A 63020-nucleotide genomic window follows, 5' to 3' on the forward strand; every position below is an offset into this window, starting at 1 on the left:
TGTGTGTGTGTGTGTGTGTGCTCAGGGAGGTCTGATGTGTGAGGTGGCTACAACTGACGTGTGGAGGCAAGATGTTTATTTTCTATAATTAAAATCAGTCACGTTGTTGTTATTCGCCGAGAGATCACTGAAGATTTACGGTGCTGAGACTCTGATGTGGCAGACATAAGGTCTCCTCATGTCCACTCAGCACGTGAAGAGGAGAACACTCAGCTCAGGAACGATGAATTTGCCTCAACGAACACAGGTTTGGATGAAAAAAATGAGGCTGGAATATCGTGTCATTCTGAAAAGACAAGAAAAAGAAAACGTTAGCAGAAATCACAGCGTTCATGTTGTCCATGAACTTAACTTTCTCCAGTTGTTTGTTTGTCTTTTGTCTCTTCTTCTTCTTCTTCTTGTGAACACAATAGAGCCACTGTGACCTCACAGAACTTCAATTTGGAACAAATGTTCATTTAGATTCAGACAGAATTATAGTAATTTAACAGTTAAAGGTCCAGGGTCACTATGATCTTACAAAACGTGTTTGAACACGTGAACAAACACAACGTCTCAGGGGGAAAATCAGGCCTCTGTTCTGGTTTTTGACGACTGTCAGAAACGTTAGCCGCTGTGTATAAAGAACGGTACGTTCAAATAGGATATAGTTTACTGGGTTTACCTAGACGAGCACATTTGAACACTGCACAATCAAATTCACGTGTGATTACAAATTCCACTTGAACACAACAGTATCCACAGGTACTAATGAGCCACACATGGCACCCAGTGGAGCGGGGTTAGAAAGATGTGGAAAGAAGGCAAAATGTAGTTCAGAGTTTCCACTTGAAGGTGACTGATGCACGTTTACCTCCAACAAAAGATTGATTTTTGGTTGAAAAGACTCCGGACAGAAGGACCAGGGTTCATTTCCACGGTTCAGAACTCTACAAGGGCAGTGGTTAGCATTGCTGCCTCACAGCAAGAAGGTCACTGGTTTCGGATCCCAGGTCAACTGAGGGCCTTTCTGTGTGGAGAGGACATGTTCTCCCCACGTGTGCTTGGGTTCTCGATGGGTTCTCCGGCTTCCTCCCTCGGTCCAAACAAACATGCAGTTTGATGATTAGGTTAATTGGACACGTTTAATTAACTGTAGGTTAATGTGAATGTTTGACCTGTCCATGGTGTACCCTGGCTCTACACTCTCAGAAATAAAAGTGCTAAGTAGAACCATATAAGGTTCTTCGGCTTGTCCTCATAGGGGAACCCTTTTTGGCTTCAGGTAGAACCTTTTTTATAAAGGTTCAACCTAGAACCCTTTTGGAGGGTTCCACCAAGAACCCCTTTAAAACCCTTTATTCAGAAAAGGGGTTTTAAAGGGTTCTCTGGATCAAAATAGCTCTTACTGGAACCATTAGTGTTACCAAGAACCCTTGAAAAACCCTTTCTTTGGGAAAGAGTTTTTCAGAAGCAAATTGTTCCAGGTAGAACCTCAGCCCTTGTAGAAGTACTCTTTTGGAAACCTTATTTCTAAGAGTGTATAACCCCCATGACCCTTATGTGGAAGATAAAGCTGTAGATATGACTTTTAGTCGCACAACTTGAGAGATTGAACATATCTGACCCTTATATGAGTATGAAAACAGGCAGAGCAGTCAATATTCCAGACCTACGACTCTCTGATAAACTTTCCGTCATCCTATTCTCGAGAGAATACTTACATATCCCAATAAAAGCCTGTAGAACAAATAAGAAAATTAACCTTGTAAGTGAACAATTCTGTGTTAATTAAGTGTTAGTAAAATACATCTGCATTATGATCACCAAAAGCTGCAAAAGTTGCCAATTGTCACTTCCAAGCAACAGAATGCATTTCAAATATGCATTATGACAGAAATGATATTTCATTTTTATGAAGACTGTCAGCACTCAGCACAGATCATGAGAATGTTCTTCTTCTTGGTTGAATTTACTGTGTGCTGCCGTGATGTCACGCTCTTGCCATTTGGCCTCCACGCCCCACAGTGGAAACGCACGCCAGATCAACGTTGACAGTTCCAAACCGCACCATGATGAGCTGAACTGCACTGCACCAGTCGTGTGGACACACAGCTTCACTGGCATCCACGCTGTCACACTCCCTTTTGTTTTGGTCTGATCTGCATGTTCAACTAGGGACACTCAAATATTACATATTGGACCCTGAAAATGCAATAAATCCAACCTTAAATCTCGACAGCTTCCACTCTGTATCAAGCCAAGCCAAAGATAACCTCACTTGTTTGTCGTCTTGGTCTCGGCAAATATTTTGAACGGCTGTGTAATCTCTGAACTTTCCAGAACGTAGATTATGGACTGGAGCTGCCTCTCATTTTATTCATTGTGCAGACTGAGGGTAATTACCCAGAGATAAGTGTTTCTCTATCAGGTCCAGTCACAGTGATCCAAAAGCAATCTCCTCAGACACACTCGCGTACCGTCACTGCCAGGCTATGTGGGCGACGCGCGGCGGAAAGTGGGTGGTGAGGTAATTTTGCGGCGATACCTGCTTTTGGATGAGGACTCCTGACAGTCACGGCAAGGTGGGCCAATCTTTCCGTCAGACACCTTATTTACCACTGCAAAGCTCTACTGCCCTGCCTCATTTACAGTCGCTTAGGTCGCTTGTGATCAAAAGCAGATAAGATACGTCTGCCCTCCCAGCGCTCCATACAGAGAGGAAAATATTCCTCTTGGGTAAGAAAGTGGCAGGGGCTCGGATGATTATTTTTCATGTCACATCCAAAATGAGCGTTGTTGGGAAATCGGGTGACGTGTCAGAAAGTGCAATTAGCCGTTGAGAGGGTATCTTGTTTTTCCTGTGTGATTTCTGAGCTGGGTAAAGTGAGGCAGGAGCGGGAAAATCAATGACTGTGAGGAATAACATACAGCACTCTGTTGTGTTATGAACGAGGCATTCGAGTCAGGTGCTAACAGGGAAACGGATGTAATTGACCAAAAGTTCTGTGCAGCTGAAGATGGCGGCATCCAAAAAGCAAGACCCTAATCAAAGGTACATGGAAGTCTTGTTCTAAGGCTACATAAAACAAATCTTTAACATTTGATAGCGCTGTCCCGATTGATTTCAAACTTGACGGGTGTCTTGCTACGTGGATGGGTAAGTGCAGTGTTGTGTTGTGTCAGTCATGAGTGATTCGTTCGAAAGTAGAAATCATTTGAGTGAACGAACTTACTGGGATCACTTCATGAACTGATTCGTTCCTTTCTTAGTTCAGTTGAGCTCAGCAGCGATCGTGGAGGCCGGGAGTGGAACTGCCGCGTTCATTGAATCACTCGTGAAGTCGTTCGCCGACGCCGTCACTCACTCGTGAATCTTCGGCAAATGACGCCAGCCAACGTGCGCCAAGGGAGTGACTAGTAAGAAGAACTGTGTCTGCCGTGCTGCTGTGATTCGTTCACGCTGTCAGTCACTGACTCAGTCATGATTCGCGAACGAACTGAGAGCTGGTGAACTGTAGCTGTGGACGTGAATCTCGCGAACGAACTGACACACAGAGAGCTGAAGAACTGTGGCTGAGGATGTGAATCTCGTTCACTGTCACTCACTCTATGACCCGCGGCGCGAATGTACTGCACTCAGGGAGGAGGTGAGTCACGTAGCAGGGCACTGGGCTCCTGCTTAGCACTGAACGATTCGGTGAATGAATCTTTTAAACATTTTAATGAACTGATTCAAGTGATTCAGTATACTCAAATGAACTGCCGATCCCATCACTAGTGCAGTGCCAAGTTTGACGTCGTTTGGATAAGTAATGCAAAAGATATCGGTAAATATATCGGTGAAAGAAGCGTACATTGGCTTTGGCCGCTCTACTGTAGCCACTCCCCCTCTCACTCACACAGCACAGAATTTAATTTGTGGGCAAAAAGTTAAGCGAGTGGAAGGTGTGGGTGATTATTTCTTTAATGTTACACACTGGACTTCAATCAGACAATATTGATGGCAGTTTAAGCTGGAATAGACACTTAAACCTTTTGATATTATAACGTGAAAACCAATTAGACCATGTAATGTAGATAGGCCAATGGCACGTACCACATTTAGATTATTCTCTTTAAGCTTTGAGTTCACTCATTTGACATTGGGGTGGGTTTTTTCCAGTTCCTCCATGCCCAAAAACAATGAAGACAACAGCATTTACTAATTTGTGATTATAGCTGAAAAAAAAGAGCCTGTATCAAGTTCTTAAAAACACAGGGTCAGCCTGACATTTAGCATTCAGACACTGACCATCAAACAAAAACAAATCTTTCAAGTCCAAGGGGGGGTGACGTCACATCACATCACATCTATATTCTTCTTTAAATCTCCAAAAGCTGATTTGAGACATGCACTGGACTCCTGGTATTCTCTGGAGATTATGCAGAGGGTGCTGTTATGTGTGAATGTTCCTGTCTTCTCTGAGTTTCATCTCTGGTTAGTGTCATAGTGAGCTCATGTGAGAAAATAGCATGAGACATTTAAAAGGATCCACAGTATACAAGTGAAAAGGTGATTGTCCTACTTCCTACCCGACCTGGAACCTCTGGAGATTCACCCAGACATCGTCCTGCTGCATTTGTCATGAAAGTCTGAACCCAATTCCACAGAAATGCTCATGTCTGAGAGTGGTTATACTATTGTGAGGCAGACTGTTGCATAATGGACCTTCAAATATCAGGACATTCATATTTGGAAACTAAAACGTTACTGGATCTGCAGTGCTCACAGAAAACAACTCTGCTGTTGTGGAACCTGCAGCTCTCATGTCCACTAAAGAAAACTATACACATTTTATTTCACTCTCCAGGAAGGTGAGAGCGTTTTTTCGCAAAGTCACTCCCTGCTTATGGATATTTCCAGCTCCCCATAGTCTCCCCGTCTTTGTGGAGGGTTGGAGACTTTACTCACTCCATTGTTGAGCTTTGTAATTGGCTGTGTGTTCATGACAAAAGAGGCTCATGGAGGGACCCTGATGAGAAACTGCCCCAATCCAGCTCCTCTGTTTCTGGATGGGCTTAATTAGAATTGCTGCACAGGACCCAGGGGCCAGAGAAAGTGCCTATTTAATTTTACTGTTGTCTTTTGTCATGCTCACATCGTCTTTCCCTAATTATTTCTGAGACAAGGAAATCTGCTGGAAGGACTGGGTTAGAGACTGAGGAGGTCAGTCTCTTAGATTACACAGAAATCACAAGAACTGGGACAAAGTTTCAGAGAGGACACTCTCATTTCAATAAAAGTGCTGCATTTGTTCAAATGTGAGACAACGTAGTGACCGTACAACATGATTGTCTATGAAAAACATCCCAACGCAACCCAAAATACACCATACTTACCCTGAATTGACAAATTTGATGGATTAGTGTTCCTCATTATAGGTCCACAGGGTAAGACTCAGTGACTCATGTCAGGGAACTATGGTGGCTTTCACGTACCAAAAAGGATGCACTGTTTGTCACTGGTTTGTCCTTTAGGGCTGCAGTAAAAAATCCTGGTGGCCTCCATAAAGCAAGACCCACGTCTATAAGGATTGGGACACACCACAGGCAGCGTCTAGCGCTCTTGGCTGTTGTCAATATCAATGGGAGCCCTGCTGATGACTTAACAGTCCATTCTGTGTGTTTTTAACTGGTGTCGACGTCTGTCAGCGAGAGATATCGATGTCTCCCATGCTGAAGGTAGAAATATTTTAAAGCAATTATACAGTGTGTCCTAATTCTGAGAGCGGATTATACACTTATACAAACATACTCATTGGTAGTATGTCCAATTTTTGGATGGTTTTTTGAAGACTTTTCCCAATTTATCTGGTGTGAATCAATCTTATCAATGACTTTATGCATTCACAAGACATCCTTGTTTACTTTGGATTGGAGCTGCTAGAGTTAACCATAACTTCCACTGACCTAGGGTTGGGTACCTAAAGCCGGTACTTTTTGTACTACTGAGAATTGCCATATTTCAGTATTTGAAATGTCTGGGACAGCACGTGAAAGCAAGAGAATTTGATAGCTACGCATTGCGATACTACGAGAGCACGACAGCATTAATGGCAAGCCAAAAGTGGTTGAAAGTTAGACGCAGAGAGAGCTCAATGTAATAATTTAATTTGGAATATTTGCAACGCGAAATGCAAGGCGGACTGGGGAAACACCTCAGACCTGATGAAACACCTGGTCAAACATGGAATTTAATTAAAAGCTGAAGAATGTACCGTTATTGACTCAAGCGACGACTGCTGCATCAGCTACCAACGCTAGCAATGCTACTACTAGCACAGTGCTACCACTAGCAATGCTAGCGTTGCTACCAACATTTGCGTGTCTTTTTTTTATTGCCCCGGGTAGTCGCGGAGAAGGCAGTGACATGTCCCGTTCTAGGTCAAACTCCGACTCGCCAGTCCTAAAAAAATGTTGCGTTTGCTCGTCGTTAGCCTGTCGTCTGTGGCTAGCGTTAGCCATGTGGCTAACTTTTGGCCGGTTAGCTCACAGTCCACAGCTGATTGTGTAAACACTTGTTTGTGACAAGAGACAAAGGGCAGACAAAAAACCTAACCCTAACCCTAACCTTAGCCATAACCTCATTCTAACCATGTCGTTACCTTAAAATGTAGTAATTTACATTATGGGGACTCGATTTTTGTCCCCATAAGTAAGACAAGTCCACGTAATGTGACTGTGCAAACACATTTGGGTCCTCACAACATGAGTAATACCTGCAACACGTGCACACACACACACACAATTGCAAAACACGTGGAAAGTGAAAATGCGTCCCTGACATTAAAAGTCCCTGACTGTGCAATCTGGATTGCAGAACTCCACCGCTAATGAAGGCGCGAGCGTCATTACCGCACACAATGCTACTCGTTGTGAGCGACTGTGACGTAGAGCAGCTTTTACGTGTCACAAATAGCCTCGAGGGTAACAATTTACCTGTCGAATTCTACATGTTAAAGTCAATCAGGTTGGCTCCATGCTGCACACACTTGCCTGTGCTGTAGTAGAAAGCTATTTAGCAGGGATGTCGCGCTGTATGAGGGTGATAGGAGTAATCAAGGAGGGGAGGGGGCTTCTCCATAGGAAGTTCCTGCAAACAGAGTGCACCCACTTTTTAAACCCCATTTGTCTTGTTAATGCTCCCCTCTGATTACCTGATTGCACTGGATGACTGTGGAGAAATCTGATTGCGTAAAATTATATAGAGCAAACTTTTGATTGGGGAGGGATCTGGTGAGCCTGCCGCTGCCATTGACAGGCTTTGTGAAATTTGGCCTTGCTGATTTGAAATCAGCTGAGTGTCACGTCCCGTAATTGTAATCAGAACTTAATTTTTTTCCCGTTTTTTTTTTTTTGTTCACCCTTGTTCTCGTTCACAAGCTCAACTTTTCCTCACGTAAACTTTTACAGCTTGAGCAATACAGCAGCGTACAATATAGTCAATGATCCCTCAGTGGGTCAGTGACAGTGCAGGCTCTTTTACTCTTTGTTTAATGTGCGCAGAGCTCCAATTCCTTCAATATATGAAAGGGATGTTCAAGCTGTGTCAGTGCTGTCTGCAATAACCTCTCAGAGACACAAGGAAAAACACATCTGACAAAAAGCTCTCCTCATAAAATGTACACCTGCTTAAGGGTGAATTCCAATTCCTTGCTTAACCCTCAATCTTACAACCTCTCTTAATCTTAATCTTAATCTCAAAAATGCGCGCGCCCTCTAGTGCAAGTGCTGTCCCGATTCTCAGAAAAATTAAGTTGAGGGGCAAGTTTAAGGGCTGTATCGCCCTCAATATTGAGATTTTCCAAGACCACCCTTGGGAGCAAGGGCTACCCAGAATGCATTGCGTGTTTTGACATAACAAAGATGGCGCCGAAAGCAGCGGAATGAGTACGCTACAAATTAAGTATTTTCTTTGTTAATAGAGATATAAAAATGATGAAAACCATTGTATTATCTTAGTTTAGGCCCATTATCTTAGTTTTACGATCTTTTGTCAATAGCCGGCCGGTGCCGAAAAAAAGCGATCGTTTGCTATGGTTTACTTTTCAATAAGCCGTGGTGTGTGGTAACTGTCAGCTGAATATGTCCGTGGTTGTGGTATTTGTATGAGTATCATCTTATAACTAACTGACAACCTAATAACTTGACTGACAAACGGATCGTGATAAATAACTGTGGTGTAAATGTGTTCTTCTTCTTCTTCTTTTTTGGAGTCGACAGACTGAACGCAGCTTTCGCGTTATTCTGCCCCCTACAGTCTGAAGACGTATCTGCATTTAAGGTGTGTCCCATTTCTAAGTGACAAAATAACCCTCAACACTTGGTTTTGAGGGCCAGTTAAGATTAAGGGTTGAGCTTAAGGGTTAAGATAGGAATTGGAATTGGCCCTAAGTCTATGATATCTTAAGAATATGCTTACCGCTTCATGTTGCTGTTAAACTCCTCATACTAAAGTCCATAATGAAAAACTGTAAGTTCAAATGTGTTATTTTGAGACTTCCGTGTTTAAAATCCTTCCTTCAGACTTGCGTCAGTGACACAAATTTACCTCAAAAGGCAGCAGTAGATCAGCAGCTCATCTATGACCCTATGACCCAAAAAGGCCGTTTTTTTTTATAAGGAATTTGGTGCAGGATCATGAGTGGTTTCCAGTCAGATAAAGCTGTCCAACACTGAGATAAAACTGCAATCATGTTGTTAAGATTATTGTAGCTGTAGGGAGTAGCTGTTTGTAATAGTTGAGCCGTTAAGTGGCTGAAATCTATTCTTAATTGCCTCGTACACCACTGGCAAACATGTTGTGTCCATGTCCAGGACTGCGTGTCTCAGATACCCGAACTATCCCTTTAAAGACATTGCTTTAACCATATGTTCCTGCTTGTTCCACTTTCCATTCTGCACTTTGAACTGCACCTCCTCTCGGTTTTTCACAGCCATCTGGACTAAATCATTTTAAATGTCAGTAATAAAAACTAATGATAAATCAAGCAGATAGCATCTTTCTCATAGCCAGCAGCTGAGTCATGCTTCTGAATAAAATAAACATAAAATAATGACACAAAAAATAAGAAAATCATAGGACTCCATACAAAATTCTCCACTGCTGTATGAGTTGGCAAAGTTAGTTCTTTTCCTTTATTTAGCTCAGAAATAAGAACTTTTAAAAGTACTTTTTTAAAATTGTTGGCATTGAAGCATAATCATAATCTTCTCATAATGACATCCTATTGATCTCTCACCTCCCCATTTACACGAGACACTGTGCAAACTCTGCAGAGAGCCACACTTACTCTGCTTTATTCAAATCAAATACATTTGCCACAGCGATAGAAAATCTGTCAAACATAGTTCTGCAGGGGCGAAAAGGAAAATACATTTTTAATCATCAGCAAAAAAAAGGGAGTCATTCAGATTGTCCTTCAGATTTTTGGATCAGGCCCCATTGTAAATGTAAGTTATTTGAATTTTGATATATAAATATGTATTAAATCAATATATAATAGGATCCAGCAAGAGCACATAGATAAGGCAACATAAAGACAACTGAATGAAAATATTATTGTCACTTTTCTTGCCTAAAATGTGGTAAACCCACTCGCTGTGTGTCCCTGTGTGTGTGGATAATGTGGCAGCGTGTGCAATTTCCTGTATTTAAGATGGAGTTAGTTCAGGCTTACATTCGGTCGCAGCCTCAGAGCCTTTAATCTGCTTGTTCACGCCTTAAAGTCAAACATCTTTGTCGAGCTGCAAAGTTGAAGGTCGACGGTGGAGAGACGGAGCTTGTTTTGTTCATATCAAAGGTGACTGAGGAGTGCTGGTGTTTTCAATAAGACGTTAAAAATGAACATTTGCTCTTTAAAGATGAGTGATGACATAAGCAGGAAACTTGCTGAACAACATAACACACTGATAAAAACAAATCTGACTTTGATTCACCTCTGGAAGTGACCCTTGTGGTCACTGCTAACTATGTAATTACACGCACAATCATATTATTTTTACCCTTCCTATGATGCATTGTTTTTCTATACAAGTTGTATTTGTAAGATGAGTCAATTCCGATGTAAGGTTTTATCTTGGTTTTTTACACACTTAGAAATAAGGGTTCCAAAAGGGTCCTTCTACCAGGGCTGAGGTTCTACCTGGAACCATTTGCTTCTGAAAAACCCTTTCCTGAATAAAGGGTTTTTCAAGGTTTCTTGGTAACACTAATGGTTCCAGTAAGAACTATTTTGATCAGAGAACCCTTTAAAACCCCTTTCCAGGTGGAACCTTTATAAAAAGGTTCTATTTCTAAGAATATAGAAAGGTGGATAAATCGAGGCCTTAAATCTCTAGAGTGGAAAATTTACTTAAATTAAGGGTATAATCAACTGATTATTAAGTATATATCGTATGGTATTAATTGTTTTTCTTGCTCATAATTACAGTTAATGTTTTGGGCTGGGCCAACGCGCACAGGCTCAGGTCGGGCTAAATTTTTTTGGGCCTGATCTAAGCTCTACTTTGGACCACCATTTTTCAAAATGGCCTACAATTAACATACTAAACACATTTTAAGTTTTTATGCTAACTGAAGAGGGAAGGGTGAGATGAGTGATATTCAGCTACAAAATGAAAGTTACACCAATTAACACGCTGTAGCTTTCAAACCGGGGTAGGAACATCACACTTGAAGTTTAAAATCCCCTTCGAGTTCGATATATACAGCCTAGACGTGCCATAGACCATCTCAAGTTATTACAGTGAGGTCCAGCAGACAGTAAGTCTAATGCTGTCTATACTTAATACTAAACTGTCCACCTGAGTGGACAAACACATCTGCTAACTTCACTCTTAGAAATAAAAGTGCTAAGTAGAACCATATAAGGTTCTTCGGCTTGTCCTCATAGGAGAACCCTTTATTCAGGAAAGGGGGTTTAAAGGGTTCTATGGATCAAAATGGTTCTTACTGGAACCATTGGTGTTACCAAGAACCCTTGAAAAACCTTTTCTTTGAGAAAGGCTTTTTTAAAAGCAAATGGTTCCAGATAGAACCTCAGCCCTTGTAGAAGGACCCTTTTGGAACCCTTATTTCTAAGAGTGTTACCTGTTAGCTTAGCTGTTTGCTCCATAGTGAAACGAAGGAGGCAAAACAGACAGGAAATGCAACAAGTGATCAAGCGAGCAGGACTAAAGGCCCATAAACACTACATTTTAATGTTTTGGTTTATTTTGTTGTGCTCGATCCACAATAGACAGAAACACAAGCTTTTTAAGGTGGTGGAATACAACGCTGCAACCACCAGCGTCATGGAGCCCAAGCCATCAGTAAATATGAGGATATTTTCTGATATTGATAACTGTTGCCTTTATGCTAAATCCTTCAACAGTCGCTTTCAGGTGTGCCAATCTCTTTTGTTCTTCATCAAAAGTCTGTTTCAGGTGCTGGTTCAGTCGGATAGTGCAGAGGAAACGCTGTTATGAAGCCGCCGTCATCGTGTTGGACCATCTCCATGCAGCATTCTTTCTGAGCCTGTGAGCCTCCAGCCACCTGCGCAACTCGTAATAAAACTGTCACAAATGAATGAAAGTCGGATTGGATGAGAGGGAGGGAGGAGGAGGGAGGAGGAGGGAGGAGGAGGGAGGGGTGAAGGGGTTAACACAGATGTCCAAATAAAGTGTCAGTGATTCATTTTGCCAAGATTAGTGGCATTCTCCAGCAGAAACTTTCCCATGGCTGCTTTCATTAACCGCCCTGCGGATTGTCATCATAAATTGATTTTTTTCCCTCTGAAAAGACAAATTAAATTGCATGTGAAGTACAACAGACAAGAACAAGAAAGTGTCTGTTTCTCCGGTTTTCTTCCACGTTTTTTCCCCCTCGCTGCTCTTTGTTGTCCCCTTTTTGTCAATTTCCTATGTCTCTCACATCTAAGCGATCCAAAGTGTTCAAACTTAAATTAAGATCTCTGGCAAGATAAACAGTTAAAACCAGTTCCCATAGTTACGGCTCACACAGCGTGGTGATTGCATTATAATCCGACAGCAATCAACTCTAAATGAAACAGGGATGATAAGGGTGCTATTTTCTGTGTGTGTGTGTGTGTGTGTGTGTGTGTGTGTGTGTGTGTGTGTGTGTGTGTGTGTGTGTGTGTGTGTGTGTGTGTGTGTGTGTGTGTGTGTGAGTGAGTCTGTGTGTGTGTGTCTTGAATTTAGTTTATTTCTTTCCTTTGTTCGACTTAGATTTTTATTACCTTCCAATCAAGTCAGCTCCACAGCAGAGGCTTTTTGGACAAACATGGCTCTGATGTGGGCAGAATGAGATTATCAGCGAGGATTCGGTGAAGGGCCTTCCTCCTATTGTTAAAAACAAAATTCAATGTCCCCTGATTACTCGCAAAATAATTCAATTTGGTTGAGAAGAAAATGACTTTTTCCTTCAACCTTCAGCTTCAGGCAGCGTTACACCCAACACACGAGCTACTCTCATTTCTGAGAGGGAAAATGTATTGCCGTCCACTTCCTGTGACAGAATGTGTATGTATGTATGTATGAGGGAAGCGCTAGCTAGCTAACTGTGGCTGGTAACGTTACACCTGTACTCTAATCTCTAACTCTAGTAGCATATTTCCATTTCCTGTGACACTTAATGGGATGAAATTTGGGATGAAAGCGCATAGCTAGCCTGTTAGCATAGCCGTCACAAGTAACCCTAGCTCTAGCCTCTAGTAGAGATGAGAATTCAGTTATTTTCGGTGAACTGAATCATTAGAATCCATTCATCAAACGTAGTTGTTCACCGAAATTGTTCTCCTACAGGACCATGAGTGCTTTGAGTGATTCAGCGGCTTAAACTGTCAGAATCAGCCTCAGCGAAAAAACCAAGAGTTAACTGTTAATCAGTGAAAAGACTTCGAAATCCTGAAATGATGCATTAATCTCCACCATTTAAGCAAGGACGTTTCTAAAAATCTCAATATTTAACAGAGGAGTCGCGACAGCACTGCTGAAAGCCGGCGATCATGAGCCGAATCACAACCCTTTCAGCCGTATTTCAGTGTCAGACGGAGTCTAGTTTGTGTGTTTGTGTCATGTACATAAAACACTTCACCCCACCCACGTTGAAGAGGTACTGTGAAGTGATGCAAAACAACATTCCTGTTACCAAACCTAGTAGAGTTCAAGTAGAGCCAAGTTGTGCTAGAACTGTATAATGGATAAGCACCTATCACTCGGACTCGATCCATTTTGTAGTCTGAATTTCAAAGGTCATGGGAACTTGGATTACCAACTCAAAGACTCGGAGCAACCCAACATGGGATTTCAAAATGGCTGCCACCACTTTTACTGTGACTTGTATTTGTTTCACAGTAAATGAGTCGTAGGTGTTATATTGTTTCACTTCTAATCGTATGTTACTTCGCTTGTGTGCGCAAAATACCAATATAGAGTGACGTTATAGATGTTGTATCGTATCGTATCGTATCGTATCGTATCGTATCGTATCGTATCATGTATCGTGTATGTATATCGCATATATCGTATATGGTATCGCTAACATTGGCAAGCCCAAGATTTTGGTTTGCGTTTCCAACTTATCAACTGGTAGAAGATGAGCTCTAGCCATTACCAGCAAAACAATCAGTTGTACACACAGTAGTATATTTCCACTTCCTATGACAGTCACAGATAGTTTTTTTTTTAATGACTGTGATGTCTCTTCCCCTGAAACCTCCCAGGGCTCTCACTAACTCACAGTGTGCGCATATAACAGATGTCATCCATGTCGTACACATCATTGAGACATTGAAAGAATCTTGGCTTCCGATTAGCTTCTGTGACATTGTGTCAACCTAATTCAAATATTTCAACTCTAGCAAATAGCTATTAGCATTGTTATTTGCATGATAAGCTATTCAAATGATTTGTGTCACTGAGTGAGACCTATGCATCTTCTCTGGTCATTGCATTGACTTTGAATGTAATCTCACCACATAAAAATTCTGTGTCACGGTCCATGAAAATGAGCCATAAGATAAAACATGTTCATAAGTGTTTGTCGATAAAAAAATGTTTAATCTTTACAAATTCTAAAGCATTTCAAATCCCAGTTTCTCGTGACTCGACATTAAATAGGAAGGCTGTCCTGTCCATTCCTCTGAGTTTTAGTGTCTCAGTGGAAGGAATGCTGCTCATCTGAGATGTCTGCACGTTGTCAGAGTACGAAAAGGAGGTACAACAAACCCCATGGCGGACAAACAAGAGAGGCATCTGTGGGTGGAAGCCATCGTCAGTCATCCTAAAGAAATTATCCCCTCCGATGTGTCTCACTGGTCAACAAGGACCTGCATGCTCGGATCACGGCAAACTGACAACACCTTCTTTCATTATTGGCTTGTTATGATCTACATTAAAGGAGAGTTCCTCTTAATACTTGTGTCATGCAAAGCTGTAGATGAAGCAGTAAAGATGGACGAGGCTCAATGTGTCATTACAAGACAAATGAGAAAACTCTTGGGAGGCAGAGACGCCGAAATGCCGACTTTAAAGGGATAGCTAAGGTTTTTGTGTGGTTGTACGAGGTATTGAAAACACAAATTTGCCATTTCAATGATATGATGGCTGTTATCTGGGACAGAGGGAAAGACAGATTCACAGACAAAGACCTGTTGGTCTACACTCTTAGAAAAAAGGGTTCCAAAAGGGTCCTTCTACAAGGGCTGAGGTTCTACCTGGAACCATTTGCTTCTGAAAAGCCCTTTCCTGTAGAAAGGGTTTTTCAAGGTTTTCTTGGTAACACTAATGGTTCCAGAAAGAACCATTTAAAACCAATTTCCTGAATAAAGGGTTTTAAAAGGGTTCTTGGTGCAACCCTCCAAAACCTTTAGAAAAAAATTCTACCTGGAGCCAAAAAGGGTTCTTCTATGAGGACAAGCCGAAGAACCTTAAATGGTTCTACTTAGCACTTTTGGTTCTAAGAGTGTACTGCTGCCTCGTTGATTACGTTTGTGTAACTTGCAATAAATCTGATGGAGGCAGCAATCGATTGAGAACTCCTGTGTGCTGTGACCTCAAATAGCAGATTTTCTCTATGGACTTTGGTGTGGGAGACTGAACATTTTTACAAACGTTAGTTTCCAGCCAGGAAAGACTGTCTAACGATGAGATAAAGTGATGGTAAGATGTAGCAGGTGTGGATGTTATTGGGCGCATGTGTGCAATGAGGTCAGGCTAGGTAATGCCTCAATACTCCACACAAGCATACTTAAACTATCTGTATCAAGAGGATAACATACATACAGCATGCATCTCCCACACTGGGTTGTTCTGTGTAACAGTGATTGCATGCACAGCACATAGAGCATGTTGCTGTAAATATAAATGCGAAAGCGCAGCCATTCAGTAAAGTGGGGTTAGCGCCTAATGAAATATGCTCTCAATTATGGCAATGGTGTAAGGAGCTAATAAAGTGAATGTCCCTACAAGACACTGAACCCTAATGGATCCCAACTAATTTGCTTTGACTGATGAATTTCCCTCTCAAGTTGTGTGGGGCTGAATAATTATGAAATTTATCACAAGACATGGAGAGTCATTAAGGATTCACGACATTTCATTAAAGCGGCATTGTTAGCGAAAGCACATGGTGTTCTGTTTGTGTTTATACGTGTGCGCATGCAGAGATGTGAAATGTGTGTGTGCAGAAGTAATTATCCAAAGATTAAAACACTTTATGGAAGGGCTGCTTTTGCTTCTCTGTCATTTAGTTTCTGAATTTCATCATTTCACGTCTTTTGTTTCTCCTTCCCCCTCCAAACCTCGCTGCCGCTGAGATTTTTTTTTTCAAGCTCTGTTGTGCACATTCAGTTCTGTCGGTGGCATTTGAAATGGTGCACTCTACAGCATCAAAAGTGTTATATTTATATTAAAATGTCATCACGGTCTAGATGGGTTCATTATATGGCAAGAAATGCTCGCGTCTGAAGCCCAGATTTCAGCTTTAAATACACGTCATTTTTTTGAGAAGCAAAGTCCCTCATTGTTTTCGTGTCTTTCATGGAAATAAAAGCAGATTCTTAATAAATACCATGTAAGCCAACCGAATCCTCTGTGAGGGTTAGAATGACCAGTGGTGTCCATTAAAATGTAACCCTGCCGGGTGGTTGCTTTTTCACCCCGTACTTGCTTTTTGTTCTCAATCCTGACAATTGCTTTACCATGTGTAGATATTTATATCTTGTTTGTCTGAGTAAAAGCCCTCCAGGCTTCAAATTTGTCCTTTTGCAACAATGGAAATGTCTGAAAATGAGCCTCTGAAGCAGCGTATCATGTTCTACACAGCATATATTTGCTACAGACGAGGGGGGAAAAAGATGTAAATGAAGACGCTGTTTTGATTTGCTGCAACCCTAGAAGATGCCATGAGGAGATAACTAGTGTTGCAGAACAGCTTGTTGTTTAAAAAGAAATGAGACAGGAGGGATAAAGATGCCGGCTGATCAGACTGTGTGGAAACACAACTTAAAAATAAGATTCAATTAAAATGTAGTAGAATGATACAAAAGTGGCCAAGTACTTGCACACAATGCACATCATGGAATGATACTGAGATTCAGTACGAAATACGCAACACTCACGGCTAAATAACAATACGTGAGAGCACATAGGGGCTAAAGTTAGTGTTAGGAATTACTGGTGACATGCTGACTAACACTTTCCACACATTCTGCCACCGTCACAGGAAAAGGAAATACACTAAACTACTGTATGTGTATACTTTGAGTACTATTCCTGGTTTTCAATAAGCCAGAGTGGCTATTTCTGGTAACGCTGTCAGCCAAAGACGCAGAGATGTTCTTCAGTCAGTGGCTGCAGAAGTTACCACAATGACTCAGGAATAATGTTCATATAACAAACTGAACTCACCAACAACAACAGTACAGCCAACATATTCACAACAAATATTTTGCAGACTGCAAATCATGTTTATGTTTTGAAATCATGTTTTGGCATGTGGCGCCACCTACCGCCGTCTACCAATCATTGCAGTCAGTAGAGTCTCAGCTGCCGAGCAACCACGGGTTGCCAGTTACGTCAGAAATCGACACCTAAAAGACCTCGGTATTTTGAATTTGAATGTAGTAACCGTTTTTGGCCACATTCTTACATATGGCACCTTTAACCCTAGAACACTATCGCTCAAATTCAAAACACCATCACTAACGCCGGGTGATTTTTACCCGAGATAATAAATACACCCAATAAAATGTACTTGTCATCAAAATACATCAAAACATGACAATACATGACACATTTGAGTAGTGTTCTTCTATTTTAACAAGTCTAACAAAGTGAAAGAAAAGCATCATGAGGGGACCATATAAAAATGCTCCAAAATTACTGGAAAATTAGGAATTTGGGAACAAAACATTTCTAAAAAAAATTAAATAATGAAGACGAAAAGTTGGTTTTCATGAAAATCACATAAATGTATTTGCTCAATGGCAATGGTGTTCTAGGGTTAAACACCTTTTTCATTTAAGGCCATGTTATCCCTCAGGGGCTAACAAAAACAACTACTAAAAGACTATGTAAATGTCCATCTATATTAGTTTTAACTAGCTAAAGTTACATTAAGTTTCCCCTTAACAACAACTAGTAGTTAAGGAGCTAGCTTACATGCAAGTTGCAGTGCATCATAGTCCAAGTAGCTAACATTATAGGCTAGATTTCGCGTTTGAATTTACTAACGACAGTTATGCTAACTAGCAAGCTAACGCTATTCACATTCCGACACTGCCACAAGATGTGGAGCATGTTGTGTAGCCACAATTCAAATGTTTACTGTTGTGGGTTAAAAAAAACAAAAAACAGCCCTTTTCCCAAACAGGAAGTAGGATTGACACAACAGAACAATTAAAGCAGATGTATACACCTGTCAAAATGTAGCAATTCACATAGATGTAAACCAAACAAAGCTTGGGTTTGTTTCGTGTAGCTAATGTAACTGCAATGAAAACTAACAAAGACTGTTGTAATTATATCAGAGGAGTTTGTGTGTGACACTATAAACTGTTGTATATGTTGAGTGTGGTGCGTTAGCATATGCATAGCAGCTAGGAAACAGTTTCCCTATTGATTACAGGATGGGTACTCAATTAGCAATTTCAAATATGATATATGAGCACTCTGCAATCTGGTAATAGTTGGAAAAGTCATCAATTACAACCTGTGAAAATGTTTTTTGGGGCCAAAAAACTGCAAGAGTTTGGATTGTGAAATCTTCTGGTGACTCATTTCCATTGTGTCCATAATGAATTGTGTGACGGCACTGGTCGAACACAAAAAGCACACATCACTTTAAGGTTTTTCTTTATCTCTTGATCTTCATTTTATACCACTGCATTGGTCTCGACACATTTCTCAGGGTTATTGAACGCCGCAGAGTTGATGAAAACAAGAACTCTCAATAGAAGCCTTTAAAGGAATCCTCTCACACACACAGGCAGGGTGGGTGTTTCACTTCCATTTAATTATGAACGATAAATGAACACGAGCAATACCACCAAATAAATGAGGCGAGACGTATTTTAGATATCAAGCAAAAACACTCCCCGCTCTTACGTTGTTTCGTGACCCGAGTAAGTCGAGCTAAAGCACACACGCTGAAGAGGAAGACGACGCACCGTAGCCATGAACTCAGATTGAAGGGTTTGATTACACAATTCAGCCATTCTGAATGAGTTTATTATCATGCCATTTCAATTACACATGGCATGACCGTCGTCTCCCATAAACATGAAATAGCATTTACTGATTTGCAAATGTGGCCTATTGAAGGCAATTTGCGCTCGTCGCCGACACGATGTTTGCACCACAAATGCAAGTTAATCTTGTTGTTGTTGTTTTGTGTGACACACTATCACAAGTATTTGACTGAGAATACTTTTTTTGATAAAAACTAGTCTGAAATTATTTAGATTTGATGGATTTTGATTTGATAAAAATTTATCAATATCTTACGAAAATCCGCAGCTAGCTAAATAACAGGGTCTCTGCAGGTTTCAACAAGTCAAATTTAAGACTTTTTAAGACCATAACGAATACAATTTAAGATCCATTTCAAATCCATACTGGCAAAAACGTACAAAAGACATGAAGGAAAATTGGAGCCACAAATCGTTGAACTTGCAATTCGGCTTAGCTGCGGGCTTTCATTAAGTTTTCTCCGCTGCTATGCTATGCTAAGCTGTAACACACCGCGCCGCGCGCACAGCACACTAGCTAGTATGCCCGCCTCGATAAATTCTCACCGGGCAGCACAGGTGGCCCACTTTAGTTCTGTGTTGTAGTTATGCTAGCGCATCCTCAAAAATCCAAACATTTCAAAGCGAGACTGAAGTTAATGCATGTTTTAAATAAAAGAAACGTGAATAGATTTTTTCAAGACCTTTCCAAATTGTACTTAAGACCTTTTATGGGATTTTAGGAAAATTTAAAGACATTTTAAGGCCTTAAATTCAAATTATTGGATTTAAGACTTTTTAAGACCCTGCGGATACGGGACCGTACCTATGTTCCCCGGGTCCTATGTTCCCCGCTATGTATGTGACCGGGGAACATAGCACCCTTTCTCTAACCCAATCCTAACCCTACCCTTTTTTAAAAAAAGGGTCCTATGTTCCCCTGTCACATACAAAGTGGACCTTTTTTGGGACATAGGACCCGGGGAACATAGGTACGACCCCGTGGATACTCTGACTAAAGCATGGCTTATATGCTAAAGCTGTTGGACCAGCTTTGTCAAAATAGTAAATAAATTCTCCTACAACAGCACCTTTTTAAGTATTAATTCTATAAAAATGATATGCTGAAGGTTGTTTTAATCCATGGCTCCAGTTTTCACCCCAACAACAAGCTAATATTCGGCTAAAAGTCATATTCTTCCACTGATGTAGCTACTGCTAATAACTAGCTTAGCTTGAGCCAAATTAAGCAGCTGTTAAAATAGTATCTTTTCCATGGCACACTGAGATTTTCTCCATCTCATTATTGGAATAGTCAAGGTAGTATGAGGTACTGACTTTATTATAAAGACATTATTTATAATGAGTGCCACCATTTCCAAGAACCTGACTGACAGGCAGACTCTTGCTCTTACAAATAACGGCATCAGGGACTGAAGGAACAACAGATTTAAACGTCTTAACCAAAACCATTTTGCTTTTTCCATTGTTACACAGCCTTTTGCCAGTTAGTCATAGAAGTGTGTCTCTCCTGCACAAACGTCTGTGAAGAAAATGATCCATTTTATCTTGCAGTGACACAGGAGAGGGTGATCTATTGCCGCCCCATTTGGTAAATTTAAATCATTTTGGTTATTGTCAATGAAGGATTTCAAACACTGAATTTAACACATTGGAACTTGGTGATTGAGACAGCAGTGGATCAATATCTCCAGAGTGACTTGATGTAGAATTTTCTCCATGGACTTTGGCGTGTGAGATTGTATGGTTAACAAAGTTGAATGTCCAGCTACGGGCCACACAGTGGTGACAGCATGGAGTTTGGGGTTGTGTGAGCATGGGTTTTCCCTGTGTACCCTGAGTGAATGCTGGCCCTGATTTGGACTGGTTACCTGTCCTGGGTGTACCCCGCCTTTCCCCTTACACTGCCGTTCAAAAGTTTGGGGTCACCAAACAAAAAAATTTGTTTTCCATTAAAACGCATACTTTTTATTCATCAAAAGAGTTGCAAAATGAATAGAAAATATAGTCAAGACATTGACACGATTAGAAATAATTATGCCCTTCAAACTTCACCAGCAAAACTGTTATCAGCTGTGTTAACATAATATTATTGCACAAGGGTTTTCTAATCATCCAATAGTCTTCTACTTCTACCTGTGTTTGTTGGCGTGTTGTTGCAAAATCTGCCAACTCATTTTAATGGCACACTCTTAGAAATAAGGGTTCCAAAAGGGTACTTCTACAAGGGCTGAGGATCTACATGGAACCATTTGCTTCTGAAAAGCCCTTTCCTGAAGAAAGGGTTTTTCAAGGGTTCTTGGTAACACTAATGGTTCCAGTAAGAACCATTTTGATCCAGAGAACAATTTAAAAACCCTTGGTGGAACCCTCCAACATGGTTCCAGGTGGAACCTTTATAAAAAAAAAAAAGGTTCTACCTGGAGCCAAAAAGGGTTCTCCTATTAGGACAAGCCAAAGAACCTTATATGGTTCTACTTAGCACTTTTATTTCTAAGAGTGTAACGCGATTAGCAAACACAATGTACCATTAGAACACTGGAAATGGGCCTCTATACACCTATGTACAATATTCCATTAAAAAAACAGATGTTTGCAGCTAGAATAGTCGTTTATCACAACAATTTCTAAGTGAACCCATACTTTTGAACGGTAGTGTATGTCAGCTGGGATTGGCTCCAGCCCCTCTGTGACAATGTAGACAATGAATTCATTAATCTCCGACTGAAAAGGGTAAAATCATTGAGATTATACAAACAAAAAAAATATGATATGTTTTTTTTTGGTGTAGACCCGGGTTTCCTGGGTTCAAGCCCCGTTTGGAACAACTTTGGAACAAGGGCCTTTCTGCAAGGAGTTTGCATGTTCTCCCCGTGTGTGCGTGGGTTTTCTCCGGGTTCTCCGGCTTCCTCCCACAGTCCCAAAACATGCGATATGGGGATTAGGAGAATTGGTCACTCTAAATTGAGAGTGAATGGTCTATATGTGGCCCTGCAATGGACTGGCAAACTGTCCATGGTGTACCCCGCCTATCGCCCAATGTCAAGCGGTAGATAATGTATGGATGGTTTTTGTTGTTGTTAAAATCTGCTTTTCCGTTTTTTTTGTGAGAGTGAGCATCCGTGTGCTAGGCTACTTCACAGTGCAAGGGGTGCTGACGCCTCAGTTTGTGTTGTAATTAATCCAAATCGCACCTCAACAATCACATTAAGAAGCCATTTGCTCATTATTACATTACATTTTCAGGTCTTTTTTTTTTTACCTCTCAACTTTATTTTTCAGAAGAAACACACACACACACACACTATACCTCATAGTATATGAGTTAAACAATCCGGTGTGATGTCGCGAAGTTACTGTGAGGGAATGTCACGGTGACCCGCCGTGTTATTGAGCCAGGATATTGGCTGCGCTGTGTGTGTAAACTTGCAGATTAGACGTTGCCTCTCTCTTTATCTCCAGCTCATCGTGGCACGTTAATAGAATTAAAAACACAGAGTGAATCTCAATCTGAAGTTAACCACCACATTGAGTATTGTGGCGTTCTCTCTTTGCATCTCCCCCTCCACCTCCTCCTCCTCCTCCTTCTCCTCCTCCTCAGGATAAGCAGCTTCATTATGAAGCAGCGTGGTCTCCTTTTCATGTGGCTGAGATCATCCCTGTGGGGAGCATCGGCGCTGCGAGCCACATCTGACGCTCTCTTGTCGCTGTTTAAACACTGAAATGGTCTTGGGTCATTATTGTTGGTGTGTGTTTATCTGGTCTGGTTCATAACGCAGCTGCTTGGAAACTAGAAACATAAAACTTGAATGATCTCAGCAGACAGAGAGAGAGAGAGATGATCAGTTTCTGAAGGAACACCCCCACCCTCTCCCAAATCTCTGTGACCTCCTCACCCTCCTCCTCCTCCTCCTCACTTCAACTATTGCCCATTTATGAAAAGCTCATTAAAACAGGCCTGGAACAAACAAAGCTTCTCCTGTGAGGCCCTCCTTTTCAAACCCATCTCATAATTTCCCTCTGTTTTAATCATTTATATCAATTAATCATTCCTTGGTGGAAAAGATATTCTTCGTTGTCTTCTGTGGCGGTTTTTGTTCTAGCGTGTGCCGGGAGAGCGCGGCTGGAACCGCGGCGGCGGCACAGGCTTTGCCAAAAGGGAAATCAGCTCCATGCAGCACAATCTCGTCGGGAGCTGCAGGAATGATTAAACAATTAAAGTCAAGAAAAAGATCATCTTTACACATCTGATGTCTTTCTAATGAAGCCAGAGGCATCTCATAATAAAGTTGTTTTGTCATGTAAAAACGGGCTTGGGCAACTTTTCTCCAATAGCAGCACTTTTAAAACATTTCTTTTTTTCTTTCTTAACTGAACTGAACGTGCACGACAGGTTTTTCTTTTTTTGCACCGCAGCGCATTTGTCTTTCAACATAAAAGAATCCTCTCCTCCTTCAGCGTGGCGTCGGAAAACATGTCAGCGCCACGTTATTTCTCATTCTTTTCGCACTTCCACGCCTTTGATGTCTCCGCACGACGTCGACGGTGGCGGGGAAGTGCAAGGCTGAATGAATTACGCGAGCAGCCAAATGGAGGCCTCGCAGATTAGCCTTAATAGCTGCTGAAACCGCTGACCTGAGGCCTGATGAGGCTGCAGACGACAGCAGGGCCAGGCTGCAATTACCTGCAGTGACAGACGATGGCGCCACTACGCAGCTATTTAGGGCCTGGCTGCTTTCACAGAGGCTGGGCTGGAGTCATCCTTGGTAAACTGAGTGGTTATTGAATGTCAACTAATTAAAGTCAGACGTGAGATGAATGTGGCTCAGTATTGACGCCATGCAGCTTGTGTCAAGGGGCGGAGCTAGTGCGGGCAGAGCAGTGGGGCCCCCCAAGCACAGGGGGGACCCTGGAGATGACTGAAACCCCCCAGATATATATTATATTATATTGTGTTATATTATATTATGTTATGTTATATTATATTATGACTTGTTATACAACTGTTTCTACAATGTTATATGTTCTTTTTATTGACTTTATTGATGTTGATTGCCTCTTAAAATATCAAACGAGTGATTACTATGTGCTATAGTACATTTATTATTATTTTTTTTAATTAAATGAATAAATGATGTGTTAATATTTTGTATTGTGTGTCACTATACAATAATAAAAAGGCTAAATTACAGCTTTTGTCACTCAGTTATCCATATTGAATTTGGACCGTAAATCAAACTGTGCCAAATGTTGGTACCTGAAGATCATGGTCACTGCTCATTTTCCCCTTATTTCTCTATTTATTTTGATAAATTGTTGAGTTTACGGTTGCAAGTATAATCTTTCATATAATCTATCAATTATTTTCTCGATCAATTAGTCCATAAAATGTCAGACACAGTTTGAAAACTGTCACTTGGTGTTTCCCTAAACCTGTAAACGGTGTTTTGTCCACAAACTTAAAGTTTTTCTTTTTCTTATTTTGTTCTTTCCACAAACTGTTTATTAATGTTTATTAATGTTTATTTTGCTTCTCTCGGCTCTGTCTCCATCCATGCTCACCTCCCTCTGCTCTCATTGGCTGGATTTCATATTCACTTTAAATGGACCGCGCTCTGATTGGCTGCGGCGGCGCCTTCGTCACGCGACTAAAAGGCGTTTTTTTCCTCTCTTGGATTTTATTTTTACTGGAGGTTTTCTTCCTGTCAGCGACACATGTACAGAGAGAGAGCAGCTAACGGGACACGGACAGACGCAGACACACACAGAGAGAGAGAGGACCTCCGCAGATTTCATCGTCTCTCCGCAAAAAAACAAAAAAACACACGCACTTTCTCGCGTGCGTAACCGCTCGTGCGCACCATGGACTTGTTTGGTCGCGGAGAGAACATCGAGTTGTGAAGCAGCAGCAGTGAGATCCACGGAGAAAGAGTCCACAGTGGAAATACTATCTGATAACTCCATTTGCTCGTTTCCACTGAAACGCGAGCACGAGACGCCTCGCGGAGGTTCGCGTGGAGCCGGAGGAGCGAGCGAGCGCGCGCCATAGTGCGTCCGCAGCGCGTGTTTGTTTGCTTGTTTGTGTATTTATTTATTTATTAGTTTATTATTATTTATCTGTCTACTTTTTTTTTGAGGTTGGACTTTGTACCTGGTCACCTTTTTTTCTCACCTTTAAAAGTGCTGAACTTTACAACCATCACGCTCCACGGAGACACGCGAGGTGAGTGTTTTTAACGCTGTAATTACATATTACATATGTATATGTGTATGTATATATATATATATATTTTTTTTTTTTTTGCTGATTGTCACTGGAAACTGTCCTCGTGCTCTCTGCTGATGTCTCACATCAAAAATCTGTGTGTCACTACACGTCTGTGCGCGTGTCTCTACATTTATTTTCCCCTATTTTAAAAACCAAAAAAGGACACGAGACTTAGACAGAAACTGGAGAGACGATAGATGTTGACAGAAAAAGGATAGAGAGGAGAAGAAGAAAAAAGGACACAGGAGATTGTGGATAGAGAAACGAGAGAGGACTAGAGATGTTAGAGAAGATAGTGGACACGGAGACATGGGACAAGACTCGAGATAGTGGACAGTTGAAAACGAGTCAGAGTACAGAGGGACAATGAGACATTAGATAGTGGACATGGGATAAGAGGTAGTGGACAGTGAAAAAGAGACAAAAAGATGATGCACAGAAAACAAAGATAAGATAGTGGACATAGGAAAGAGATTGAGGAAAACAGATGGACAGAAGACAGTGGACAGAGGGACACAAAGACACAGGAACTCATGTGTCCACCTCACGTGTCTTTTCTCTCCTTCTCCCAAATTGCCCGTCCATGTAATGACTTGAGTTTGTCCATTTAAGTTAAAAGCCCTCTCTCTCTCTCTCTCTCTCTCTCTCTGGTCCATGAATGAAACTTGATGATGGTCTGTCTTGTTTATCCAGGGGAGTCACTTTCAGACCCCCCCCCCCTCCTCCTCCTCCTCCTCCCCATCGTCCACTTCCCTCCCTCCTCTTCCTCCACTTTTTTTTTTTTTTGGATTCATCTGCTTTTAGATTTAATCAGCAGCTCTGAGGTTTGTCCCTGAGAGCCATTGCTAATGGGCTTACTGAATGCTTTTGTGTGTGTGTGTGTGTGTGTGTGTGTGTGTGTGTGTGTCTGCCCCCCTCCCTCTCTCTTAACCCACCCCACACACACACACACACACACACTAATTAGCCTACCTGCCTTTCAACAAAGATTTGGCTTGATCCGCACACGCAGTCGTCCTGCAGGAGACTGGCATTAGAAACCTGCTACAGAAAAAAAAGCCACTTTAACAGTTTGCGGAAAAAGGGAAATAATCTGCATCTCATCAGATCGGAAACACGTCATCGTCATTGCATCGACGATCTGGCCGCGTTTTTTCCGCTCAATGCTCGCGAATGGATGTCGTACGCGTCGTTTAGGGCTTCAAAAATGCCAGCAAAGCATCAGGTGTTGGCGACGAATCAGAGTTTCTGCAGTAAACAAACTCTCAATGCATGGTTTTCACGTCAAAAATGCGATATCTGAGGGGTTAGGGTGCACGTACTACATGCTCGCCTGTTTTTGACCCCTGTGTCCTGCCTCTACTTAAACTCTTTCTGTCCAAATAAAGGCAAAATGGCAATAAATATACGTCAAAATTAGCAATGGGAAACATTTCAATGAGCAAACAGTCCATATCTTAAAAGTTCTCAACCTTTTCACGAGTCTTTCGAGATCCATCCCTCAAGCTTCAGCCTTTATTTTTATTTTACTCCCATTTGTTTTACAGAAACAGCTTAAAAGTCCAATGAAATATTGTCTTGCAGAAACTATTTACTGTCAAAGTGTTGTATCTTAAAGGGAATAAGGGAATAGGGAAGAAACGATATCACCAAAACTACTTATGCTCCAACGTAGGGATGAGAACTTTTAGGTATGAAACTGTTTGTGTTAAAGTTAAACAAACAAAAAAATACAGTTCAATTGGAGCCTTTTTGATTGTTCGCTACTGGCGTATAATAATAATAATAACGGGTTAAATGCAGAGGTCAAATTAATATCAATCAATCAATCTTTATTTATATAGCCCACAGTTTACAAAACATAGTTTGTCTCACGGGACTTCACAGGGTTGGTAACATCCTCTGTCCTTAGACCTTCGACCTTATATGACGAATGTGTGCAAAAATAACACATTCTACTTTTAAATGTCACATTCCTTCTCCTGGCTGACTGTGGTCATGAGGAGTCCGGTGAAGCAGCAGCAGCAGCAGCAGTCGTAGTCGTAGTGCGGGGATGAGCCGCAGATCAAGGGCAGATTAGTCGACTAAACGACTCGTAGCAGAGCTGCACTCGCGACTGCTCCCTTAATGAGATCAGCCCTCGTGTGCAGCTGCTCCTCCATGTTCAAGAAGCTGAAATGTTTGAATTTCAGACCTGATTAATCAAACTGTGGAAGTTTGTTTCCTCCTCATCTTAAGTTTCTGGTGCACTAAATAATCTAACATACTTGGTAAAAAAAAGAAAAGCTCGAACACTCACATCCTCACTGTAAGTGCGGCGTTCCTGACTCGTGATCCGTGTGTTTCGCAGGGACAATGGTGAATCCCGGAGGCAGCAGCCAGCCACCGCCGGTGGGCACGGGTTCTCTGTCCTGGAAACGGTGCGCGGGGTGCGGGGGGAAAATCGCCGACCGCTTCCTGCTCTACACCATGGACAGCTACTGGCACAGCCGCTGCCTCAAGTGCTCCTGCTGCCAGGCCCAGCTGGGCGAAATCGGCACGTCGTGCTACACGAAAAGCGGCATGATCCTGTGCAGAAACGACTACATCAGGTGAGACGCGACACGCGGCCGTTTTTATCTTTTCAATCATCCCAGGGAAACAACGCAGCAACTCTTAAAAGTCCTGTGATCCAGTATAATCTGTGAAGCTAAATACGACGGGAATGCTACAATAAGACGTACAAGGAGAGCCACCGCTGTCATGTGACAAGGATGTAAGTGAGAGCATAATGTTTCTGAAATATGCTTCAGCACAAAATGACACAAATTATCAGCTAAGTATCGTGTCGTGAGATTAGATCTCTGGTCTGGAGAACGAGAGATTATTTGTCAGTTTTTAAACAAATTGACCATTTTCATCGTGCAGTTTCTTTTTAAACTTCTTAAATGTGACTATTTCCTGCTATTTTCTGCTCCCGTGTGATGGTAAACTGACGTCTTTGGTTTGCCAGAGTCCGGACGGCTCGATAGCACTTATATGTCTCCGACAGCGACACCACAACCTTGAGTATGAACCGATATCAATATCAGTCTGATATACAGTTGTTTTTGCGTCGTTTAAACGAGCCATTTTTTAACAAAACACTTATGTTCCAACTGTATTACAAACATTCTGCTCCCATAAGGAAAGACTACATTTTTCAGTCTTTGCTAAGTGAAGAATTTATGTGGAATTTAGGGGTTTTGGTTGACAGTGATCAACATTTACACCATTTCTTCTTGTACTCTTATTATCCGATTAAGTGATCATGAATATAATCATTAGACAGAAGTCTATTCTTGTTGGATTTCCTTGTTTGTTCAAGTTTATTTTCCTTCTTCTGTCAAGAGAAAACTGTGTCATTTAGTGTGACACGACAAAGCTCTAATGTTAACAAGGTGAACCGTTGAGTTAAAACAAGTCAATTTGAGGTCTTATATGTAAAAAAACTTTCAGGAAAATTAGCACACGTGACTCAAAATGTTTCATACTGCGCGGACACTCGTGAAAAAGGCTGAGGAAAATCCACGAGCGGACTTCTTTCCATTCATAATAAGACAACAACATAACCCGAGAGGAAAAATCCTGATTAATTAGCACAGAGTGTGTTTTTAAATATTGTAGTAGGTGCATCAGATGCCAGGAAAGTGGTTTGTTGATGACATGAAGTGTTACGGGAAGAGGCCCAGTTCACCCAAAGATCAAATTCTAATGTTGTTTATAAGTTTACCGTCGATGTTCTGACGTCAAATATGTAAAAAAAAAAACTGGAACTGTGCTGCACTCGACATGCTTTTAAACACTCACACATGACCCCAGATGTAAAATGTGTGTCTGAACGCACGCTCGTGAGAGAGGCTGAGGAAGTCACTGCGCTAACAAAAAGCAGGAGACAAATACCATTTAATTACCAAAGAGAGTGTGTTTAAATATTCTAGTAGGTTTCGTCAGACGCCAGGAGGAGGCTGTTGGTGACATGTTGTAAATGAGATGAGGCTCAGTTCACCTAAAGGTCACATTCTTATGTTCACGAGGGTCTTTGCAATGTAAAATAAACACATTTATCCCAGTTATAATGTCAAAAAAATGTATTTCATCGGATACTAATCAATATAAAAAAATCACATCGGATTAGTCATTTGGAACAGTGCAACAACTACCAATACTACCGCCGTCTTCTGTAGCGTAGACACACGTAAAAGTGATTCTCTTAAAATCCCAAAATCTAAGCCAAGAAAACGCTATTTGGTCAGCAATGAAAATATGACGACAAGTCACTTAATAGTACAGAAAATAAAAAAAAAGTTCCAGTTATACTATTATTTTGGAATGCTAGCATCGCGCAGGGGTGAAATGCTATATATGGTATGCTTCGCTAGGCACATGGTTTGAACGATCTAAAATGACTGTATATACACGAGTTTGAGATATCAGCATCGCACACAAAAAAAAGTGTTATCGTGTCATCCCTACTTTTCGCATTGTTGCACTGAACGACGTCGCATAGACTTCTGTTAGCGTCGCTAACTCTGCCGCTTACTCCACTGTTAGCTTAGGCTGCGGTTTAGTCAATAACTTAGTCTTAGATTAGATTTGTTTGTTACTTTGTTAGGAACCAAAAAATAAATCCACACACCACTTTTAAGAAACATTGGTGTGGTGATAGTCTGCTCCGGAGAACGGTTTAGCTTATTTGTGTCCGCCATTGTAAAGGAAAAAAAGGCTAACATCACTGTTGTCTTCTGATTCGCTAAAGGCTGCAGTCACAGCGCCCTCTCTTGGACAACTAGGTAAAAACTTAAAGAGTCTGATGTGTATTTAGAAGGGTTCTCAAGGTTGGGCTCGGCAATATATCGATATTGTCTTAGATGTCATATCATGATAAGTTATCGGTGATTACTTTTTCTGGTTTTAAGGGCTGTTGCGTTGATAATCATATTTATTATATGGAATAAATTAGTGAAATACACTTACTATTTTAAGTTAAATATCATATATATTGATTAAAAAAATACAAAAAGTCACTTAAAAAAGTCACTTAAGTCACACCATATCTATAGTCAATTTCATTGTTTCTAACACACTAATTTTTTTCTTTTAACATTAAAAAGCCCCAAAAACTGAAATTTAAAGGTGCCATATGTAAGAATGTGGCAAAAACGGTTACTACATTCAAATTCAAAATACAGCGGTCTTTTAGGTTTCGTTTTCTGACGTAACTGGCAACCCGTGGTTGCTCGGCAGCTGAGACTCTACTGACTGCAATGATTGGTAGACGGTGGTAGGTGGCGCCACATGATTTCAAAACATAAACATGATTTGCAGTCTGCAAAATATTTTTTTTTAATGCAAATATTTTGTCTGTACTGTTGTTGTTGGTGAGTTCAGTTTGTTATATGAACATTATTCCTGAGTCTCTGTGACATATTAGAAGGATTTTATGGCCAGTTGCTTTAGATTTATTACATAATGCACCTGTAAGCATGTAGTACAGACCATAATCAGTAAATATTTTTATTTTAGAGTGTATTTACAGTGTATTTTCACTGTCTCTTGAGAAGCACAAACCCCTTAAGTGAAAAAAAAAGCTGTGTGCAGCTTTATATCCTGATATATCTCGTACTGTATATCCAGAGAAATATGGAGATATTATCTATAAACCACATCAGCATTAAGCTGCAGCTGTAGTATCGTCAAACTCTATCGTCAAATATCCAAACCTTGAACCTGCTTTTAAATCTGCACGTGACTCTAAAGGTAAAGCGTGCCTGTGCACACTCGTGGGGTAAAAAAAGCAGTAGGAAGTCAATGATGCACTTCATTCATAATGGGACTATAACATAATTAAAATTACAAGAGGAAAAGAAGGGGCCTAGAAACGTGGCTACACCTTTCCACTTGTAATGAGAGTGCGTTTGGTGCAAGAGCTACGGCGCGTATGTGTTATGGAAGCAAGGAGATGTGTGTGGAGATAAAGATGGTCGCCATGGAAAAAAGAAAAAAAAAAACATCTGACAGTGAGTCCACACAATTAAATGCTTTAATTATAGTCGCCCCCCCCCTCTTCCTCCATTTCCTTTAGTCCTGATGGGTTTTATCTAATGAGATCTGGTCCCTGGCTTGTATCCGCCCTCAGTGACGTGTCCGAAATGAATGAGAGCCACACTGCAAACAAAACATTTAATTAACCAAATTGGCTTTTGAGTGAGAGAGAGAAAGAGAGAGGGATTATTGTGAAGGCCATTTGCTGCTGTGTTTTTCCCTCCTCTCTCGATCTTAAAGGGGCAGACTCATTTTTGTAATCGGCTGTTAAATTGTGTGTATGACACAAATGTTATTCAGCTGCAGATGATTCTGATTCTGATAACTGTGTCCATACTGCTTATGGATCCCAATACTTATATATACTTTTCTATACTTTGATGCTGATGATTTCTGGGTTTGAGCATTTGTGTACCTCACGATTTCATTAAAGGTGCCATATGTAAGAATGTGGCCAAAAACGGTTACTACATTCAAATTCAAAATACCGAGGTCTTTTAGGTTTCGTTTTCTGACGTAACTGGCAACCCGTGAGACTCTACTGACTGCAATGATTGGTAGACGGCGGTAGGTGGCGCCACATGCCAAAACATGATTTCAAAACATAAACATGATTTGCAGTCTGCAAAATATTTTTTTTTTATGCAAATATTGTGGCTGTACTGTTGTTGTTGGTGAGTTCAGTTTGTTATATGAACATTATTTGTGAGTCTCTGTGACATATTAGGAGGATTTTATGGCCAGTTGCTTTAGATTTATTACATAAGTTTCTGAAGGCAGCTATTATGATTCTTAAATGAACTGTATTTACTTCCATAGTTCCAAAATAGAACAACATGCTACTGTGGCATGTTGTTGCGCATGTCGATCGCGTTGCAGAAGTTTCTCTTCTCCATACTTGAAGTTTATGAAGTTTATTTTTCAATTATGGCTGTTTCATAATCAGTTATACATATTTAAATGCAAATGATGTCTTATGGGTTTAGCCTCTTCTGCTGTCACTGTCACTTCAACGATGCTCTCTGGGATTGTTTAACACATACATACGTTTTAAGTTCTTAAATGTGATGTCAACAATGTCTGGAGTGAGCAGCAACGCATTAATATTCAGCCTTTCATCAGCGTCAGAGCAGGGAGGCTAGCGTTGCTAAATATTAGCTGAGCTGAACGTTAGCTTAGCGAAACAGTCAAACGCAGCGAGTGTTTTGTGAGTGTTAGCTGTTAACTTGCTCACTTTTCAAACATCATGCTAGTCACTTTGTTTTTTTGCGAATTTTAGCAACGCTAGCCAAAACATTTCCGCACTAATCTGCCATTGTGGCTTGAATAAGCGGCTTCAAATGGCTGAAAAAAACCACCTGTTCTGGTCTCACACAGACACTGATATCACAACCTTGAGACCGAAACTGACATCAGATACAACGGTTAACACATTTGTGCTGACGTTTTATAACCAGCCATTTCAAAAACATAATGTTTGAAAGTGTAACAAATATTCTGCTGCAGTAAAGAAGAAATAAACAGCTCACATTTCTACAGTCGGAGCTTAGGGATGCATTTGAAATATAGGGTTTTTTAGATCGTATTAGATATTCTCTTTTTCTGATATGTGATGCAGTGATTTTGACCAGTATTGGATTGACATCAACACTGAGCTCCATATTGGCTCCTTCCTATAAACAGCACAATGTCAAATGCAATCGCCTGACGTCTACAGCTTCATCATAAGTGCTTGCGAACTATGCATCTTAACATATCAATAGTGTTATCATCGGCCCAGATGCTTATTTATACATATTGACCAATTATCAATTCAATACCCATTAATATTACTTCAATGAGCCTATCACACCAGCAGCTGCAATGGGATGTTCATACATACGTACGTACGTCTGACCCATCAATCAAACACAAGAGCAGCACAAACAACAACAGCTTCCGTTTTTTTTTTCCAACACCGACAAAAGCTTTCAAGACCATTTTGTGTCACAGGATGATTTTTAAGAAGCAGGAGTTGGGAGATATTGTTTCCGTGTGCGCCGCTGGTTTCGAGGGGAGAATTCATTTACTTGTGGCTGTGCTGGATTGAGGGAGAATGCCCCCCCTCCCATCCCCATCCCCCCTCCCCCTTAATTGAATAAGCCTAGGTAATTAAATGGCACTTTTCCAATAGAATGTGTGAGGTAAATCTAATAGTTATTTAATATCACTTTGAAGTCTGCCCACTCAAGCACTATGACAGCACGAGAGAGAGAATGTGAACTATTAGGCCGAGGAAGGAAGGAAGGGGAGAAAAAAAAAAACCTGTGATCTCAGAAATTAATTAAATCGCATGCAATTTAGGGGAAACGTTTATCTTGATTTGTCATAACAGAATTAATTCAAGGCCTTCAATTCACTTGGGGCCAGATCTGTTACTCTGAATTAACCAAGTGTAATTTGGCTGATCCCCCACCACCACCACCACACCCTCCCCTCCCCCTAAAACACATGCACACACACACACACGCCCTCCCCTCATCCTTGCAATCTCCAGTCCCTGTCCCTCCCTGTCCATGGCCCCTCCACCCTTTCCCCCCCCCCCCCTCCATCTCTCTCTCTCTAATGCAGCTCTTGCCATTATGCAAAGCTCCCGCTTCAGTATCAATATGGCCTAGTGCTTTTAAGGTGCTTTGGCTGCTGATGTAGAGAGGCATTTTTAATGGACTGTGTTGCAGAAATCATTGTTGTGGGGGTAATTTTACCCTACTCAAAAGGCCTTGGCGAAACGAGGTCTGCATTTACCAGACAGCCCCAGCAGCAGCGAGCCGCGCTATATTTCACCTGGCAGTCAGCGGCGAAATGAAATCCAATAGTCGTCGCCTACATGGGAGAACAGACAGCTCTAAATGTGCGCGCGCGTGTTCTTTTATTTGTTTTTCTTGTTTTAATTTCATCAAACGCGTTGGTTTTTTTTTCCCACATCCCCGAGGGAAGATAAATCAAGATAAATCCGTCCTCCACAAAGAGCCACTGTTGTTTTTTTTCTTACTACTTTTCTTTAGGAGGATAAAAGCAAAAACCGGATGTGTCATTGCAATTAAAGAGTCCCTTGGCCTTAATTATACTGACCCTGGGTGTCTAACTTCACCTCTGCGCTGTAGTTCACTGGCAGAAGAGGCCATTAGAGCCCGAGTTCAAACCGATATAGCAGCTTAATTGAGCACCTAAAGGCTTTGGCTCCTTAAATCAAATACTATCAAGAGGCTGTGCTCGGGTTTAAAAAGAAAATAATCAACTTCCAGAGCTTCCACACTGCGGCGGAAACAAAAGTCCTGTCTTTGTGTCGTCGCCTTTCTGGAAACTCCAGGATGTGTTTCAAATTTTAGCAAAGTTTTAGGCTCCTTTAGAAATGCACACACACATATACACATATATATATATATATATATATATATATATATATATGCAGGCTGGAGTGTAAAATCACAGGCTATACACTGTGTTCACTCCCAGTGTCGTGTTTGTCCCAGTGAGAGCTGAGAATTGGCAGTGTTGTGACGACAGTCTCCAGTTAATTAGTTTCTGAAATTGAGTTTTGATGGAGCCTTTCCAAATGATGCCAAGACAAAATTTGCTTCTGCCTCCTCCTCCTCCTCCTCCTCCTCGTCTGTCTCATTCAAAACCATTTCAGTGTTTGCATTCGCACAGAGCTCTAGCTTGTTTGTTTGTTTGTTTACATATTTCAACAGCCGTGCATGTTATGGTCAGCGCACTGGAAGCATTTCTTTGCATGTGGGTTTCCTTAGAGGACAGTCCATATGCATCTAGTGGGAATGGACATTTCGAGCAGAAATGCTATTTAACAGTCGCTAACGATTATTCACATTGAAGGGATCATACAAGATGCATTCAAGGCCCCTCGTAAATTGGCAATAGATGCAATACAAGGTTTTTAATGCTATAATGCATATTGTTAAAAATTAGAGGTGGGCACTAGGTTAACGCATGACACCGTTTCCATGGCGACTGACCGGAAAAAGACACGAGTGAGGTCATGTTTATGTGCCGTGACACCGGAATCCAAGCACCGTTTAGCAGTTAGCTCCATTAGCTGTGTTAGCTCCTTTAGCGCCGTTTAGCGTGCCTACAGTCAAAGTGGAGCGGTCTGTATATTCAACGAAAAAGAGCAGCGTTACAAAATAACCAGTGTAACCTTGTGCTGTGTATGTGTGCCTCTAAAGTTTAGCGTTACTTTAGAGACTCGTTTTAACAATCGGGAGTCACGTAAACATGATGTCACACACGCGTCTTTTTCCGGTCAGGCGTCATGCATTAACCGCCGTTAGCGCGTTAACATGCTCACCACTTTTAGAAATATATAGTATATATATATAGTAATATAACTACCAGAAAATACTTTTTGTGCATGTTCAAGTGGGATCTGTTGGGCAGAAGTATAAAACTGCTTATCTTCAAATGTATATTTTCTGAATGACCAGAGAGTCCTATGTATTTCCCATTTCATGACAAAACTAATACACCACGGGTTCACAGCTGACAGATGACTTTTTTAAGAAATAGCCACCCTGTTATTGTGTTTATTTAATCAAATCTAGAGACAAAAACCTGACACCTGTAATGTGTAAAACAATATTTTTCATATTGTAAACATCCTTTTTAATGTCCTAAGTGCTTCAGCCAAATCATTTGCACTTGAGAAGGAAGAAAGATTTAAAGTCTTGCAGTCAAAGTGAATAAAATATGGGACATCGACTGGTTCATCGCACCCTTGTCTGCATTTTAATAATATATTTGTATCTTTCACTTCATCGTAGAGTACTGATTCATATTATACATTTTACATCACATCAAATTCACCCTCCGGCTGAATGACTTCACTTGCTTCTAATTTTTGACATGTATTTTCGTTTGAGTCGCGATTATTTTTCTTTATTTAAAGTTAAATGAGATGCTGATTAATTCAATATTTGCCGTGGTTTTTCAATTAAAAGTGTAAATATTACCACAGGAGAAATTGTTAATATTTTAACTTTTATGCTCTGATGATGACAACTTAAAGATACAAATTATTTCTCACATTTTTCACATTTCATTAAAAAAAAGAACAATGAAACTGCAGCCTTTGTGAATTTCTAATTGCAAATTTCAAACAACTAATTATTCAGCTGCACTTTACACCCTTAAACAACTTTTTTTTAAAAAGTGCCTCTTGTTCTTTTCTCTTGTTATTTTCTGTCTGAGCCAAACAACTTTATCTGATGCACACACACACACACACACATCAGTGTTACACACCCCTCCCTCCCTCCTCCCTATCCCTTTCTTTTTCCATCCCTCTCTCCCCTTCTCTCCGGAGCATGTCAGATGCCGTGGTCTTATTTGATTGCTTAGGAAAAGTGCAGTGATAGAGCAAACACCCGGTGAGATATGATGACAAATGGGTCCAGATCCCAGTAAATTACTTTCTGCTCAAATCGAAATTTCATTCAGTTTGCTGCTCACCGAGATGAAGTAATCTAAATTGTGGACTCAGAAGGAAGATAGAAGGGAAGCTGGAGCAAGCATTTCATTATCAAGAGGAGGGGAAGAGAGAGAGGGAGAGAGAGAGAAGGTTAGGGACGAAAGAGATGAGCAGAAGCAAATCTAAAGTGTTGACACCATGATTGAAAAGGTTAACCCATGCACATTATATATCAAACCGAGTAGCTACGGGCTTCTAATGGAAACACGGCACTGACGGAGCGTTCGCCGGAGTCCTAATGGCAAAAACACTATGTCTCCACCTGGACGCACAATCAAATCCTCTTAGGTCCTGATTGCTTATGTTCCAGGTTATTATTAGGTTGTGAAAAAATGTGTGCACCAAAAGTAATATGCAGTTTCAGTGAGTGCTGCAGGATTCATCTGTGTGCTGTGTTTTTTTTTTTAAATGGAGCAGGAGGAGCAGTGGATTTGGCACCAAATACAGTTTTCATTCAGTCACACACAAACAGATGTGAGGACGCCACTGTCTGTGACACCAGGCTGAATCTATACAGTGGTTACAATAAGCACTATTCGCAAGGGATTAGTTTTACATGGATAGGTGGAGTCATGTGAAATTACCACAGGACATCTCGAATATTAATGGCCAATTTGTACAGGATTGTTCAGAGTGGCGTTCGTCGTGTTTCAGAAGTGTCTCCATGCTTGAAAATCCACGTAAAACTACTTGTAAACAGGATATGACTGAATATTTACACACATATTTAGTGCTGGTCTATTCACACAGGGTTAGTGTTAAGGTGAAAGTCGCTGCAATGTCATTGTTACGGACATGGCACATACAGATGGGACTAAAATCAGTGAGAAGCTCTGGTAATTATTACTGTAACTCACTGGATAGGGTTATGGAGTGTGTATGAAAATAACTGAATTTGAATGGAAGTCTATTGGAAAATGAGCTTCTACATCTCCCTTGATTTAGGTGGTCTTGAGTTTCAGGTCTTCATCAAAAATGGGCAAGGGAACTGGAGTATAGCATTATACAAAACACAACGTTTTAAGAAAAGTTTACGTCCTACACCGTAGTAATGCTCTCTCCTCCTCTGTCACTTTCTTTCAGGTTATTCGGAAACAGCGGAGCTTGCAGCGCCTGTGGTCAGTCCATTCCAGCCAGCGAACTGGTGATGAGGGCACAGGGCAACGTGTACCACCTCAAGGTAAAAGTCTTGATCTGGAGGAAGTAAAAAAAAATAACGGAACTCTGCGTTGTGATTAAAACTGGGTTAGGCAACTTTTTCCTGCCGTAATTGAAAATAGGGCTTATTGGTCAGAATATGGCGATACGATGCATATCCCAATACATAAGACCATTTCTTAAGGTTGAAACTGAGAATTAAGGACTTATTTTTCTGTTTGATAAAGTACGTTACGTATGTTTTCACGTACGTTTCCATTAGAAATAGTACCAAAATAACTGGCCCTAACCGTCCAATTCTGTGGTACCCTTCCCTTGGCGTACCAGATTAAAAGTACGGTACGGTACAGTCAGCGTAGCTCCACCCATCAGCTGATTGTGTAAATATCCCATTGAAGTTGAAGCAGACACCCACGGTCTATTCTCAATCAAAGCTTTGTTGAGTCAAACAGCCACAAACCGGGCAGGAAAATAAGAGCTACTGGGTGTCCTCCATTGTTGTCTGTTAATAACGTCGTCGCACTGGTACGACGTTGCGCTACACAGCCATCGGACACAGCCCGAAACGCAAGCCTGATTTAGGGCTGTACCATTCCAAACTAAATCGTACTGCACCAAACGGAACCGTAGCATAACGGGCTGTAAAAAAGATGTCTGCCACCACTGTCATGCGACTAATAAAAAATGTGTTGGTTGGAACACGACAGTGATATCATGATCTGTATCACAAAACGTGGCATCGTACCATCCCAGTGTTTAACAGCTCGAACCAGTGGAGCACCTGCACTGACGTGAACATGTCATGAACATGCGCGTTTACCCTCAGATGTAATGTAACACCTTGCCTTTCCTTCTCTCTCCTGCAGTGTTTCACATGTTCCACCTGCCGGAACCGGCTCGTCCCAGGAGACCGGTTCCACTACATCAACGGCAGCCTGTTCTGTGAACACGACCGACCCACAGCGCTCATCAACGGCCATTTGAGTTCACTGCAGACGAACCCGCTACTGCCTGACCAGAAGGTACGACTTCCACCCAACCCCCCCCCCCCCCCTCCTCTCCTCTCACTGGCGCCCTATCAGCATCGCTGAAACCTGGCGAGGAGGAGGAGGAGGAGGAGGAGGAGGAGGAGGAGGAGGGTTGTGGCTCTTTGTGATGACTTGAAAGTACAGAACAAGTCGGTAAAAGCTAGTCATCAGTCAGGCGGGAGTCATTAGCAGGAAAAGAAAAACATCTGTAATATTCACACCAACATTTTTCACTCTGTTTATATCGATGTCGTCGGCTCAGCTGCACTGCGAGGCATGCAGCAGATATTAAATCTTACACGGCGCAGATGAATTTTATTTTTAGACAGCCAATGGATTTTTCCATCATTCTTGTTGGAGGACATGCGCTCAGAAGATCTGTATTAACCGTCAGCACAAAACACTTAAAAAAAAGAGATTGTGTGTGTGCGTTTTGTTGTCCTCTTGCTCAAATTTGTTACTCGCTGATACATATTTTTTGACTCATCTCAAATTTATTTTTCACCCCAAGCCAGACTTTTGATAGTGCTGTCTCCATTAATACAAGTCTGACACTGCTGTATGTTAAAATATATACAACAGCCACGTTTAAAACAGTGCAATCCCAGTTTAAAACAATGTAGACTGTCACTCAAGGGAAGTGTCGGAAATATGGGGGCAGCCCTTCTCCAAGCAGAAGCAGAATTCTTCTGGTTGAGACGTTTTGGAGAGGGGTACTGAGGCTTTTTAGATTTATTAACATTAGGCATTTGAAATTCATGCTGTTGAGATTAGGCAACCTTTGTAAAGAGCTCCGGCCGCCATGGCGTTAGCATAAGATGCAGCAAAAATGAATGCGTCCTTTGCCGGATTCAACATGTGAACATGATTTCACTGTGCATTTTAAAGGTGCATTATGTAATAAATCTAAATCAACTGACCATAAAATCCTCCTAATATGTCACAGAGACTCAAGAATAATATTTATAAAACATACTGAACTCACCAACAACAACAGTGTCGCGTTAGCATAACTTAGTATAACTTTAGCAATAGCAACGGACAGCGTAATGTAGATAACTGCGTTAATGTTGCTGTGCAGACAAGCCCTTGGTAAATCAAGTCTGAGTCCGTGATTTGCTAAGGGCTAACCAGGAAATCTGTTGCTCGTGGGTTCCCATTCCCGTTTTACAGCAGAGATTCACCTCCGACGTCTCTCCGCGTCTGCGGGGAGGCGGTGAAATGACTGTTCTGACATCCCAGGGTACAACAGCTATCCACCATCTCCACTTTTATGATGAAAACAGCTGGCAAAGAGGCGGGTTGTCTGACATATTGCCTGATTTATGGGTTGTCTAGTGCGCGTCTATCGAGGTGAACGGCGTCATTTCCTGCCAGAGGGCGTCTAGCTACTGGAGCTTTATTGAAGCGCTGTGAGCGGTGTTATTGGGTGGAGCAACAGACCAAAGCACCAAAACAAAACATGAACAGCGTTGGCGTGCCATACGTGAACATTTAATGGTGAATAACCTGGCTGCGACAGTATTTCAATTTGTTTCGTTAATCTCTCATGACATGTCACGGTCACTTTAAAACTTAACGTAATAAATTCCTGACGTAAAGCCCTTTTTAAAACTGTATTTGACTGTTCACCTGCGCTAAGTTATTACTCCAAGGCCGACGAGAACGGGAGCCGAGCTCGAAACACAGATGGCGGGCGGAGGCGGTCGCTCCATCATGAAAGCCGTCACCATGGCTTTCCCCCCAGATTTCATCTTGATGCCTCCGGTGAAAGCAAAACAGAAGGCCTAATCATATACAAAGGATAACTTCATTCTTCAGGACGGCGTCGCTCTGCCCGCAGCAGATATAATCATCTTTGCCTCACAACAAGGAGCTTTATTGATACCTCGTCTGCGCACACAGAGATATGGGAGGTGATTGGAGTGTGTCACAGTCTGACTGAAAGAGGAATTATGTTGTTGGGGAGCATGCATTTCACCTTGAGTGGTTTTGTGAGTGGAGGAGAGGTAGGACTCCATTAAGCCCCCCCCCCCTTCCTCCATGTCACAGGCCTTTTAAGAGCTTGTCACTTTTACAAATCAGCTCTTAGAGCTCTTAGAGCTGCTCACATTCAAATTGAAAGCTGTTGCATTATCTAGCTTAATTTTAAATGTCTGTTTAAGTCCTCGCTCCCTCCCCCCTCCGAACGTCTCTTGTAGCAAATGCTGGCGTAGTAAATATGAGGCCCTCATTGTTTATTTATGCGTTAACATCAATTGTAGTGAAAACTGCTGAATTATTGATGCTAAAATGCAATCTGAATATTGGCCCCGGTGCTTTAATTATAGCAGGGAGAGAATTATTAAATAAACAGAGACACATCGCTCAGCGGGAGCAGTCTCAGGATGCTCCTGTTATCTGCGGGAGAATTACTCCGCCAGCCGATACACTCCATCACACCAACACTTTGCGTTGCTTCTGCTAAAGCCAAAGTCAGACGACTGGGAACGACACATACACGCATACAGTGGGATAATGAGGAGCCTTTTACTGATGCTAAACCTATATCGTCAAGGTTACGATACTTAAAAAAAAAAAAAACATCTAGGGCTGCAACACCTACTCAAGTCATTAGCTTGAGGTGCATATATATGTGTTCTATTCAACAGATTGAATTCATTATTTAATGATTCAAAAGGTGCAGGTTTGGCAGGGAAAATGAGAATATATATAGAAGTAAAAACAACATTTTCATTGCGACTCAGTTCTGTAGAAAACGGCCCCACATTTGAACTCGGCATGGCTCAGTACCATTTATTTGTGTCTGTTCTCAATATCACAACCTTGGGTTTCGACTGATATAATATGTTTCCATGGCTTTTTAGACTGTTTGAATAACCAGACTGATAGCACAGTTGTGCTGAGTCACTGAGTGAAGAAAATAACTCTTAATGCTGATTTTGGTACGAAGGCCTAAAGTTCAACATTTACAGCTTAGAAGAGCATCAGGCCATGTGAAGTAAATACTATGTGGTCCAGTAGAGGGAACTGTGAGCGCAGCCTTAAAGTAAGGAGTAGTACATTTGTACATATCACGTTTGTGTGTCTTTGGAACGAACAGAGTGTCTCTCTTGAGTGATTTTGGGAAAAGTTTCGGCGACAACCATTTTTAAACATCGGATCGGCTCATTTCTAATTTGAACTGAGTTCTACAAGAACAGGTCAGTTCCTCATGTTCAGAACTCACACATATTCGTGTCTGAGACTCGGTCCTGGAGGCTGCTTTCGTAAGTTAGCATAGCAGTGTTTGTCATAGCTGATTTCATAGCGAGACTTGCTAATGTTGCGAAAGCACCAGTGACATTGTGTCCATCGTTGTTTTGTGCATTCAAATTTGAATATTGTCTTTGAGCAAGTGCTGCTTCTTGGAAAGTTTCTCCACTTCTACTAGGGATGGGCATTTGTAGCATAAAAATGTTATTCGAATATTCAGTGGTATTATTCGTCAAATATTTGAATATTCAAAACTCCAGTGCATGAGAGCTAGTGGAAGTAATGCAGGGTTCACAACGTACTGCGCTAACGGGAGCCACTTTGAGATGCATTCAAGAAACATCACTTCTGCACACATTCTACTCTGTTTTTGTTCTTTCTTGCCTGCGGTACAACACAAACAAATCAAAGCAACAGATCCGCAACAAAATTAGCACGATGGCGTCAAAGTGAATAATCGCCTTTTTCATGTGTTGCCTCCACCGCTTATTTGCACGCACAACCTAAACGCACAGTATGGAAAATGGACAAAATTAAGCAGTCGCAGAAACCATTTACACGCTGTGACCACCGTTTGGATTATGTGTAATTTTCCCGTGACATAATTGGAGTCGTGTGCGTTCGTGGTGCCAGATATTTGATGCTCATTTATTAGACTTTCTTCTCAGCTTCTTCCTAATCTCTTTGTTCAGAACAGACAAATTACCTCTCTCATACCGAGCTGCTTTGACCCAGGGGAGTGAGACCCTCCCAGCGTCAGTCATTTTAATTAGCCCCCAAGTAGGAGCTTGCAATTACTAATAGACTGAAGCCTCCTAGTGATTTGAGGGATGAAGGGAAAAGTAAATCGCCCCTTAGAAACACGGAGGAGAAGAAAGCCAGAAAACAAGAGAGATGAAAAAGTTGGACGGTGGTGGAGCAGACAGATAATTGTCTTTACTCCTCCTGCATCTTTCTGTTTCACACAATCACCTCCTGCAGTTTCTGTTAGAGCGACGTTCTAATTATAGAGAATGGCTTCGTGGATGCACTTTTAAGTTAAGGCAAAGTTAATAGGACAGCAGATGGTTTTTAAAGCGCGGCTGATCAATAAATTAAGCACTGGTGGCGGAGCGTTGTTTTATCACAGTCAAACATTCATTTGTATTTGCAGGGCTGAGAAATGGATCACTTTCTAAGCAAAAGTCGGTGAAATTTGCAAATCGCAAAACCCGGAAATGTAGTTGTTTCTTTATGTTCTTTTAACAATGTACATTATGTTTGATAAATATACATTTTTGGCCTTTTTAAAAGACATTTTTCATCTCAAGTGAGACTTTCTTGGTACAATAAAGGTTGTTAAAACTTTTTAATACAAGTTGTATACAATCTATTTCTAGTTCTTGTATTAAAGTATGATGTATGATGCTCCATCACACAAATCTATAACAAAAAAAAAAAAAATAGTATTTTCTCATCTGATGGTTTAAATGACAGGATTTAAACCTGCAGTGCATAACTTTTTTACTTTTTGTTTCTGTTTGGAAAAAACAAAAAAACATTATCCAAAACTATCAGACCTGACAGAGGGTATGTTTGTGTGCATACAGCAGCAGTGCAGGGGTGGGCGGGGACAAGATGCTGTTAAACTACTCAATGACCACTTTTCAATGAATGGTTTTCTTATCTTTAAAGGTGCCATATGTAAGAATGTGGCCGAAAAAGGTTACTACATTCAAATTCAAAATACCGAGGTCTTTTAGGTTTCGTTTTCTGACGTAACTGGCAACCCGTGGTTGCTCGGCAGCTGAGACTCTACTGACTGCAATGATTGGTAGACGGCGGTAGGTGGCGCCACATGCCAAAACGTGATTTCAAAACATAAACATGATTTGCAGTCTGCAAAAATGCAAATATACTGTCACATATTAGGAGGATTTTATGGCCAGTTGCTTTAGATTTATTACATAATGCACCTTTAAAACTTCTGCACTAGACTAACAAATATTTATCTGTGTTCTCTCTCTCCAGGTGTGTTAAGCAGGAGCTGTGCAGGAAGCAGGACGCGTGCCTTCATTTAAGCCCCTTACTCATCGTCACCCAAGACCGTGTGAATCAGCGACGCCCGCCCCGGCCTTTTCAGCTGTGCTCCCCACAAAAGGAAAATCCTCTACTCCTCATCGTACCAGTGACTCGACTTTTTATTTCCGTGTAAACCCCAAAAGCCCCACAGCGCTCAGCCTTCGACCTCGGAGTTTCCCCGCGTACGGGTGGATACTTTGCACTTAACCGCACCTGAATAAAAGCGCTGAGGACTCCACGCGACCTTGGAATAAACAAGCCCGGAGACCCGATCGGAACGAAACCCAGGAAGGTGGGGACTCTTCAGGAAGAGAAAACATAAAGATCGCACAGAGAGGATGTTGTGACTGAAAGCGAGGGAATGGGGACAAAGAAAAGACTAATGAGGCTCAAGAAATCCAGACTTTTCAACTCTGCAAATTTGTTAAAAGACATTTTGGGGGGAAAATCCGGGACCTTTTACTTTTTCCTTTTTCTATCCTCATTTCCCAACAACATAGTGTTTCCACTTTATATATTTTAAGTGTTGTCAAAGGGGATTTTTGTTCTGTTCTTTTCGGTGTATGTACAGTATAAAATACGGGGGTTTGAGAAAAATCAGTGGCTTTTTGTGGAAAACAAATCATGAACACTCTCTTCGGTGTATTTGTAAAACTACCATGTATGTACAGTATGCATGTAAATGTCGTTGTCCAGGCGTGGCTACCGTACCATACAACCTCTCCGCACTCGGCTCCTCCCCCTCCTCCTCCTCCTCTTCCTCTTTTAAAACCTGAACCCATGGCAAACTGAAGAAATCTGCTCATAGTCAGTAATGTAGAGACCATCAACATATAAATGCTGAATGAAAGAGAAATTTATTTGTGATATTTTCCAAGACATTTGCTCCAGTATGGTGTATTTAATTAATAAAAAAAATGTAAGTTTTAAAAGCCTCCAGTAAATTTCATTGTAAAGCTTCAAATTCATGGTTTTGGCATTTCTTTTGTAATTAGCCTGCGTACTTATAATGATAGTTCAGGTTGTTTTTTTAAGTGCCTGCTGCTGCAACGCATACTAGTAAGAACGCTCACTAGAATGCATTGCAGCGTAAGCATCTCTTGTTATTCAACGCATTTATTTCGCTTCTTATTTTTCCTCTTCCGCCAAAAGTTTGATGCGTAACTCGTCCCAGAGCTTCAAGAAAACTCTCACACATCTTATATCAAAACATGCCGATTGCACGAAACACAATATGTGAGACAAGGGACCTTCCCTGGACATGTTTAGGGACAGGAAGTCGGCCATTTTAAACAGGAAGTGCCCACTAACTTTGCTGTACATTTACCGATTTAAGTGAAACACGATATGTGAGACCAGAGAGACCCGTCCTGAACATGTCTGTAAAAGATGACTTCCCAACAGGAAGTGGAACACCTGAAACAGGAAGTAAAGTCTAACATTGTCCCATCTGCACGAAACTTGACAAGGGTGACAAGGAAACTTCCCTGAACACGTTTATGGAAAAATTGGCAGCAAGAAGCAGGCAAGATCCAAATTTCGCCCGGGGAAGTTTAGTTCTGTCATAGAGATAAATCTGAAGGAAGGATTTCAAACACTGAAGTTTTAACACATTTGAGCTTAATGATGGAGGTAACAGTGGATCAACTTCTATGTGTTGTATATAAACATTTCTTAATGGACTTTGGAGCAGGGAGTGAGCGTTTTACAAAGCTACAAAAATGTTAGTTTCCTGATTGAAAAAGGCTGTCTAATGGTGAGATAAACAGCCTTAAGTTGTATTCGCTGAGCCTTTTGTAAAGTGCCTCTCTGCAACTTGCTTCTAGAAACCCAAACTATCCCTTTTGCTGCATCCAATTTATATGGGAAGCCGGAACTGGTAGTGAGTTCACTGCATTCCAGTTGAGAAGTCAGGAATGCAAACATATTCTGGGATAGCCATAACAACGCTCTGTGTTAATTTGCGCACATAACAGCACAGCAATATCTCTACAGTTAAAAATTAAACAGCACTATGTTGAACGTAGTAGTCATTGTATGGTGGCCGCCATTTTGGAATCCTGACTCAGGGTATGCACCACATTTCCCAGTTGGAAATTCCGGATTCCAACTACAAATGGAACACACCAAGTTCAAGCTCAAATCAAAGCACTTTAACTTGCTACCATTTTATCGTGACTTGCTAGCGGACATCTGGATAACCCCTCTGCTTTAGCTTTAACCCTAACCCTTTCGCAAAGATGTTTTATGCAACATCTTTAACTTTAGCTGCACTCTTTCTACCCTATCCATAATATGGACATTAATCCAGACGTGTGCACATCTTCTGAAATACACAACAAATCCAAGTACAGACAAAAGGTCCCATCAGCTTTTCAGCTCTAACGCTGAGGATAAAGAAGTATTAAAGCTGGGGTCAGTAATGGCGCTTTTCCATTATATAGTTCTAGCACGGCTCTGTTTGACTGGACTCGACTCAGTTTTTTTCTATCAGGATGTGAAAGAAGATTCTAACAAATAACATAATTACACACCATAGCTTTAATGCAAACAGACGCCATCATGTTGTCACGACCCTTGCTTTCTGTTACTGAACATGTCGGCGACGTGAACCGAGCTCCCGGGTCTTGTAGTCAGTGAGACACGCAATAAGGGAATAAACTGAGAAAAACATGTATCCTGTCATTCTGCTCAAATTATACTTTGTTCTATTTATCAGTCCCAACACCTGACAGAAATACAGGGAAATGTCCTGTTGATGATTCAATTACAGCTGAGAGGCGTCATCCCTCTCTCTCTCTCACACACACACACACACACACACTGGCACAAATTGAAAGGGCTATTTGCAGAACAAATTGGCGTTTGAATTCTTGGAATAAGAATCTGAAGGAGGAATCCAGGTGATGTCTGGTGCACTTATCTGCCCAGTTTGGAAAGGGACTCCCTGTGAGTTTGCTGCTGTCACTGGAAGGATGAAGATGCTCACAAACAGAAGCTTCTATGGTTCAAATGTGACATTTATTATAGCAATAATCTCTCAAAGATGTCGACAAACCTCTCCCAAAGACCATTTCAACTGGTATCCTTTATGTTTTTGAATGGTTTGTGCATTATGTCTCCCCTTCCCTTTACTGTCTGTTAGGGGAAGACCAGCCTTGCAAGATCAGTGACGCAGACCCAGAGTCCTCAGAATCACGAGGTCTTGCTAAAGTCTTGCGTGAAACAGGAAGTGCTTCATGGCACAAAGCATGCACATCCTAACCAGGTAACGGCTATAAGATCAAGCTAGCGCTTGTGTTATTTTATATTGTTTATTTTTAGTTCATCTTTCATCATGGCGGAGAAAATAAGCAGAGAAAACCGCGGTCAGAGGAAGCGAGGAAAAGGAAACGACCGCCTGACCAAGCGAGGGACCACAAATGAGTCGACCTCAAACTGCAAAACGGAACTTGGCTCCGCGGCTCAAGTTAAAAAAAAACAGTAGATAATGGCTGGATGTTTATGGTGGTGTCATAAAAAAACAGTGCACTCCGAAACTGTAGGGGGAGCTCTGTGAAGAAAAAGTTGACAAAGTGACCAGACTTGCAAAGTTCTGCTTTAAGTGCGCTCATTACACTTTTAAGGATGTAAGTGGTTTTCGTAGACTTCACTACTCCAGCTACATTTAATATCAAAAAGGCAGAAAACAACAATATGTTCAGATTTATAAATAAATAAATAAATAAATAATACAATCTCTAGGGATAATGCAAATCTCTCAAATGGAGCTTTGGATGGAGGAATTTTTTTGGGGGGATGATTCTATCGAGATATGGTCTAATGTTTTGGCCGTTAATGCTCAGAAAAGCATCATCCTCATTTAGCTTAACTGTTGCGCTCCATTTACGGACCGATGATGTGACGTGTGGTGCTGAAGTCAATGAGGTGTAAACTGGAGGAGTGTATGACCTGCAGGAGTCTGACGACCAGAAGAACCCTCACAGTGTCTGACTTTGAAATGATCCCTTGAGATGGTTTCAAAGTGAGTTCAGTAATCCACACGAGAACACCACTGCTGTGCTACACGGACGCCGGGGCCTCCTCCATTATGAAATCCGCTTGGTTCCATTAAGCCGTTCACTCAAACAAGCGCACACGTACAGTAAATATCCATAAGCTGCACACGCACAGGTCCAAACTGCTCACTTGAAGACTCGCTAAAATTATTGTTAAACAAACACACATTTTACATATAATCCATGTGCGAGAATGCTTTGATGTGAGGCCTAATGGATCTCACCCACAACAATGGAGGACACTTAAATGGCGCCTCTGCCTGAGGGAAATCACGACTGCAGCTCTTCCCTGCCTGCTCTCACCGGGGAGTCTGCTGATGCACCACAACCAAGATCAATTATGATTAGTCACCTTGCGTTTATTTGTAATTATTTTACGTCTTCATTCTGCCGCATGCTTTTGATTATTATGATTTAGCCCTGTGGTTTTTATGGCAGAGTAGATGCTGCGTTGGATTTTATTTTGAAATATCAATTTCTGCCAAGAACCCCCCCCCCCACCCCACCCCTCTCTTTGTGTTACTGTATCAGAAATGTAACACCTTCCAGATGCTTTATGATAATAACTTCAGCACATTTTGCAGATTTATTTATGGACAACATAAAGGCTGAGTGGCCTGGGAAAAAGAAATAAGCCTGTTTTTGTCTTTTAACAGATGTCAGCTGCTCATGAGCTGAAACAAAACATTGAGTATTTACAAAAATATAAAGTCAAATAATAATTTAGGGTCTCAAATTGACCACAAAACTAAAGAAAGAGATAGCTATATGAAATTCAAACAACAGTAAATAGTTGAGTTCCATTTGTAGTCATACTCAAAAGAATAATGTTTTATGTTGTGTAATTTTTGCATAAATAAACAATAAAAAAATATATACTATAAAAAAATCTGTCCAGGTGAGCCATTTCCAGTCTTCGTAGCAAGCTAAGCTAAGCTAACAAGGGTGTAGCTTTGTATGAGACACACGGGTCACGTATATACATTTATAAAGAGTTAAAAATAAGAAGAAAAGTTTCCAAAATGTTGGACTGTGCTTTCTTAAATCAACACATAAGCATTTCAAAGACAACAGGCTGCATTTGCCACCTTGAAAAATGTAACACAAAGCTAGCCTAGCTGAGTTTCTCTGTACTTATACAGAAAAACCTCTTCAGGGGGGATGTTCCCAGTGTAAATATAATAATGTCATATGTAGTTTTAACTATTATTAGCTTTTATAGAGTTTCTTACAAAGTTAAATATAATTTCTGGACTTTGTTTCCCTGCGTCTTCATTGCTTGCATTACTTTAAAGGTCACATAGAGTGGTCCTGTTGCACATATATGTGAGTTATGGAGGTCTACTTACATATATTAAGTTGTTTTTATGGTCAAAATCCTCCTAGTTGATGTAAACGAGCCGATTGAAATCTGTCCTTTTCGAAGCGCTTGTCAGTCGAGCTATTTTTAGCCATAAATCTCGCCCGAGAAGACAGAGTGTGTTGTGATTGGCCAGCCAGCGTAGAGCCTTCCCACCTGTGTTGTGATTGGCCAGGTATCTGGAAGTGACGTAATCTATCACGTCGGCTCTCAGAAGCGCAGCTCCCTCTCTGGAGCGGTGGATGCACTGCTACTCATTATCAAAACATTGTTTTAACAGTGTTTAAAAATAGATTTGTCACGACTCCCGCAGTCCCTTTATGACTTTAAACCGGAGTCAGACCCAGAGTCAGAAGACACTGTTGCTCGTGAAACACCTCCACAACGGACGTTCTTCTTCTTTTGCGGTTCAATGTACGCAACCGGATGTGCCCGGACTATCGCCCGGAGCAGGACGATCGGTTGTTCAGGAGAACCGCTGCTTACGTAACGTTAACGGGATTTTCAGTGATCTCGTTGAGCCCCGAGATTACAATAAAACACAACTTTCTCAGCAATGGCTAAACTGTTTGTTTCGAACCGTCAGGCTTCATAAACAAGGTAATGACGCAGATACACACCAAAAAAAACAGCGATAATAGGAACTTCCGGTCTAGTTCCGCTTTAATGTTAGCCACACGCTAACAGTGTTTGTTTTTGTTGACCATTTCAACAGCACGCACGTCATGTCCGAAAGTTGCCACACGGTAAACACAAGTTCACAAATCCCATTAGTTTATCCATCCATATGTTTGTCTCGTCAACTGCGTGTTTTCCTTCGGGTCAAAATATTGGAATTCTGGGATATTTAAAGTAGACCGGCGGGCGTCAGGAGGGATACTTGGCAAAAAAAAAGCGAAACAAACTCATTCCTGGAACAGTTAACGTCTCTCAGGTCTGAAGCCACCATCTCCTGCTCTATAGCTCATATACATGTCTCCAGTTTTACACAATCCCAGCTTTCAGTGAAACCCGACGCCCCTCAGAAGACCATAATGGTGTGAAACGTGGTTCAGAATTGTCTAGTTTCAGTCCGCCATGGACTCTGCAAACAACTTAAAATAGTGCTCGGGTTGGGGTGCACAGTTACTTAGCAGAAGGAGGTCGGGGGGGTTCGATAACACAGAGAGGGACATGCAAATATTGGTAAGGCAATTATGGGCAGTCGTGTTTGGCCTGAAGTAGCAGGTAACTCTATCCTCTCCATTATGTATGCTGTAAACTGTTGAAGCTTTGCTTTTTACTGTTAAAAGGCTTCTTACCTCCTGACGAAGAGAGGCTCACATGTCCTCTGCAGTGGAAATGTACTCGTAATGCAGCAAGAGAAACTAAGCACCTCCTGCCCTCTGGACGCTCTTATTTTCCTTAAAGGGCTAGTTCAGGTTTTTTTTTTTTTTTTTTTTGAATAGTCATTGTGTGAGGTAGTCATACACACAGAAAATACAATTGATTTTAGCCACGAAACAAAGAATCTACACTATAACTTACATTTATGATACTTTAAAAAATATCTTCACGTCTTTATCTCACTGCTATATCTTGCCCTCACCAAGTGTTTGTCACTATAAATAAAGGATTTCAAACACTGACGTCCCCAAAATCGCACATTTGGATACTAGGATACAGAAACAGTGTTGTAAAAACGCGAGTTTTCTCAATGGTGGTAGAGAGTGAGAGGTTTACAAAGCAATACAACAGTCAGTGTGTGCACTGGGGGACATGTATGGTGCACTTAGCACCGACTTTGTGTCACCATCACCTCACACAACCACACTTGTAACCTGTCCCTTTAACCCTTAAAGGTACTGACCTAGAAAAAAGCAAAGGAAAAATTATTTATTTGCATTTAAAAAAAAAAAAATTACTTATGATAACATTAAATGTATCATATACAACATGCAATTACATATATAAATACACTTGTTAGGGCCCAAGCCACGAATGGCAGTGGCCAAAACGGCTCCTGGTACGAATTTTAATTAAATTTTTCACTATTATTTATGTAATTTAAAATTAATTTAAAATAAATGTATGTTTTTGATATTCACACATTCATTTTGCATCATAAATAGTATTATTAAGTATACGTGTGATATCCTGATGCAATATTGTGAACAGTTGTTTTTTTCCCCCACCTCGGTCGGCCCCCTCTTGACTACAATAGATGCACATTGGCCCTCAGGTCATTTGAGTTTGAGACCCCTGCGCTACAGTATTTCAGATACAGGCCTCTACCAAACGGTTGAGACGTCTGTTCATAATAAACCTGGTTTGCATAATTCATAAAGTACAACATTCAGAACACGTGACAGTAAGTGTTAGTGAGTTCAGCTTGATGCATTTTTCAGTGAGATATAGTGACTTAAAGTGTGGTCGACCAAATGGTTGAGTAGAACCTTAAAGGGTTAAAGCCACATCGATACCAAGTGAAAGGGTTTTCTAGCTAAAATTATTACACATATTATAAGTCCCACATCAGGAAGAACTATTATTAGCACTTTTAAATCATCTAACAAACAGTAACCTCGTCTTCTTTTCTTCTCTCAAAGGCACACTTTACTCTAAAAACACTGACATGAATGTTTACTTCAGCAGACAATGTTGTCCGCCTGCTTTTATGAGGCGTTATTGGGAGGAAAAAATAGCATAAATATAAAAGGAATGAGAGTCAACATTCTTGTTATGTTTACACATACACACACACACACACACACACATGCAGGCACACACACACACACACCTCCTTTTCTTTTTTGAAAAGCATTCCCTCTCCTGGTTCCATTTTCCCTCCGTTCTCCTCAAGAATGTAGTAACAATAATAATGCATTAAGTGGGCTGAGTACTCTAAACACTCAGAGCTTCCCCTCACAATAAGTGCAGAACCAGTTTGACTGCTGTTGAAAGCATCTTACACAGAGTCCTGCAGAGAGGAGAGCATTCACCCCCCTCCCCTGCACACACACACACACACACACACACACACACACACATTGTGACTTTAGGCTACAAAAAAAACAATTTCAGTCTCTCGTTTCTTTCACACTACTCCATTTTAACTTAAAAACACAAGAATCGCCTGCTGTCCAACACCAACGTGACATTTTTGAGTCCTCACGGCTAAGATTTGGGTTGAAAACTTTGGGCTGAATTTGTGACATCTCCAAATGCCTCTTTCCTTTGTGGCGTGTGGTTCCTTGTTTGTTGCAACCAAGTCGGTTTCCGTCTGACAAATCAGGCCCAAATCAGATTCGTAAGCATATCAGATCAGGATCTGATCTTCCTGACCAGCTGTTCACATTATTGCAAGTAATCAGATCAGAGCTGTGTCGTCTAGCCTTGTCTTCCGTGTAAAGAAAATGGACGACAGAAATCTGCACCTGTTTCCATGGAGCTACGGTGCAAACTCCACGTTTTAAAGGGGAAATAAGTAGTTTATAGTGCCATCTAGAGGAGAGGCTGAAATTTACAACAAAGACCTGCTGCTCTGCTCACCCCCTCCCTTCCCTTAGCGCTACGGTATCCTCAGCTGGTCAAATGTCGTCCTCGTCGTCTTTCTCCGTGTCAGCAGATGAGGTTCGTGAGGTGAGGGAGAGGGCGAGCTACCTCGGCCGTAGCAGACGAAGCGGAGAGAGAGGAGGCGGGACTTCTGCTACAAGTAAAGAGACGCTTGATTTGTTCTCTTGCGTTTGTCCTTACAGGCTCCAGTAGAAACATGGCGTCTCGCTGCTAACAGTGGCTATGCAACCACGGTCCGCGGTCATGTTATTTAACATGACTTTTTGAAACACTACGAAAATGAAACAAAAACTATTATACAGCGACTAGACAATGCAGGAGCACATAATATGTATAAAAAAGTGGATTTTGGGTTATATAAACCCATAAATACTACATATTGTACCTTTAATCTCGTTTTTGGCGCAGAAGACATTTTTGAAATCCTATCTGAGCGACCGAGATGTTCAGATTGAAACAGATCTGTAAAAATCACATTCTAAACCACCTCCACCATATGTAGTTTGAATCGGATTTCAAGCTGGATACAATCTGGATATGCTTAAAAATCCGATTTGGACAACAAGGCCCTTTCCTGCCTGGTTAATCTGATTTGGTTACTCTTTAGTTGAAGTTTACATGTTTTGAACACCTTAACACATATCTGATTTTTTATGATTTTTCCTTAATAAAATCCTCCTCGAGCCATGTGTGGTCTCCATGTTTTGTCAGGCAGTGACATGTGAAAACAATGACTCTGAAAGCTTAGAAATGACAAATGCGATACATGTTGTTTTTTTATCAGCTTCAGCTCCGCTCAGCGTTAGTGTGAACACAAACCCATGTGAACAGGCTACTTCACAGAGTTCAAACCAAGCCGCATTTAACCGCTGTTGTGAATATTTTTACATCCAATTTATTTCCTCCTATGCTCATGATTGCACTCTTTAAAGCACTTTGAAGCAATTTGAATATTTTGCTTGCACTGTACATTATTTTTCAGGAAGTAAATGATTGTTCAATGTTGCGCTCTATAGTTTCTCTCTCTCTTTGTTTCGGTTAAATTGAAGAACCCATCGTTTTGTTAAAATTGTGTGTTTTCATGTTTTAAAATTGGAACTATTATTTTGTTTTTATGTTTTAAGTACACCGAGTTGCTATACGATGACTTGCATTAATCATCTGGCCATTAGCATAGCTGTTAGCCATGAATGTTCACTACAAACCTTACTTATTACAACTTGGGGAAAAAGGGCTGCTGAAATATGTGAATCTATTATTAATCGATTACTAAATTACTTGCCAACTATTTTGATGATTGAAGAGTCAATTTGCTGATTTTTCAAATTCTTAAATGTGAATATGGTTTTAAAGGTCACAGAGTGGTCCTGTTGCACATATATGTTAGTTATGGAGGTCTACTTACATACATTAACTTGTTTTGATGGTCAAAAACCTCCTATTTGCTGTAAACCAGCCGATAGAAATCCTCTTTTCTGACGCTGTTCCCCAGCCGCGATATTTCAGACTCAACTCTCACCCCCAGAAGACAGACTGTGTTGTGATTGGCCAGCCAGCGTAGAGCCTTCCCAACTGTCTTGTGATTGGCCAGTACCCGGAAGTGACATTTTCAGCACACCCGCTCTCAGAAGCGCAGCTCCCCCCTCTGGAACGGTGGATGCACTGCTACTCATTATCAAAACATTGTTTTAACAATGTTTAAATTGTTAAATTTAAATTCAAACATCAATAAACCTGAATTTGAATTTTTGGTTTATGGACAAAATAAGACATTTGTAGCCATCCTTATCCTGAGGTTTGGGAAACAAACAACCAAACAAATGACAAATGAATTGATGATGAAAATAATCGTTAGTTGCAGCCAAACAAAACAAATGAACCACCAAACTCGATGGCATTGTTCTCTCTTAAGTAGATGTTTCTGAAACCAAGCAAACTACCACATGTAAATATTAATTTTATTGTTGCACGGCGTCCTATGACGTCTGCAGAAACATGTGAGCTCCAGCACACATGACACTTGTGTCTGCCAGAGCCACCAGTGTGGTGCTGTTCAGAGTGGAGGGGGTTAAATCCCCCATAAGAACACAGAAAGGTCAATGCTGCACCAAATGCTGTTGTTTATTAGACGTCCTAAGAGTGAGGCGCTGAGTGGGAATCCTGTGGATCGACTCCAGCACGTCTGTGTGTCTGCATCGCCGCGAAAACACAACACACACGTGTGAGGACGCAGGAGGATTGTTGACTTTACGGAATTGCGGCACTTAATCACCATTCATGTTCACAATGTATTGATTCATTTCTTAAAATTGCTGAGCAGCGGAAGGATCGATGTTAAAAAATGAGTTTACAGAGTAAATCAACGGTGGGAAAATATCAAAACTGAGAAACTGTTCCTTCAATTTGATGCTTGATTTCCTGCCTCAGTCAAACCAACCAGCACAACATACACTTTATGTCCCTTAAAATATCAGCCTATAGCTAACACATATCGTAGGTGGTTATTTTTGAAAGCTGATGATTTATTCCAATAAAAAATCCCCACACACGTCAAGTTATCAAAAACAAGCTAGCAATTCTAACACTGGCACTAGCACTAGCAAGTTTGGCTATATCCAGCACAGCTACACAAAATGGCACTCAACAAACACCACATTTATGATGAGTTTTGTATGTTTTCTTTGTAATGTTGTTGTTGCTGTTGTTGTCTTGTTGCTAATATCGTCTTTAATGTTTAGTACGTGTTTTATTGTCTTTTATCTCCCTGCCCAGAGACCACAGCGGCAAATTAGCTATTTAGCTAGCTCTGATATAGACCTGGTTCTGTACATGGTCCCTGTCGACTAAACTAATAAACTAAACAGAGGAGGCACTAGCGCATAATGTTGTGGTCACACTGAGCGCCACATTTTCATTTTTTGTGTGCATTTGCGTTTATCGCAAGAGTGGTGATATACCGACTTCCTCGCACGTTTTTGACAAAGTAGAATTTTTTTCAAACTGGAAGAGACCATATTTGGATAGCAGGGTGGTAAGAATTGAAGCGTGAATCGACTGGCAGGTGACTGTGAGTGACATCCACTCATCCACTCTTGCCCTAAAGCATGTTCTCTGACAGAGATCACACGAGGACGCAGAGCTTTGTCTGCTCTGAGGTTGTCAATTTATTAAAATTACACAATTGAGCAAATTAAATTTGAAAAATCCCAAACAACAAATTGGATAATCACAACTTGGTATCAGTAAAACCCATATTTTGGACTCACTAAGACTAATGCTGCGTTCCAGAGTCCATCCAAACATAATGGGATGTAGGACTTATCCTTCCTGAATTGTACTAGCTCCTACTTTAAAGCGTTGAAGTCGAATGTTAGAAAACATGGACGATCGCGGCGCTTTAGCTTTGTTTGAAGAGTTATTTTGACTGTCGGCAATTCAGTCTACTTACATACACAAGTGAGCCGTATATGTAAAAGTGATACATATCGATATGTAACGCCATGAGTGTACTTTTACTGTAGCCCTACATATCTTCATGCTAACAGATAACAACAACGACATCAATTTGGTGATCAGCCCCGACTTTGCGAGTAGGAGGTCCCACTTCGACAGGCATTCCAGTGCACTTTTTCTAGTTGGAGGTAGGATAAGTCCCACGTCCAACTGGTTTGGATGGGCTCTGGAACGCAGCATATTGTTGACTAACAGTGACCCCCTGAAGCTGCTGAACTTCAGCAACCATTAGATTCTTACTTGAATTTTGGAAAACCAAACCAATTTATTTATTTTATTTTTTTGGTGACCCATCAACACTTTATCGATAATAAATGAGGAGCTTTGAGATTTCGGTTTCCAGCCGAGACAAGGAGCAAAACCGGGGCCATTAAAGAGCATTAAATCAAGACGCCAGCTGTCTCAGCAGAGGACTGTATGATCTGGAATTATCTTTGGAACATGGGAGAGAGAGGGATTTCATTAGATACCTCTGTCTACACCCTTCATACACACACACACACACACACACACAGGCAAGCAAAGAGTGACAAAGACGATCACTCCAGGGAGAAAATGCACCTGAGGGATCTCCTCTGACTTTGATTTCATGGCTCGAAATTGACTAAGTCCTAAATTAATTCAATTACCAATGGTGGTAAAGCACAGCAAAAAGCTAACGATAAAGACCACAAAGGTGATTTTGTCTCCTATATAACGTCCTATAGTATACTAATACTATACTATCACTTCACTGCATCAAAAGTGATGTGTATTTTTTATTTTTTCAGTCCCGTCACATGTCACAAAGATTCAGACTCTGCGACCTGGAACAGCCTGAGGAGAGCGACTTCACAGGCAGTTTCCTCAGGGACTAATGTGTTTTCAGAGTGGCGACCATCTTTTTCCCTGTTTAATGAGCTCAGTCATAAATAAATGCATGGCCTTAATTAGCCTGCGTGTGGCGGGGGCACTTGAATTAGTGTGGAGCTGTGGAGATGGAGGCTCCATGCCTGAGTTCTTCTGGAGACGGGGATCCGGGCGTGGGGAGGTGGCCTTTGAGCAGATGCTCTCCCTGCTCTCTGCTGGTCGGGGTTTCTGCGTCGACGACGACCTCCTTTCATCTTAATCTATTAAGCTGCTTCGCACTGAGCTCTCCTTGGTGGGCAGAAGGCTTATGTCCAACATCGAGCCAAACCTGGGCCAAATTAAGCTTTCTCTTTTTTTATTTAGGTGATAAGGTCAGGAGTGATGAGATTAAACTTTTAATTATCAGATTTTTGTTGGATTTAAGTGAAACCAAAATTAAAAAAAGTATTTTATTTAATAATTATTGGGGTTCGAGTACGACTGTGCAAGAACCCTATTGAAACTGAAGGAGTTATTCTTCTTATTATTTTTCCTCGAAGTAAATCGCGTTTTTGAGGGCTTGAACGTACCCCAAAACTCATGGATTTTTGTGACTACATCAGACCTGAAGTGGGAGGGGCTAAATAGTAACGCGTAAAAGTGCTAGTAGGTCATCTCCTGTCAGGTTCAACGTACATGAATGAAACTTGGTACACAGGTTCATTAGGTTGGGTCGTAAATAAAAGTCAATGACAAGTGTCCTGTGAATCCTACAGGAAGGCCGCCATTTTGGATTGAACGCGAAAACGGAGGCGTTTTTGGTGAATTCGCACCAATGCTACAACATCTATCTAGTTGATAATTGTTCTATTTTTTTCTTTATTGTTTCACCATTTAATTTCATTGTTGGAAAGTTTATTTGCAAAACTTAAATATTGTTCTCTATAGCCATACTTTGTGTTCATACTGGGGCTATTTGTATTTAATTGAGGTAAGGGTCTGGCTATACGGAGGCCGCCATCTTGTAGCTGCAATTTCAGTCTTTGAGGTCAAACCAGAAGAGTTTGCATTTGAAGAACAAGATCCTTTCTGTAATTCCACCATAGTTCCATGTCTTGCCATGGTCATCCGTTCCTTGTAATCTGGAGTATCACCATTAGCGGTCACTATTTCTTGCATACGGGACCTTCAAAGTGCAATCGCACCTAGCGCGATGCACTTAACATAGAAAAGTCAATGTCATGAAGTGTGTATATGTGAATTTTTGCGCCACTTGCACCAGGTGACGCGCATCTCACGACGCGGATCACGACAAGACACGCAATTCACTGCACTTACTGGAGTTGAAATATTTGAATTTGAGCAAAATATTATGTATCCCCAACAAGACGAGCAGAAAGTCAGAGATGGAAAGCAAATATTTGTCCGTTTACAGCTTGATTTATTCAAAAAATAACTCACGTTTGGTATGAATGTACCCGTAGATTAGTCACACACAAAACTCACAAATTCTCACCTTATATCCATTCATTTCAATGCGTAATTATATATTATAAGCTGTGAAATATGACTTTTTTTTAGTACCATAATTGATTTTAGTGCTGACATTTAATAATTTACCTTTAGAATTTGGACAAGATGGATGACACGGCAGTGAAGAAGGGCTGCAAGAGTTGATTATTTTCTCGATTTATCAATTTTTGGTCCAAAAAATGTCAGAAAATGTTGAATAATGTTGACCAGTTTTAAAGATGATATTAGTTTATAAGGAGAAAAGAATGCAAACATGGCTCATATTTAAGAAGCTGAAAGATCAGAGACCCAAAAAAGTGACGATTAATTTAGTCACCGATTAATCATTGCAGCCTTACAGTGAAACAAAAACATTTGCAGCCCCCCCTAGTGGCTGGCTGCAGTATGCCAAAAACCCATGCCCCTTCATGTTAGTAGATGGACACTACAAACTGTGTTACTGTCTATGGTGATGGTCAGAGTTGTGTGTAGAAAGTCATGTAAAGATTCACAAGCACAAATTGCAGATTTGATAGATTGAGTCGGAGCAGAGGTCCAGAGGTGAGGTGTGGATCTCTGAGGGCAGCTGTGGTGATCGACAGGAGCATTTACAGCACCTATAGACGGTGACAGAGCCTTAACTGAGGTGGGCGTCAGCCTTTCAGAGGCTCGGTGACTAATTCTGTTCTCATATTTCACTCTATGTACAGTGGAGGAAGTGGGGTGGGGGCAGACTATAACATGAGTGGGGCCTATCGTCTGAGGCGTTGACCATGTAAACAACTCCAGTGGTAACATCTCACCGCACATCAACATTCGTCCAAAACAATTTGTGCAGAGTGGTCCTGGACGAGGCTTGTAAAAATACATTAGGAGCAGACATTAGTAATATTGCCGGGCCATATGTGTGGCAGACCACTGAGGTCACCTGACACTCAAGGTCACCTTTTTCAGTTCAAATTATTAAGTGCTTCCCCTCTAATCAGATGAGACGTCCCACATGCTGCCCGCGCTCATAGCAACCAGTTTATTTATAGGCTCCAAACTGAAACGACCAGTTGGTTTAATTTAATACTGAGCAATAGGATTATACATGGAAACAAATTACCTAAGTGGGGGGACTCGCTACCAAAATCTTTTAACAATGATGGAAACCACCGACATGATGTCTCCCACTACTATTTCATTATTGGGTTTAGGCCTCCGCATCTGTCAGCTCAGCCTGGGCCCAGCTTGTGTCCAGACCGACGCGCAGCTGTTTGCAGAGACCGCACACCCCCGCCACGGGGTCACCGAGGCGAAGGTCGCCGTCCGACGCCACCGGCTCAATCTGGACACGGACACCAGCTCTTTTACCAATTACAGTCAGATTTCACAGCCGACTGCGTTTAAATGGAACAAACTGGAGATGGTGAAGGTGACAATAACTGTGTTTACATCCAATAGGGACGCACGATATTGGACCTTTAGCCGATATCTGATATTATGTCAATCTATGGGGACTGCTCCCGACTGCAGAGGTCATTTAGTTTTTAATTTTGCAAACTCATGTCAATATTATTTCAATTTAAGCGACACAGTGTAGGATTTCAACCAAGCAACTAACATTATTTAGATGCTACATCGAATTACAACAGGGTTATAGGCTCCCCTGTTAAAGCCTGAGCAATAGGTTATATAAGTCAGTACATTTTTGTTTGTTGTCACAAACAATACTGTTTACCAACTGTGGGGGGAGCCCAAGAGCACATCCTACGTTGTGGTACTTTAAAACAAAATAATAGCTGTAGAGGACGCCAGCAAAGAAGTCAAGGAGGTAGCGGCCTATTCCGCCTACTGTTTAAGTCATTAGTATTTTCACGTCTTTTCTGATTATACATTTTAAAGGCAATATCAGCCAATACTGATAATATTATGCATCCCCACATTAAACATATATACAGCAAAAAAACAAACAAGAAGCTACGAGAGCTCAGTCTTGTGGGAACACATGATCCCATTATCTCAACATTCATGAGTCGAATTAAACAAAATGCATTTAAAGGTGATATAAACTAATGGGTTTTCGCATTAAAGGCAGCAGGTGTGTCTCAATGAAAGGTCTGAACATGGCACATACATATTTGCATAGTATGTTTGCAAGAATGATGCGACTAATTGAGTCTCTCTTACTAGATCTCACGTGTAAATGAGATTGTAATCTCTAGGTGATTTCACAGGAAATGTGTGTGCAATCATTAAGGCCAAATTAAATTTACATTTGTGATTATGTGACGCAAACTGATCGAATCACATGCTAACCTACAAACTTGCTAATCTACAGACTTGCTAACCAAGTGCTAACCTACAGACTTGCTAACCAAGTACAAACCTACACACTTGCTAACCAAATGCTAACCTACAGACTTGCTAGCCAAGTGCTAACCTACAGACTTGCTAATCAAGTTCTAACCTACAAACTTGCTAATCAAGGTCTAACCTACAAACTTGCTAACCTACAGAGTTGCTAGCCAAGTGCTACCCTACAGACTTGCTAATCAAGTTCTAACCTACAAACTTGCTAATCAAGTGCTAACCTACACACTTGCTAACCAAATGCTAACCTACAAACTTGCTAGCCAAGTGCTAACCTACATACTTGCTAATCAAGTTCTAACCTACAAACTTGCTAACCTACAGACTTGCTAACCAAGTACAAACCTACACACTTGCTAACCAAATGCTAACCTACAGACTTGCTAGCCAAGTGCTAACCTATAGACTTGCTAATCAAGATCGAACCTACAAACTTGCTAACCTACAAACTTTCTAACCTACAGACTTGCTAGCCAAGTGCTACCCTACAGACTTGAAAATCAAGTTCTAACCTACACACTTGCTAATCAAGTGCTAACCTACACACTTGCTAACCAAATGCTAACCTACAAACTTGCTAACCTACAGACTTGCTAGCCAAGTGCTAACCTACATACTTGCTAATCAAGTTCTAACCTACAAACTTGCTAATCAAATGCTAACCTACAAACGTGCTACCTACATACTTACCAATAATAAAAATGTGTGTCATGCTCCACATGTACTCAAGCTAGCTCAGCCAACATGAATAAACCTCAGTACAATTTCAAAATATTGATATTATAGAGGGTTGCCAGTTCAAATCCCTGCCAGATGAAGGGCTGGGGTTACCCCTGAGCATTCTACCCGTTCCCCATTCCTCACTGTTAATTGGACGCTAAATTTATCCCAGCCACGGGAGGCCACATCCAGTGTGTAGGCTCCAAGATAAACGAGAAGGTTACGTCAGGAAGGGCATCCGGCGTAAAAACCTCTGCCAAATCAAACATGCAGATCATCTGCTGTGGCAGGAAAAATAAACCTCATCCAGGCTTTAGCATGCTCGCCGTTATAGAAATACATTTTAATTGAACAGAATAATCGCAAAATGTGCTTTAAAAATGCACAAAAATGTTGAATGGAGTCCCGGGTTCATGGCAACATCTGCTCTCGTGTCTGCTTCCAAGTGAGCAAAAACATCTATTGTGATGCCGGAGCTCTTAAATGTGAGTAAGCGCAGACATTATTTAATCTGATGGAGTACACGGGGCCGACATCAGCATACGAGCGGAAAGCTTAAAGACGCCGTAGTAAACCATTTCTCCTCTTAAAGACGCGAGCTGGTGACAAGAATTTTTTCTTTTTTTTTTAATTTTTATGAAGGAATGCAATTAGACTTCAGCCTTAATATCTCAGAGGCTGTCACATTCTCCAGCTACTCTGCTCTGCTTGCCAAGTGCAATCAGAAATAACTCTGTCCCTTCAACTTAATGAAAAACAAGCACTTGGCTATAAACTTGTAGTCATCCTCTATCCAATCACATTGTCTTGAGTAATTAAAATGATTAGCTTAATTAGCTTAATTAACTAAATTTGACTACAGGACATGGCCATATGGTGAAGAAAAACAAAGATGGGAGCTAATTAAAGTTAAAATAATGCAGGTTTTAATTAACTCAACCCTTAGGCATCAACATTTTCAAATTTATCCAAGCTGATAATTAAAAAGT

General features: G+C 41.1%; 1 protein-coding gene across 1 annotated transcript; it reads left to right on the forward strand.

Annotated features, from left to right (window-relative positions):
* The first annotated feature begins 24606 nt into the window (after positions 1-24606).
* lmo4b (LIM domain only 4b) lies at positions 24607-44840 on the forward strand. Its single transcript, XM_083888549.1, has 5 exons — positions 24607-24996; positions 27392-27632; positions 37712-37808; positions 38653-38808; positions 44080-44840. The coding sequence occupies exons 2-5, from the start codon at positions 27397-27399 to the stop codon at positions 44086-44088; spliced, it is 498 nt and encodes a 165-aa protein (XP_083744675.1). The 5' UTR covers positions 24607-24996; positions 27392-27396; the 3' UTR covers positions 44089-44840.
* The last annotated feature ends 18180 nt before the right edge of the window (positions 44841-63020 follow it).

This window comes from Microchirus variegatus, assembly GCF_963457635.1.
Source record: "Microchirus variegatus genome assembly, chromosome: 4".
NCBI lineage: Eukaryota > Metazoa > Chordata > Actinopteri > Pleuronectiformes > Soleidae > Microchirus > Microchirus variegatus.

Bases quoted from the DNA above. Each gene is read 5' to 3' on its own strand.
- lmo4b (XM_083888549.1), top strand. From the start codon at position 27,397: ATGGTGAATCCCGGAGGCAGCAGCCAGCCACCGCCGGTGGGCACGGGT. The intron at 27,633-37,711 runs GTGAGACGCGAC...ACTTTCTTTCAG, and splicing joins TGCAGAAACGACTACATCAG to GTTATTCGGAAACAGCGGAG. The intron at 37,809-38,652 runs GTAAAAGTCTTG...TCTCTCCTGCAG, and splicing joins GCAACGTGTACCACCTCAAG to TGTTTCACATGTTCCACCTG.